Source organism: Coffea eugenioides, chromosome 11 (assembly GCF_003713205.1).
Source record: "Coffea eugenioides isolate CCC68of chromosome 11, Ceug_1.0, whole genome shotgun sequence".
NCBI classification, from domain to species: Eukaryota; Viridiplantae; Streptophyta; class Magnoliopsida; order Gentianales; family Rubiaceae; genus Coffea; species Coffea eugenioides.
Genome location: NC_040045.1, coordinates 43,143,137 through 43,200,543, shown reverse-complemented (window position 1 = coordinate 43,200,543; position 57,407 = coordinate 43,143,137). Strand labels below are relative to the sequence as shown.

The window sequence follows — 57,407 nt, the reverse complement described above, 5'->3', positions numbered from 1 at the left end:
AGTCGTCACTAAGGATTAGTATTCTGTGACAAAGTTTCTTGTCACTGTTTCAAAAATTTTTCTGTCATAAAAGATAACAAAAGTCGTCACAAATTTGAACGTGCACAGTGATGACTTGAACTTGTCATTCTCACTCCTAGTATTCTGTGACAAGAATAGTCGTCACTTAGTGAACTTACAACTTTGTCTACAAGAGCTGCAGTTGTTCATTCCAAATATAACATTGCCATGGCTCTCGTTCTGACAATTATGGCAAAAAAAATTAAATTTGGCTAAGAGTGACATCTTTTGGGAAGGTTGTCACTGTATTTTGTTTAAAGGAGTTGAAATTAACCGATACAAATATGGTATTGCGATGCCATTTTCAACAAATATAACAAAGCATTCAATTTGACAAAAGGCAAAACCAACGTAGAATATATGCCACAAATTCATATATTTGGCCATAACACATCTCCAAATTAATCAAAACAGAAATGAACCACAAATGTTGGGAATATAATAATCCCACATAATCAGTTGTAAGTTCTAATGGCCAATACATATCCTTCCCAAAAGATAGAACACTAGATTTTGCCACTAAAGCATAGACTACATAGCTATGGTCAGATTTTGAGCATCTCTTGCAGCACGAGCATCAGTCTTCTCACGATCAAAATATGAAGCTAGACTGCATTGAAAATAAACTTTTCTTTAGAGTTTCAGCATATCCAACTACTGTGAACTTAAGTAAAAAAATCAGTCAAGTAGGTGAACCAGCCAAAAATCAGTAAAATACTTTTTCTAATTTCGCAAAGAATCATCAGGTCGGGGTTGCTTCTCATGTAAAGGAAAAGAAGCAAAGATGGTTTTCTTGCCTCCTTTCTCTCATTTGTGCATAGAATATCTAAACAGATAAAATTTAGTATCTTTTTTCCCAGCTACAAAAGAACAGATATTTGAACCAGTACACTTTCACAATGATGGTCTTTGTGCGTCCATTTCTTCCTCTATATGATCTGTCTCACGTATGCATGAACTCAAATCTGTTGCAAATGCTCACAGTTTACTTTCAAGTGCTCAGCAGTGTACTTTCAAGTGCTCACAGTGTACTTTCAAGATACAATAGTGTACTTTCAAGTGCTCACAGTTTCACACAATGCAAATGCAACAAAGACTAGAAAGACAGGGTGTGAAGTTAAGGCTTGATTTTTGCAATAAGTATCATCTTTGGACCAACATTAAGCATAAAATTATACCAATAATCAAGTCATCGAGTCTTAAGGTTGAAACTCCTCACCTTTTTGCTGTCTATCATTTGCGCAAGTCTTTCATTTGGGCTATCAACTCCTCGTACAGCCCCCTAGTTTCAAGTTACTGATCTTGCAAGCTCTTAATTAGTTCCTTTTGGGCATTGAATTCCCCTGTCATTTGTGTAGCTCGTTGCTCTGCCACATCTGCCCGTCTTCGATGTTCTTCAATTTCACTCCTCAAGTAGTCAATCTCCATTGCTTGCCTCTTGGTTGTGCTGCAGTTACGAAGCTGTCCAGGTATGTATCCAAGTTGCTGTTGACAAATTTCAGCACTGCTTATTGAAGTTGTAGCTTCCATCTCTTTCATTGTTGCCTAGACAAGACAGAATAGCTTAGGTGTTAAAAGGCATGTCACAAAGGAGCTGTAAATGCATAAAAATAGAAGGACATCTCGCACCAAAGTCTCTTTCGCTAGATCATTTATCAGCCCTCCTGTCTTCTTTGATGTACAACTGATTTCAAACATTTCTAACTCTGAAAACTCTACTCCCTTCTTCCTCTTCTGTCAAATAGAAATTTTGACACCTGACTTTGAGAGTGAAGAAGAACAAAAAGCATAAGCATATCTCCAAACAGTTTTAATTGATTACCTTCTCTTCAACAACTCTAGCAAGTGACTTTGTTCCCACAGTAGTATGAGTTTCATTCTTGGCACGATTTCCTTTGTTACGGTCACTAATTTTCTGTAATATATAAACAACCAGCAGTAATTCTAAATATTTGAAATAAGATTTATATTTAGGCAAGACTAATTCAAGTATGTAACTAGACCTTGAATTCTTCACTTCCAAAGTAGTTGCATATCCATGTCCAATCCTCAGCTGATACACCTTCAGGAACATGTTAAATTGCTTCCTCCTTCGTCCCAAAAGTTAGAAAATAGCGATGCAACCGATATCGGTGATTCCGATACAAGGTGTTCAACCGCCTATTTATAGCAGTTTTTGAGGTGATGATATTCTCAAATTGGAAGTCATCCTACAAGACAAATATAAATACCGAAAAATTAAATAGAAGTACATAAGAATATTGCATGAGTATAAAGATCAAGCAATTCATTCTAGTAGTAATATAAGCAAAAAAAAAACAAGTACCGTAACCGTCTTGTATATGTTCTCTCTATATTCAGCCTCAAGATGTGACCATTTGTCAACATTAAGCCTTCCAAACTTCCTAACAACACAGCCACTCTCACTAATGAAGTATTGAGAGTCCTTTCCTACTATGCGCCGAATGGAAGGGTCAACTTCAATAGTTAGAGTTTCATTATCTTCTCTTTTGCGGGCCAAAGTAATGTTTCTAGTACGACCCCTTCTTTTTGGCAATGACACAGTTATGGTTAAACAAAATTCAAGGCTAAATTAGCTATAATAGTTCAACCAAAATAAAAGAACTAGAAATGTAAGTGCATAAGTTGGTACCAGTATTATCATGTTGACCATCCTGAGATCTTGCAGTCTCATTTGCGTCTAATGCCATTGAATCAGGAGTTTGAGGCTGCCCGTTGTTTGAACCAGTAGTAATATTTTGTGGTGAAGATGCTGGCGTCACAAAGGTCTCATTGCCGTTTGAGCTAGTACTTGCAGATGGACCTTGATGCTGATTTGAAGGTGGTGATGGTTGCTTTTGCTGTGCTTGTCTTCTAAGTGTTTGTGCTCTCGTTCCGGGTCCAGCCATCTGAAAGCAACAACTAACCAAACATCCATTAAAAAAAATGTTACTAAAAAAATACTCAGGATGACAAAACAAGATGACATCAGACTAACAAACAAGATGATAAAACAAGATGACAAAACTTTTGGACTAACCAAACATCCATTAAAAAGATAAATCAAACAAGATGACAACATATTGAATCAACTAAACTAGAAGTTATACTTAGGATACCAACAACCATTAGATTCATATTGAATCAATCTCATCTAACTAGAATCTGTCTCATTGTCACTAAGAATATCCTCATCTTCATCATCATCGTAAATGTTGGGGTCCCCAATGTCACTGTCATCAATAAAGTCTTCATTTGCTTGTTGAGTTCCTCTTAGCTGTTGGTCACCATGAATAACAGATGAAGGCACGCACTTTAATAGATTGCCATCTTCTCTTGAAATTGGTGGGGGGTTATCGAGATCTATTATAATATTGAATTCCCCCCTTTGTGCTTCCTCTTGATATATCTCCTCAACTACTGCCTCTTTGTCCACATGTTCAGGAACATCATAACAATTTCTTGGACCGAACCTCTCAACTACATACCAGTTTCTACCTATTTCAGGTCTTCAATATAAAATACTTGTTCCACATGTTGAGGAAGGACAGAAGGTTGGTTTTCATACCATTTTCTTGATGAATTCACACTTGTGATACCGCAATCCTTGTCTACTTGCATGCTGGTTGTATCATCTAGTTTCCACCAGTCACACTTAAATAGGACAACATTTTTCTTTCCAAACCAGCACCTCGCTTCAATAATTTCTTTTAGGACACCATAAAAGTCAATGACATTACTACAATGCTCGCCTTTCACTACGATGCCATTATTTTGTGTTTTTCTCTCTCTTTCACGCTCTTCAGTGTGAAATCTATACCTATTAGCCATGCAACTAGTATACATACAAATTCTATTGTCTAAACCTAAGGCCAATGAGCGAAATTCATCATTCTAGGGTTAGGAACCATATAACACCTATCCAGAGATTGAGAAAAGTCACTAAGAATATTATTTAAATTATAGTCATAAGAAGCCCAAACAACTGCAGAGTTAATTAGACCTTACACGTTCTTTGAACCATGTAGCAAACTCCTTATCATGCCGTTGAATCGTATTTCCAGTGCATTCAGCTTCCAACAAGGTTTTATGCTCACTAGCCAAAAAAATATGTTGAAATTAGTTTACTGGTGAGTCACAGACATAAAAATATGTTAGCATAAGTTATGCTTACTTGATGTAGTCATCGAGCTCATCACAGTTATTTAGCAAAAAGGTGTGGATCTTTGCTAGCTCTGAATCAGGTAAATACCGATGTTTAGAGCCTCCAAATGGATGAGCAGAGCCTAAAATATTGATAGCTGCCCGTGTTTGTCAACTCTTTCGTTGTTACGCTCGGGCCTGTTGAATATTGTCTCGACATTATCCAAATACATAGAACAGAATGTCAAGCATTCTTTGTCTATGTACCGCTCGGCAATACATCCCTCTGGGCGAGCCTTATTCTGCACATAACTTTTAAGTATTCCCATTTTCCTTGTTTTAATAAAAATAGGAAATATTAATATACGTTGCAGTAAACGAGACAGATTATAATAATGGACGCACAAAAAAACACTATATAAGTACGATGGCATACCTCTCAAATGGGAACATCCAGCGATATTGAGCTGGGCCAGCTAGAATTGCTTTGGCAGGTAGGTGAACCAGCACATGTAGCATTATGTCGAAAAAGGCAGGAAGGAATAGTCTCTCTAATTTGCACATAATCACAGGAATTTGCTATCACACTCCTGTAATACATCCCTATGCAATGTTCTAGCACACAACTTTTTAATCAAATCACTTAATTCAAACAGCACTTGTCGAACTTCTTTAGTTAAGCTTACACGAATTGCAAGTGGGAGTATTCGTTGAATGAAAATGTGAAAGTCATGGCTCTTCATTCCGGAAAGCTGGAATTGCCCATTCTTTATGCATCGAGATATATTAGAAGCAAAGCCATCTGGAAATTTGATAGAAGCTAAGAAATCACATACTTTTTTCTTCTCCTCTTTAAATAGCTGATAGCAAGCATGAGGCATGATGTAAACATCACCATTCTGAATCAAGTGCAACTCTTTTTTGATACCTAACTCCTTCAAATCATTGCGACACTGCCAGCTGTCTTTAGTCTTGCCATCAATATCCATAATAGTAGCAAAGACACTCTCCGATACATTTTTCACTGTATGCATGACATCTAAATTATGCCGCAATTTTAGGTTTGACCAATAAGGTAAGTCAAAAAAGCAACTTTTCTTTGTCCAATTAAGCCCACTGGCATCACGTTTGCGCTTCCTTGCCTTGATTTGCTGAAGAGTTTTCCCAAACTGTATCTCAACTCTTTCTACTTGTTCCAGAACTTCTTTTCCAGATAAGGGAATAACAGGATTCCTAAAATTTACTTTACCATCAAATGGCTTTCTTTCTCTACGCCAATGATGATCAATAGGCAAGAAGCGACGATGGCCTGTGTAGCATAATTTTTTCCTATGTTTCAAATGCATACAGGATGTTTCTGCCATGCAAATTGGACAAGCCTGATACCCTTTAGTATTCCATCCAGATAACATAGCATAGGTGGGGAAGTCATTTATAGTCCAAAGCAAAGTAGCACAGAGGGTAAATTTCTGACCAGTATATGCATCATAAGTTTCTAGACCATCCCAAAATTCATTCAACTCATCTACTAGAGGTGCCATGTAGACACAGATCTCATTTTGCGGGGATTTAGGACCAGGAATCAACATTGACATGAAAAAGAATGGGTCTTTCATACATTTCTAGGGAAGCAGATTATATGATACAACAAAAACGGGCCAAATGCTATAAGTCAATGTCATGCTTCCAAAAGGATTGAAACCATCAGTCGCGAGGCCAAACCTGACATTTCTAGGATCATGAGCAAAATCTAGATATAATTTATCAAAATGTTTCCATGCTTCGCTGTCCACCGGATGCCTCATGGTGTTACCATCATCTACACGCTTTTCTTTATTCCACCGCATATCTAAACCTATTTCCTTGTGTGCATATAAGCGTTGAAGCTTGGGTAAGGGAAAATAGCGAAGAACTTTTCGTGGAATTTTTGAACCCTTTGACTTGTAGCTGGCCTCTTTGCAATTTGGATTTGGACAAGTGTCCAAATTTTCATATTCCTTGCGGAAGGGTACACAATCATTGATACAGGCATGTATTTTTTCATATATGAACCCCAAATCTACGAATAATTCTTTTAGCATCAGAGAAAGACTTGGGAACTGCAGCTTCGGGAGGTAGTGCTTTCTTAAAGACCTCTAGCTAGGAGTTAAACGAGTTTATAGTCCACCCGTTCATCGTTTTGAGATGTAGAAGAGTGACTACAAAAGACAGCTTTGAGTAAAATTTGTTTCCAAGATAAAGTTCCCTTTTTGCATCTTCCAACAATTTTAGGAAGGCATCAGTCTCACTAGCATTCAAGCCTGAACTTCCTTCACCATCATCTTCCCTACTAAACCAATTTCCCCCCCATTGTGCAGTGCCTATGTCATTGAGCATATGGTTTAAATCCTCACTGTCAGTATCCCCTTCTTCATCACCGCCCAGATTACTATCCTCTCTAATTTCCTGTCGAAATTGTTCACCATGGTGTATCCATCTAGTGTAACTTTTTCTAATTCCAAATGTAAATAAGTGGTTTTCCACCACACTTTTTGTATGGTTGCAGAAGTTATTGCATTGTTTACAAGGGCAAGCTATCGTAAGATGTTTTGCCTTTCCAGAATATGCGAAGTTTAAGAAAGCAGCCACCCCAAGTTTATAAGACTCGTCCTGTCTATTATCAAGTCTCATCCAATTTTTGTCCATTTCCTAGAGTTACAAATCCAGAACATAAGTCACAAATTTTTATCTACACATTACAACCAGAAAAAAGCATAGATAAGCTAGTTATGAAGCAATAGATTTACACTGGAAAGCTATAAATCTGTTAAAGCAATCTATTAAAGCAAAAACAAGTTAGATCTTCAAGAGACAATTACACACTTTCCATAACACAAGTCAAAAACAATCTATTAAAGCATAATTTAAACAAATTACCTGACACGTAATGAGAAATTAGAAGAACAGCGGTAAAAAGGGCCTAATTGTCTCTTGAGTCCAGTGTAAAGCAGCTGCAACAAAGGCAATGAAAAAGCTGAGAATCATTTTTGAACAAAAGCTCTAATGAAAAAGCTGATTAGTGAAGAAATATATAGAAAACAGATACCCAAACATAATGCACCAAGTGTGGCAATCCGTTTAATGGGAGTAGATATGTACCATCAGAAACAAAACCTTTTTCCAATTCTTTTTTGAAAATCTCATAAGAGTTTCAATTCCTTACTCTCTGGGTCAGCAAGGCAAAGTTTCCAGCAACACTACTTCAAAATTTTCCCCAAAGTTCCATATTCTACTTGTTTAAACACTAAACACTCAACATATTATCTGACCAGCCTGAACTATAGCAGATAACCCACCATTTAAGCAAGTAATTCCACCATGAACCTCAAAATAATTCTGTCATCTCCTAACTATAACTTTCAGCCATATGACAGTTTAAAAATACGATTCTTTCTTCACATTTTCTTCAGTTTTAACTCCAACACAACATGCAAGGAATGATTATGTTATCTCAGAGTATTTTAAGCTGCAAGATAATATTTTCAGCCAGAGATTCGAAGTTAATATTAAACAATGTTTTGTTTCCCTCTCTCGGCCATATTAGAAAGGCTTTAGCAGCCAACAGCTTTTAAAACAAGAAAATTCTCCAATAATCTCTTCATTTTATACCCAATCTCACATGCATGTTCATTTCCCTCTCTAGGATGAAGCTGGCAAAATTCCAGCAGGCTTTCTTCCTACGGTCTCAACCCAAATAGTAGTATTGAAAGCAAAGGCACAGAGATGTAAATCTATAGACAACAATGAAAATTTCGTCCTTGATGAAATAAAATCCGTCATGCATCTATAGACAATAGAATAAAGTAAGGGCAACCCAGAATCAACCCTCCCTTCCACTTCGTTTCACTCTCACAACTCAACATTCAGCGCACACGACCTAAATTAGACAGAACTGTTCGAAAATAGATGGAAAATATTGACAATTTTTACCTCAAATTATGCCGTCTTAACCTTAGGTCTTCTTTTCCTTCTGATTCAGTCTTCAAACTCTGGCATTTCCCCAAAATTCATGGTCAAATGCCGTGACGAACTAGGGATATTTGTTATCTCCTACTCTACTAAAGCTGCCCTATCAGTTTCGGTAGCTCAATTTAGGGATGCAAATGGTGGCTCAACTTAGGGATATTTGCTATCTGCTACCTACTAAAGCTGCAATTTCAGTTTGGGTAGCACACTTTAGTGATCCCAGTGGAGAGAAGGAGAAGAAGATGGTGTCCGAAGGCAAAGAAAGAGGGAAATGAGTTTTGTCTGAAATTTGGCTAAGTGTTGTTGAGTGCTTTTCTTACAAATCAACTTCAAACGACGTCGTTTTTGCTTAATTTAGAACCCCGCCTCTACTCCTTCAATTTTCAGCTTCCCGCTTCCACTATTGCACATTAAAAAAGAACGCCTTCTCTCTCTAAATTGTTGAACCTTTTTTATAGAAATAACGCCTTCTATCTCTTTTTCTTTTCCCAATCTTTGCGCAATTAACATAGTTATTATTTTAAGCTTTTTTAGTTCACAAGTTGTATTAAAACTTTGGAATATAAAAATTTAGTATTTTTAGATTTTTTCTTTTTCTACTAACATTTGCTACATTTGGATTACCTATTTTTGGGGGTATTTTTGAAAAACTTTGCAGTAGCAGAATTTTCAGAGTATATTTTGAAATATTTTTAGAAAATATTTTGGAATATTTAAGAATATAAGAGTTTCTAAAATATTTTTTGAGATATTTTTTAAAATTTTACAAAAATTTAAATTAATTTATAGATTATCTTTTAGTGTACTTTTTAAAAATTTTTATTATATTCGAAAAACTAATTTTTGAAAATTTTTATTATATTTTTGAAAATTTTACAAAAATTTAAATTAATTTATAGATTATCTTTTAGTGTACCTTTTAAAAATTTTTATTATATTCGAAAAACTAATTTTTGAAAAACACTCCAAAAACTCTTAATCCAAACAGTTATGACAGATGCAACCAAACAAGTGAATAGTTCAGCGAAGGTCGACAAAATTGATTCAAAGCATCTCAACATTAGGATCTCTACCAAAAATAATGTTCAAAAACTAAAACGCTTATTAAAAATATGTTTATGATTCAAAAAAAGATCTTTTAATGCAAATATTTTTTATATCAATTTAATAATTTTATCAATTATGCACGAATTGTGGTCTGACAAGACCAAACAATATGTTTAGTTGATCAAATAACCAAAATGGTTTACTAATGCATGCATGAAACACTAAATCTATTTGATACAAGTATTGATTCATAAACTATAGTTCCAATTTGATTATTGTATATTGTAATACATAACAAACTCCAGTTATGCAATTGTCAAGATTTTCACACTATGTTAATCAGTAATTTTCTGTATGTTTTCAAGAGAACTAAATAATGAATTCATGATATTTTTTAACTTTAGAACTAGGTATTAGTTACGTTTGGAATAATTAAAAAATAGGTAAACATTGCTTTTTACAATACCTTCCTCATTTTGCTAATGATGAACACAACTTAAAGTGTAAAAGTGTAGGGTGTCATAATAGAATTAATAAAGCCTTTCTTTATCAGATACGAGGCTAAATTGCAAAAGATAAGGTGTCATGGTAGATTAATAAGATTAGTTTACCAAATACGGACCTAAAATATAAAAGTTCAGCGAAATAACATAATTAATTAAATTTACTTACAGCATATGGGCTATATACAAAAAAATAGGGTGGCATATCGGGCTAAAATGTAATAGTTATGGTGTCATATAGTAGAATTATTAAAATTTATTTACAACACATGGGCCATATCGAAAAATTAAGGTGGTATATGGGGCTAAAATGTAAAAGTTAGGGTGTCATAGTGGAATGAATAAAATTTATTTACAACATATAGGCCATATTGAAATAATTAAGGCGGTATGTGGGGTCAAAATGAAAAAGTTAGGGTGTCATAGTAGAATTAATAAAATTTGTTTATAACACATGGGCCATATTGAAAAAATTAAGGTGGTACATATGGGATCAAAAAGCAAAAGTTAGGGTGTCCTACTAGAATTAATAAAATTTATTTACAACATATGGGCCAAATTAAAAATATTAGGGTGACATAGTAGAATTAGTGAAAGTGGGATGAGAATAAACGCATTGTACAGTGATGACAACTCGTTGTCACTAATTTAGAACGTATCACCATATTGTGACGATATTAAAATGTTGTCACTGAAGTTGGTCCTACAGTGACAACGTCTTTTCCAGTGTCACAATTGTCATCTCCCGCCAAACTGCACAGTTGCGCGCCAGCCATACTGTGACGACTTATTCCTTGTTGTCACTGTTGACGGGTGAACATACGATCAATAATGACGATTTTTATTTTCGTCACGAAATACTTCAATTGTGACAAGTTTTGGTATTGTCACAGTGAATGTTGTCACAAAAAGCCAAATTTCTTGTAGTGGATGATGATTGTCACGTCACCTTCCGAGTCCATACTTGACTTACCACCTAAGCTTGCCTGGAAGTTCTGTCATAGCAATATGTACGTAATCCTGCACTGGCTAGATTCTTGATGCACCTAGACCACAAAGATGGCCTCGTAGGCTTCTCACTGGTTCACGGAGCAAATAAGGGAAAAGGGTTTTCACCGTCTAGCTCTTGTGGCCTTGTGGGTTTGCGGAGGCGCATTGGCTTTGAGTCAATTTCGATTATCACTTCGCATACATATCTGAATATAAAACAATTTATATCAAACACCAGATGTGAAATTAGTAGCCCTTCTAATACGTGATTGCACAAATAAATCATAATAAGCAATAAGGTATTGAATCTACAACTCACAACACACAAGAAGTTGTGCACGTGATAACTTTTCTGCTCTGCAACTTCGATTCTCAGTTTTTGAAACATGTGTTTAGAATCACTTAGCCTACTTTAATTACGTTACTACTTGTGCCTGTATCATATATTTTTTGTGGACCTGCCTACGGATGCTTAATAAGTACTCGGTAAGATGATGTAGATAAGAAGTTAAATTTTCAGAAAAGAAATGTTAATTAAGAAAAGTATATTTAATTATGTAAGAAAAATAATAATTATTAATATGTATTCATATGATAAGTTGATTATGATTAAGATATGTTATAACAAGTATCTATTAGTCAATCTTTCAATGAAAAAACCCATTCATTATCACATAGTAAGTGAACGTTGGTTCATTCAGATAAATAGCTACGTCAAGTCAGTTGTGGCGTTAACCATCAGCCTTAAGCTGATGGCCACCGCCAAGTCTTTAAGGCTTTGGTCCAATTTGTCACAATTGTGGTTCTTCAAAAAATTCAGATGAGTGCGTGGTGTATCCGTTTTGGTCTGGTGGTGGTTCTGTCCCCATCAGCCCCTCATAGGTCTAGTTGGATCTCCCCCTAAATAAAATAGGAGTAGGAGTAGAAGTAGGGTTGACGATTGATAAAAAAATAAAAAAAAAAGAGTCAGTTGTGGCGTTGGATTCCCACTTGTCACGCGACATTTTGGTACGGCTCGGTCTTGTCGAGCGTTTAATTAATTCTTTGCCTTATATATTGTCGCTGTGTTGTCTAAGCACTAAGGCAACGTCTCCATCTCTCACTTCCTCACTTTGGACATTGTCTTATATTTCTTCTTTTGCTAGCTACAGACTAGATTAGAATCCACTTCTGTGAGGAATTGGCTAGAAAGTTTCCATATAAGTGCTCTAAAAATGGGAAGGTCACCATGCTGCGAGAAGTTGGGATTAAGGAAAGGGACGTGGACACCTGAGGAAGATCAAAAGCTCTTGTCTTACATCGAACAACAACATGGCCACGGCAGTTGGCGAGCTCTCCCAGCAAAAGCTGGTACGTAAATCATCTAACTGCACCCGTCACCTTACGTAGCGGAGAAATATCAATTTTTAGCCCTTTAATTTCCTTTTGTGCTGAAAACTTTTGCAATGCGGTTGTGAATAGGGCTGGAGAGATGTGGCAAGAGCTGCAGACTTAGGTGGACTAATTATCTAAGGCCCGATATCAAGAGGGGAAAATTCAGTTCGCAAGAAGATCAGACCATTATTCAACTCCATGCACTTCTTGGAAACCGGTAAAAAGGAATTTTTTTACCCACCAGTTTCTATACAAGTTGGTACTTTTTGTCTTTGAAGGTTTGAGAAATTTTCTTAGTAACAATAAGCAAACTCATTAAGAAATGCTTACCACAAGTATCTTTCTAAAATTGTGAAGTGGTGGACATTGTGATTTTGAAAATTACACAATTTTCAAACACTAACGCCTTGTTTGGATAGTAATTTGAATTTCAAATTGCTACGTTTGTTTTCCATGAATACATTTTCCAATTATCTTTTTACTTCACATATATCAAATCGTTACAGTAATTTTTCTATAAAAAAAAATCCAGAAAAATGCAATCCAAACAAGACCTAAGTTTTAGGTATATCCATCCTCATGTTATAGATGGATAGTGGTTTTGCCAAAACTTTTGACAGGTGAAAAGGTAATAACTCAGATTTGTTTTTTTTTTTTTTATACAGCACTTATTCTTTATATTGGTTGATATTGATACAGATGGTCAGCCATAGCAACTCACCTCCCAAAGAGGACAGACAACGAGATAAAGAATTACTGGAACACGCATTTGAAGAAGAGACTAACCAAGATGGGAATTGATCCATCAACTCATAGGCCAAAGACCAACGCCCTCGGCTCTGCTCACCAAAAAGACACCGCCAACCTCAGTCACATGGCTCAATGGGAGAGTGCTCGTCTTGAAGCAGAATCCAGGCTTGTTCGCGAGTCCAAACTGCTGTCGTTGTCCACCGCCTTTAATCATTCTCATCTCAGCCCTCCAGCCTCAGCTCAATTACCACTAGCAAAAGCATTAGTTTCACCACTAGTAACACCATTGGAGCCAATGGTACCAATGGTACAAAAGCATTATTTTCATTGTCTTGATATACTCAAAGCATGGCAAAGGACATGGACAACAACAAAGAACGCCAATGGCTTTTTCAGTACTGCCATTGGAAGCCTTCAGTCTCCAACCTCTACATTGCATTTTTCAGATAACACATTCGCCATGTCAAGTGCTGCTCGTCTAACTGGAGAAAACTTACCATTTAATTCGACAATTAATTGCGAAGCGCGGGACATGAAAGAAACCGGTACGAGCACTTGGCAGTATTTGGATACACCAAAGAACAATGACCCGCTAGAAGTGACTGGAGAAAAAATGGAGTCAACAACGGGGAACATGATGCAGCTTAATCATGATGTCAACGTTCAATGTGATTTTGATCCCGTTGGTGGTGCATATACTATGGAATTCTCTTTAAGGTCTCCAGGTTTCATGGAAGGATTCGCGGATGCCGATATCGATGACTCAAACAATAACCCAACTGGATCATATCAGAGTCTTGGTTACAGGTCGGGTGGTGATCTTGAAGACAACCAAAAATATTGGAACAATATAGTCAATGAGGAGATTTCTGCATTGGGTTCGCCATTTTTTTGATGTGTTGTTGGAATACGTGATACTTTAACGTCCCACTGAGCTTTAGGGATGTTGCTATTTCAATTGAGCAATTACTTAGGTTAAATTTTAATGAAGAAGTGTAATGAAAGATTAGGAATAATAAGGGAGTATTTGAGGTATTTTTCGTTGTGCAGGGAAATCGCTAAAATCATACACCCAAGCTTCTATAGCCCGTGCCATCAAAATAAAGCCACATTACTCAATATAGTACTTAATCTTTTAATTATTAGTAACTATTTTGTACTTGATGTAGCCATATCTGATGACATGATCTTCTTACATTTTGGTTGGCAAGTATTATACAATTTTCATTGTCTTACCAAGAAGTTAAAACGATATAGGACTGGTTCCAAAAGCCGAATGCTTGACAATGCGGCCTATACAAGATATCTAATTGATCTTAGAATCATGAGCACAAACAGAAGAAATTTTTTTTTTGGTTACTACTACGAAATTTCTAGTTAGTAACCTGTGAGGAACTTGATCCATTAGATATTTCTTGACATTCATGGGACTTGACTTCCCCACTCAACATGCTATTTTGGAGAAATCTACCCAGTCCATTGTGATTGTAATATAGCAGCAAATTTAAGATTGCCTTTCACGTTGCTTTTAAGGGCACCATTAAATCCGTATTTTATTAATCATAGTACAAGTTAGCCAAAATAGTGGGATTAATACAAATTAATCAGAGCCAGTTAAATGATCAACATTAGAACTAATGAGTCACTGCTTTGATTTAAACAGAAACTCTAATTTCTGTGAAATTAACCGAGTCTATAACTTGACATGCCCTGTTCTTTAATATGACGCAGTGCGGAGAATGCTATATATGTAGTCCCCCAGAGTGGTTAGCTAACCTCCTATGATTTTTTTTTTTCAAAGATTCAGGTTTGGCCCCTCCTCAAAATCCTTGTATCTTTAATTTTAATTAGTTAATAAAATAAAATATATTTAAAAAAAGAAGAAGCTAGCCTCCTATGATTGTACTTCACACAGAAGTTCATTAATTTTATTCGGTTTACTTATGATGTCACCCTCACATCTAATCATTGGTCCAATGGTCCTGTTTTACCTTTGTTTTGTATCATCTTATCGGACGTATAATGTAATGTTATCTTCGAACATAAATGTTTTCTTGGATATGGTGATCCAAAATGTACGAAAGATGGATAGGTTTACTGCCAACTGGAAAAGCCAACCTTATCTTGGTTCAACACAGACGTCATTCAGAGTAGTTGTTGTGTGACTGCATCATCGCTGTTCAATAGATCCTCCTTAATTAAGATCTCAACGATACCATAAATAAGAAGATGTAGCGTAAAAAATAGTCATATATAGTGCTTGAGTTTAATAGATTTTTTTCAAGGCAAACACACTAACACTTAAAATGCTGGTAACTGTTACGTACGACTTAAAATGCTGGTAACTGTTACTACACACAGTGCTTATTGTTGGAGAATGTGGTTCATTTTAATCCGCTTGTCCCAATATTTATCCCGCCTGCACAAGCTATTTGTGTGACGTGACGTTCGTCCTGAACACTCTTGTTTGGCTAACTACAGTGGTAATGTTGGTTGCATGTGTTTTGTCATCGCCGATTGCTAGGGCTAGCATTTGCAGAATGTTGGGCTTTGGTAGGTTTTGTGACATTTAATGAGTGCCATGAATTCTCCTACAAGGGATTTTGGTGGCGATTAGATCCAATCTCTGTTCAAGCAAACACCTGGTTGAGTTATATTTACCGCCATGTTTCTTTAACATCTCAAATTCCCCTTCCTTCTTCTTTACTGTTCTTCTTCTTTCGGAAGATGCCAAGCTCCTCCTCCGTTCTTCTGCTCCAAAACTGCTATTAGAATAGCATTAATTGTTGATTGGCCCTGCTCTTTGGATATATAAAAGAATCAATATACTGGCCAAGTCAGGAGGAGAAAATAGAGGGTTCGGAATATATGCCTATGTTGATGTTGTATTTGTGTTATGTGAATTGTGCATGCTAATACACAAAAAGCAGATTATGTTTGTCAATACATTCGCGTGGTTGATTATGTTTGTCAATGTGTGCAAATTGCAAAGAAGAAGAAATGTGGAAAAAGAAAGTCCACGTCTATAATTAGCATAAATTTTCTATAATTCACGACAATTAATTATAATTTGACTTTAAATTTCTAAAATTTACATATACGGCGACATACATCCAACCATAACAGTGTAGATGCTATTAGTGAATAGAAGATTAACCTCTATAGTTATGCAGAGAAAGCATCGCTTTTATTCCTTTGGAATAATAATATGATAATATTTGAGTAGCAGCTAGTACACATTCTGGTACTAGCTATAGACGTTTTTCGATCTAACCAAAAGCATATCACAACAGAAAAATAATAATAATCGAGGACAAAACCTGTGCTGATTCTTTTCCTGATTACTTATTTTTAAAGGGCAGAAACGCAATCATGTATCTATTATACCTGTAATGGCAACTTATATGAAGTTTGTATACTCGTGAGCATTACTCACCCTGTGGAAACAGTACTGTGTTGGCTTCGCCCTTCACCCGCGCCGGGGGGGGGGGGGGGGATGTTGGAGATTCATAATTAATGGAAACACCATCGCCAGTCTCTATCTTAAAGATTTTCAGTATTCGTTTAACTTTACACCGAAACAGTTTATAACATGAATGCATGTTTATGTCCGACTGACGCCTCCTCAATTATTGTTCGTGTATCTTGTCAGTTGTACCATCTGTTGTCCACTAAAACCTTCAATGTAACTTCAGAGAGTACGGCTTTGTATTGACACTGGTCATTTGTTGTCTCTAATTTGTCTAGAGGTGTATTGAAAGATGAATCAAACTAATGAATACTCGAATCAAATTCGACTTGATAAGAATTTGTTCGAACTTGGTCAATCAATAAGTCAAGCTAAACTTGCATCGCATTTTATGTTCGATAACTTTTAAATCCGATAAAAAAAAAAGGTGTTCAACTTTGGTTCAGCAAATAAACAAGTTAAACTTAAATAAAATTTTAAATTTATCACAATAATTAAACATATTTAAATACTAAGATGCTGGACGTGATTAGATTAATTTATAACCCTAGAACAGAAATACAGTTTGTGACATTGAAGATCTAAATTGTTAGATTTGAGTTTGAGCCACTTCCAAGTGCTGGGCCAGAAATTCCAAAGCTGATGTTGAGTTTATCTGACAACCAAAATTGGCCCCTCGCAAGCCCAATAAAAATCAATACGACGGTAGATGTGACTTATTCACAAGTCTGGCCTATTAAAGTTATTCGCTTCTGTTGTGTACTTTTATTTGCCAGAGCTTGGACCAATTTCGAACATCATCTGATTTGGGCTACTATCCTCTGTAGGCCTATAGGCGTAAGTTTGGACCTGGTTGTCACAATCAAGTCAGGTCTTCATGCAATATCTCATTCCAACCTCTGGCCCACCAAAGCCAATGAGAAAGCAGATGAGTTGAAAGGAAAAAAAAAAAAAAAGATCATCAAGAATGTGTTAATTAGCAACTTTTCATTTTTGTAGTTTGAAATATGTGGTTGAGTGTCTGGTGAGTTCATGATCACCATCTGTTCTCGGCCTAACAGAAAATGATAGGCGACTATATATATGTTTCTCGCATTGTTTACCCAGAAAACCAAAGCAATCGTGTGCTACAACATTGAACAAACATCCCAAGGACAGCCAATTTTTTGAAGCAAAGTGCTGCCATTCCAAATAGCTTAACTAAAGCAGCAATAAAAGATCATGAAACCGAATCCTATATAAAGGCCATATAATCAGAAATAATAGTAATAATTGCAGGAACCAGAGGGAAAAAAAATAAAAATCCAAGACCTGATGCCACGAGCCTGACTGCTCCTCTTTAGCTTGTAGTACCAGATTTACAAATGAAGTAAGGTACATGTTTGAACCAAAGGCAAAGGTCATCTTTCACCCCCTCATATGGTGAAGAGCAGGGGAGAAAATGCCTGACAAGTCACAGGTGAAACCCTGTCCATCTCTGAAAACTAGCAAATTCAATTCCTTCACACACTGCTAAACCAATCCCCGTCTTTCCCCCTTTGCCAGTTCCTTTATAGTACAATCTCCATTCATCTGCATCCCCATCCATTTGAACTAGACAAGGTGATCCTACCCCTTCCCAATCCCAGCCATCTTCTTCGCTTTGCTTTAGCGCAGGACCATCCTGAAATTTCCTCCACTCCTTCAGCCCATCAGAAGAAACAGCTAATCCAACACTCCTCTTGCCATCTGCAGCAACACCTTCATAAGCCATCACATATTTCCCATCTTTTCTATTCTTAACAACATGAGCATTCATTACTCCTAGTTCATCAAACATACCATTTCCCCCTCCTCCCATAATCTTCCCCAGTTTTACCCACTTGATCCCATCTCTTGACCTGGCAATCCCAACTGCAAAATGTCCCTTTTCAGCATCAAAAGAATGGTAATACATCCTCACATCACCAGCCCCATGATAAACAACTTTTGGAGATGCAATAAACAGGGAATCCCACTCCCCATCTGACCCCACATCAAATAGAGCTCCACTATGATGCTCCCCCTCAATTCTTGCCCAATGCCTCCCATCTTGACTCATTGCTAAACCTGGCAATGACCTATAATACATCCTTTTCGGATCACTCAACTTAAACGCCACAGAATTATCCAAAGGCTCAATCTTTTCATCATTAAAGCCAGTGTAGTATAGCCAATAAAGAGAATTGTTTACTCTAACCTTAGCACTAGACATGATGACAATCTCAGAAGGCCGAATGCCTTGAGTATCAAAAGCCCACCAATCATCACTACAATTCATGACCATCCCCACATCAGAACTTGATTTAACAGGCCCGTTACCTCTTTCCCAATGAATCCCATTACTTGAAACTGCCAATCCAATGGAATCTTTCCCATTTGACCTTCCACAGTACCACATGTACCATCTTTCTTCCTCATCACCAATGAACCTTTTTACAACAGGGGAGCCAATTTCAGCACTATCCCACGAGTCCTTCAATCCCAAATCAAAAACCAAACCCCTTGAAAATGATGAAAGCCCTTCATTTGTAGGTGATGCTGCTGCTTGTTCTGGGATTGTTGAATTTGAACCGGACCGAAGAGACAAATTATCATCTGTTGCATTTTTTCTGTCAGTATTTGGCTTTGCGGAGCAATGAAGAAGAAAAAGTTTCGAATTTTTGTTCTTAAGCTGGGGATTTTTGGATTTTAAGTGGTTTAGAAAGCTGCTCGAGGCATAAAAGTGAGGTAATTTTGATTTAGTCTGAGACCAAGTTGGAGTCGAGGTAGTTAAGTTAGTTATTTTTGTGTTGTTGGCTGAAGTTGAAAGGGCATTGATGGACTTGGCGCTGGAGATTGCTGTTGTGGCTGTAGAGTCCATTGCCGGAGGGATGGAAGCAGAGAGAGAGCTTGAGGAGATTGTAATGAAAGATCAGTTCGAAAGTTCAACAGCCAATAAAAAGCTGACAGCTTGGCGGTTGCGTGCTATGTGTGGGAATGAGGTTTGCGGCGCTCGAGACCGGAAGGGCGTTCCTGGATACATTTCAGTTATCTTTTTGCCTTCCCAAATATGTTATGTTGTGTTTATACAGATGTCGAAAAAGGAGATGTGCAACCAGGGACTCCGGAGAAAATGAAATAAAGTGGAGATATTTCAGATCTTACAGATTGGAAAAAGAGGTAAAGCTCAATCAAAGGAGGCATGATAAGACTTAAATTTGGTGAATAAAGTGATCAAGGAAGCCATCTTTTTTTGAATAGATAGATGATCAGAATGGTGCTCTGCCCTCTCCAGCAAGAAAGGTACCATTGACTCCGATCAGTATCAAGAAATTAACATTCAGGTTTGATAAAGAAATTAGGGCCATTTAACCAAATCAACCCGGAAAGAGTAAGTAATGCAGGGCTTGATTTATACCAAAGTTGCTCAAGGGATCATCAATAAAAGAAAAAGAAAGACTTCTTGAGAGGAGTAATAATTGAACGGGATAATTTAAAGGATCATCCAGCCGGAGCAGAAATCCAAAATCAGGAAAGCGAATTGTCAGTCGTAAGGTCATTCACAACTCATGAAGCCTATATTCATGCTCCAAACTACTTTGGCTTATTACTCCCAAAGCATGACAACAATAATGTAATACTAAGCCGTTCTCGCTTCATAAAGCAAAAAAGGCGAGGAGGATTAACAAGAAATTCCCGAGACTTTTATCAATACAGTCATGTATATAACCGATCCAATTTGAAACACAACCTTCGATCTAATGCAATGGAGAAAATATCCTCGTCTAGCTGAGCCGTGTAATCCCAAGGTCAGTCAATTCTTTTAAAGCATGAGAACTAACGTCGCAGAATGAAAGTTGAATCCAGCTTTTCACCAGTCACCGGCACCTCTTCTGTTCTGCCAATCTGCAGCCCTCTCCTCCCTCATTTTCTCCGCAAGTTTAACTGTCTCAGGATTATGGAAACGGTCATCTACAAACTTCTTTTCTTTAGCCTGTATTTCCTTGATAGCACTTGGATATGGATTAGGCGGTGGCTTCTTTCCTTGAAGCTTTGCAATTTGCTTCAACCGAGAGTAAGCCTCCTTTCTGGCCTTTTTCTCGGACCGATATTCCATCTGTTGGATAAACAGTTACAAAATTGAAACACCAGAGAAAAAGTGAGCGGCTTAATATGATGCAGCACCAACAAAATTCACCCAAAAAAAAAAAAAGAAACAAAAACATACATCAGCCAGAGCCATTGCTTCTTCTTCACTAACTCCCTGTTCCGTCAACTCTAGTACTCGCCAGCCAAATAGTCGGGCTGGAGGTGGATTGAAACCAGAAATTCTGTGAAGTAACAAGAATGAGTCAAATTTTGACTTGCAGGGCAAAAATGAAACCTCAACTACACCTTTTAAAGGATAACAAAATTCAAACTTGGCAGCAATAAGGCTTCGAATGACAATTAAAATCTACTCAATAATCAACCTCCAGATATTTTAGGTTGTTCATCTCTTCCTTTTGCATCATCCAGCAATACAGGTGTAATGAGGCACCCGCATTTTGCAATATAAGCCTTCATATGTCTTTTCATTTCAAGCACAAGCTGTTAAAAAGCAGTTATATCTCAATCTCTTCAAATCTGGCTTCCAGAATTCCGAAACGATTGGCACAGACATATTAATTTTGCAGATGAATGTAGAACCATTTAAGCCATAAAAAATTCAGACACAGCATTATAAAAACCAGAAGTATAATCCAATCAATATAAATAAATAGATTGATAAAAATTTAGATAGTTTAGATTACAAAACAGAAAGGAAAAAACAACTTCAATCAAAAGAAGCAGCATGGACCTCTAAACCTCAAATTTTTTCTCTCAATACTCACAATACCTCGCATCTCCATCACTCAACTCACATTGTTGAAACAACCTCAGATTGTATTTCCACTAGAATATTCCCTTGAACTTTTCTGCAGAAAAACAATACGCAACTACAGGACAACAGAAAAGAATAATTTCTCAATCCTCCTTTCCCCCCAGCCCAACCCTCTCCCCTACCTTTTCCATCTTCCTATCAACATAAAAACAACAAGGTTGTATCCAAACACGTACTGAAACACACACAAAAAAAAAATTGACAGAAAGCCATACTTGATGGGATCCTGATATTTGGAATCAGGATACTTCTTATAAAACTTCTTGATGTAAACATCCTCAGGCAGACTCATGGGCTTAATCGTGCCCTCAGCGCGAGGAAACGTCACCGGAGGTGCCCTGCATTGTATAGAATAAGTCACGGACTATAGTTAAAACCCCAACAAACAAAAAGTGATCCTCTCCCATATGTTTATTTATCTTTCCATTAAAATAGAAACACAAATAATATCATCCCTTATAATACCAGACTGGAAAATCATCTAATACACACTTTAACTCAAAAAGGCTTAAACTTTACACAAGTGTGTGCCTATGTGTGCATGTTTATATGTGTGTGAGGGAACATTACTTATTAACCATAATAAATTACATAGATTTATCAATCGGCAAATGGTTCTGGAATGAAATGATTGAATTTTTATACTCTTTGAACTAATTACCTAAATCCCAGTTTTCTTTTTGACAATAAAATTTTATACTCTTTGAACTAATTACCTAAATTCCAGTTTTCCTTTTGACAATAAAAGTTGAAAATCTATAAGCGAAACAAAAAGGATGTAATTTTACTCACTGCTCCATAGCTTTAAGCCAGAGGGGTTCAACTTTGGCTAAGCCTTTGACTAGCTTTCTTGTTTTCGTCAGCAAATCTCCTTTCATGAACGACATGGCCTCAGCAGTCAGCCCTTGAACCACCAGCTTCCGGTATAATTCAATCACTACGTCCCGCCCAGAAGAATGAAATCAGTAAATAGATCCCATCAAATGCGCATGTAAAGATGTAGTACTATGGATGCAAAATCTTCCCTTCTTTGCTAAATTAAACACCAGGAGCTCTCATACAACTCATTGCCGAAATTCAATGAGGAAACTAATACCAATATTAGGGTAAATTCACAGAGGATTGATTGAGCCAATTACGATTGACGGCCGAGAAGGACCAGTAAAGTTTAGACTGTTCGTCTTTTTGGGACTTTTTAGGGGGGTGACTTTGCAGATATAGTCCTTAACATTTGCAAATATTCTGATATTTTTCCAATATTTTTCCTATATATTCACTATCTAAGCATGTTTTAAAATGTTAAGATTAATACTAGTATCATTTCAACTAGAGCTGTAAGCAAAGTAGCTCGAGTCCGAATTCGATTCGAGTTTGGTCAATGTCGAATTTGAATTAATTAAATCGAACTCGAGTTCAAAAATATTGAACTCATTAGCTCGTGAGTTGATTCGAACTCGATTATATATATATATATATATTATTTTAATAGTAAATTTTCATATATATTCATTATATTTTATTATTTGTTAAGAAAAATTATTATTTTATTTATTTTTTAAAAATAAAATAATTATAATTTTATTTTTTTTAACTCAAGGTCAAACTTGACATTTTGAACTCATCGAACTTGATTTCAAATTCAATTTTCATAAAATTATGTTGAGTCTCGATTCGATTAGATCGAAACTCGAATCGACTTGATTCATTTGCATCCCTATGCTCAACAACCAACCTCACTAGTCATTCCCTCTAAAATTTTTTTTTCCCTATCTTTTTTTTTTTACGAATACATATTTAAATACATGACATATAATTCATTCAAACCAATCCTTATTCCTGACCTTTAAGCTAATCCATTTTTCGCAAGTATACTACAGTCCTCACTAAATATGAATTTTTTTGAAAAGAAAAGGTGACCAAAAGGAGATTTCAAATTTGTTTAGCGCAGAATACAATACACTTTCAGCAATATGAGGGGACCATATTTGCAATTATAGTGCCCTTTGTTGGGCCTACTACTAGGTGAGCATGGGCTAGAATGAGCAGGCCAAGTCGACCCGAATGAATCCCCAAATCAACTAGGATCCAACAAACTGGGGCAACCGGCCAAGTTCCGCAGGAGAGTAGAGAGGCAAGAGCAAAATGGCGTTGAGGCTGTCCATGCTAAGAAATGCGGCGGCGGGCAACGTCGCGGGCAGCTTAGGCCTCCGGAGGTGGGTCCACACCGTTGCCCAACCAGCACCCCTTCACGGTGCTATGGACAACTTCACCACCACATCCCCGCCGTTGGTTCTCCCCGAGTCCGGTAACACCTCCACTGAAAAGAGCATCGGTTTTCAGTTTCCGGGCTTCTCTTTCATCGACGGCTCCATGGAGCTCATGGCTGTCCCTAAAAGGAAGGTAAATGGGATATTAGGCTTCTACTGTATTTTGTGGTTTCTATGTCATTAATTGTCCAGTATTTTTGTCATTTTCACGATTAATTATCTGCCTGTAATCTTGTGAATAGCCTAACTTGGATCGTGGAAACTGTAAAACCGTGTTCTACTATAAGAAGGAAGAGAAAAGACAAAAGAAAGCTCTTAACTTGTTGGCTAACAACTATAAGGAAGTAGGTTGAACTTCATTCCTCAGCGGACTTGTAAGATGGGAATGGCCTCTTCCTTTATTGGGGAATGAGGATAGATTATAGGATTTAGTGTTGGGAGGAATAAACTTCATCGTGGGGAGGAAGAAAAATTCATGTTATTGACTGAAGTGCAATGGGATTTTATTGCTAGCTTTTGGAATTTCGGGGTTGAGTTGAATTTTATGTTATATTACACAATTTTGAGGAGTTTAAAGAATTACAGTTTTAAAGGGGGGCGGGGGGGTTGTAGACGGGCATTTGAAGAAGAAGCATGGTCTGAAAGGGATTTTCAATCTCTGAATATGTTTTCACATACATGTGAGGAGCAACTAATTTTATAAATTAGTACCACGAGAAGAGTAGTTGTTTGGAGGCCATCAATGGCAGACGTATTGTGATTTTTTTCATGAATACTATCAAGCAAGAGCCAAGATGGATTTTGTAGGCTTCATGATCTTGTAATATCTCCTTTTAGTTCATGGATTATTGGGAGTTGTCTTCTTTCGACTTTCTTTTATGATGACTAAAATAGCTAAAGACCACTCTGATATCATATTCCACTTCTGATATAATGTCTATGGTAGGGTTGCAAACGAGTCGAGTCGAGTCGAACTTTGACCTAATCGAGCCGAGCTTGACTTAATTTTATCGAACTTGAACTCGAGCTCGAGCTCGACGAGCTGACAATTGTGAAGCTCGAGCTCGAAAAAATAAAAATAATTATTTTATTTTTAAAAAATAAATAAAATAATATTTTTTTCTTAATAAATAATAAAATATTAAGGATATTTATGTAAATTTACTATTAAAATAAAAAATAAAAATATATAACGCGAGCCGGCTCGTGAGCTAACGAGCTTAATATTTTGAGCTCGAGTTCGAGCTCGACTTTGACTCGACCAGCTTGAGCTCGAGTCGAGCTTGAATCGAGCCGGCTCGCGAGCGGCTCGATTCGTTTGCACCCTTAGTCTATGGGGAAGGTGGGTCTATAATATATCTTTCAGGATCAATAAAATAGCAGAAGTATCAGTAAAATGTGACAAGATTGCTGAAACACAATTGGAACCAGCTTCTTTCTTACAAAGGTTTATCACTAGAAACTTTTATTTGTCATCTGTTTAACTTTTATGGCAACAGAAAGCTGGAATTGGTCTTGAGAACTATAGATGAAAAACTAGCAAAATTTCGAGCATCTACATGTGTGTTATATGTCATAACTAGGAGAATTGACATATTGAGTGCATCTGAGTAGCTCAAGAGATTTGGTTATCATGCAGGTCTCTCCACACAAGAGAGGAATAAGAAATGGACCAAAGGCTCTGAAACCTGTGCCAGTAATCGTGCGTTGCAAGTAAGGGTTTTTCCGATGAAGTTAAAAATTATTTGTGCTCCATACAAGTTTATACTATGAGTTACTGCTGTTTGGTAAATTTAATCAGTTCAAAGAGCAGATTTGTGGAGTCTATTGATATATACTCAACTACGTGGTTCATCTCCCTTACAATGAAATTCTGTAGATATAGTTGAGCTTAATCTTTTGAGAGAGTGAGCCATCATTAAAATATGATGTTTCTAATCCTGTATTTCAGATTATTGGTTTTGCCTTATTGTGGTTGATCAAATGCTGTATATCTTTGAAGGGAACAATGAAATACATGTCAAAAAAGGACCTTAGGTGAAATAGCAACATGTGGATGTACACACCCTGTCTCTTAAGATGATTCGTACACCTAATCAGAACGTCTCGGTTGTGAGGAATGAGTTATATCTCAGAAAAGATATGAGATTGACCTAAGCCCAGCCCCCCCCCCCCCCCGGCGCGGGGGACCCAATTATATTTGCTATTTTGCCGGACTTCTTGTTACATACCAGAGGAGATTCTCCATGTTAAATATTCCTGGACTGGAATTCAGCATTCAAATTCAATCTGCTAACTTTTGATTGCTGAATAAGAAAAAGAAATAAAGAGAATATGGATACTTACATACATATTGCATGATTCTCTTAATATGTGCTAGGCATCCTTCTGCAAGTGCATATGTGGAAATTTAACTGGTGGGTGTACCTTTTTCCAATTTTGGAAAACGTCAAGAATATTACTCCCTCCGTCCCACTTTGATAGTCCTGTTTTCCTTTTTCGTCTGTCCCAAATTGTAGTCCACTTTCCAATTGAAGAATGTAGTTATATTTTAATTTTCCTAAAATGCCCGTATTCAATGTAAGTTGTTGTTACTATAAACCTACCCCATTTAATGAGAGTTGATTCTTTTTTTACCATCAATTCAAGTTCCCATAAAGTTATACTTTATTTAATGTGAGGGTATTTTAGGAAAATAGCAATCTAAATTTACTTTTCCAACAAAGTTAACTACTTTTTCTTAAACTGTGTAAAAAAAAATACAGAACTATCAAAGTGGGACGGAGGGAGTAACACTTTTATCTCATCTAATAATGGTAGAAACTGTGTTACCTGCTTGTCCATAATGATTGATGTCTACTTTATAGTACACTAATGCTGTAAGTTCTCTTTTATTGCTCATTTGAACACATATCGGGCGCCACGGTGTGTGCTAGGTGCTTAATTTTGGATTTTGCAGCAAACTGATATTCATGTTACTTTTGTGAGACAGTTTCAAATGCTCAAGGGCTTCAAAACTTCTGGCTGTTTGTTCCCTTTAACCAGTGTGGATGATGAGTCATTTGAGTATTAGTTTGGCATGCTTTTGTTTTATAATATGTCTCTTGTTCCAAATTGTGGCAGAACAGCGATTTTTCCTCTGTGCTGGAGTGTGTATGGGAAACCTTGAATGGGGAAGTTGAGTAGTGTTTTAATAACTCACTGGTTCTTGACTGAACTTAAAATGCACTTCTGCAGGGTATGTGGTCGAGTCAAACTACCACATTTCTTCTGTTGCAGTGGAATAAAGCCAAGCCCTGGTGAACAAAATTGATCAACAAAGTGAGAGTTTTAGTTTGCGGATCTCTAGAGCATGATCAATATCCATGGTTCTGTTCATCTTTCATGCGTTTCCCGTGAAAGGCCACAAGATTTTGTACAAGATCTTCTCTTTTTCATGTAATCTTAGGTTAACGTGGGGGCTGGCTGCAAGATCACGTTTGTCAGTGTTAACTAGAATTCTGCTGCTAATATGAAGCACTGATGTTAGCATTCAGTATAGACGACTCCCATGATTTGTACAAACATTCTGGTTCTACATTTCGATATTGAATAGAGACTTCGGGGAAGGGTAATAAGTCGTAATACCAAGACTTCATCATTCGTGTCGTAACAAAATTCTTGCTTATAGTTATCGCAGTTTTGAAGACAAGTGGTGGCCTTTTATTGTCCTAAAGGTGATAAAAAGGAGAAATTTAGGTCTTGAAGACGGCCAGGATGGGTGGTTGGATAATGGATGTAGCTTGTCTTAACTAAATTCTCCTACTCGAAGGTAGCTCATTTGTCATTGGTCTGCTGCACAAGGAGTTCTTCTGGGAGAATAAGTTTTTTTTAGAAGCAAGAGAAAAAGTGCCTTCAGATTCACATACTGTATTTTGGAGGTAGGTGTGTGAAGAATGAATGAGAACTCCAAATCCTGAACCAATCGACTAACTACATCATAAAAATCAAAATGGAAAACACTGGAAAAATGGGACAAATCTGATATAGTGGTACCAGTATGGTAACAATTAACGGGAAAAGAAAGAAAGAAAAAAAAAAAGACAAAGAACACGTTTATATATATTCAAGAACACATCTTCGAACTTGTTGCATGTGGGATTCGAACTTTAAACGTTTGTGATCGCATTTCAGAAATCAAAATTTCAAATATTCGTACGGTTGCGATCGCATCTTATGCTACCCTTTACGGTGGTCTTAACACCACCAAAGTACCCCACCCTAACTAACTGAGAAGTTGAAGCAGTGGCAAAGCAGCACAAGAAACTTGGGAGGGAGGGGTTTAGAAACATCTCATGCATTCACATTCTGGGTTCTAAAACCGTTTCCTGCTCTGCTCTGCGCTTCTCAGCTCTCTCCGCGACTGAGGCACTTTCTCTCTCCAGGCTTTTCTATTCAGTACACAGTTTCTCTCTCTCTCTCTCTCTCTCTCACACACACGCACTAAAAAGCAAGCTAGAACACTCATTTTCGAGTAGTGCTGTGCGTGATAGTAGAATAGTTTTAATAATTATTGTGAAAGCTGTAATAGATCATGGGGATAAATGAAAATCTCATGCATGCACCGCCCGAGATATAGCGCTTGCTTCTGAATTTGGATTGCGCGATTGAAGCTTTCGAATGCGTTTATATATATATATATTTGCTGTTGATTTGATTTGTTATCTATTTTGTTCTGTCCAAAAATTCGAGCTACATTTAGCTTAAGAGAAAGGATTGATGAGTTTGGGTAATGTTAAGTTGTATACGCTAAAATGTAGTTCGGAATACTATTACGAATCTGTTACGCGATTCTTTTTTTAAAGTTAAATTGGCTGGTTTTCCCTTAGGTTGTAGTGTTTGAAATTTTACTAGCAGTGTTAGAAGAAGAGGTGAAGAAAATAAAAGAAATTATGTTTGGTTAAATCATTATGTAATTCTTGTTGGTTAAGAAGTATTGATAGGGATTATATAGTCATGGAAGTGAACCAGTCAAATTAATCTCAGCCAGCCAACCCCCCAGGCTGACTTCTGGAGTTCATCTGGTTATAGCAATAGGCTAATGATTAATTCTGTACTGAGCTACGGATGTGAATTCACGGTGGTGTTATTGTTTGAACATAAATAAAAATTTTTTGTTAATAGACAACTAGAGTTCCTTGTCATTTGGAAGAAAGAGAAGTCGTTCAGGGTGACAAGTGGTCTTGAAATTCTGGAAAAGCATAAGGTTTCCTCTCCACTATGAGATGTAGTTACTGGCTAGATTTATTTCATGTGCATTTTGACCATGTTCAGATACACATGCTTGATCGATTGATTTTCTGTACTATAATTAGTTGACAATTAATTGCGATGATTCTACAGTGTTTGTCAATTTCCTTCTCCTGTTGCATACTACAATTTGTTTCCAACCCAACTCATGTTGCATGGTGGAGAAACGGCACTTAATTTCACTTTTCTCTTGTATTTTGTAGAAATATATACATGATTGTGTAGAAAGGAGGTACAACCACATTGTCTGCAGTACAATGCAGAAATGAAGTTTGGCAAGGCATTTAAAAAACAAAAGGTCCCTGAGTGGACAGAAGCCTATGTTGACTATAACGGACTCAAACATGTATTGCAAGAGATCCGTCGACTCAAACAAAGTAAGCAACCTCCAACTCCATTAAGATCTGCTCAAAAGAGAAACTCTAGTGGTCTAAATCTACAAGCTAGAAACAGTTATGGCATGGGGGATATAGAAGACCAAGCTATAGCTGTAAATACTGTTAAACAGCAGAACTCTAGAAAGTTATACAACACAGAGTTTCTTTTGTCCCCTGAAGAAGGAGGAGAGAATGAGAAAACATTCTTTAGAAAACTTGATGAGGAGCTCAACAAGGTCAATACCTTTTATAAGGACAAGGTGGAAGAAGTGATAAATGAAGCATCTTTGCTCAATAAACAGATGGATGCATTGATTGCTTTCCGAACTAAGGTGATGAATCCACATCGTGGTACATCAAGCTCTCCAAAAGGCATCCCTACAGATGTCAAAAATTCAGCAGTCTCAAAAACTAGTTCCCCTAGTAGAGCTGCAGGTAAGTGCATAAACTACATTACGGCTTTGTCCCCTAAATCAGAAAGTGAGCACAGCTAGACCGATTTGAGATGCAATATGCATCTGAGTGAGCTAAATACAGTACAAAGACTACTAAGTGTGGCATCTGAATTGAACTGAAAACTAGTTTGTGAATGAATTTCAAGAACTGGAATTTCTACGCTGATGTGTTCAAAATATGCAGAAGAGATAACGACAGAAAGGTGTTATTCAACACTGATTGTTCTTTTAAAGAGATTGAAATTGTACCATCTGTGATATTAACCAGGAAAGCTTGAAATTTACTTGTTAGTTTGTGGGCGTGGTATCTCATTGATTGTAAGTATTGCCATGTGACACAGCAAGTGCTAAATTCTTAGGATTGTTAAACTGGGACAACAGAAATAACTAGTTTTTTCAAGGCCAAAATACAACATACAGCGCTGATGGCTTCTTCATATTTCCGCAAGCTTGCAGAAATTTGATAATGTGGTTTCAATACGCTTATGATTGTGGAACTGAATGAATTAGCGCAGGTCATGTATAACCTTGTTTACAATGATCCACGTGTTGTCAATTGCTTCAGAACGCATTCTAGAAATTATGTTCTCATACTTCTTAATTTGCCTTCATACAGAACAAGTGTGAGAAATGGCAGACTTAGAGTTGAAATTTGTAATACTGCAAAAATTGACTGTTCAAGCAGTGAGGCAATGCTGATTCATAAGCATTACCGTCTCTTTTATTGATTTTCATAACTGCTCTGAGGTTTTACATTAACATGCCAATATACAGCAACGGAGCAAACTGATTTAGAATCTCCAGTAGAACTACAGCATCTGAACAATGGCAAAGTCACTGGGAGTTCTTTAAGGGAGGATGCAAATGTCAGAGAAAATGAAACACATTCTTTAGATATCCTTGATAGAGTGAAGATTACTAATCCATTAGAAAGTCCAATATCAACTATTAGAGGCTTCTTGATGGATGAGAAAGAAAAGGGCTTGAGTTTCAACAAAGATGAGCTAAAGAAAGTTGAGGAAAGACTAAAAATTATTTTTTCTGAGTACTATAAGAAGCTTCAACTTCTCAAAAACTACAGGTCAGGAATGTTAACTTTCTGTTGTATTTCATTGAATTCTTAAAACAGTTTTTGCTTCACTTTCAAATAATGAATTTGTTGTTCATCTCATGGACGATGTCACAGTTTCATGAACCTCTCGGCATTTTCCAAGATTTTAAAAAAGTATGAAAAGGTATGACACTAATCTCCAAGCTTTTCAGATTGGAACCTTCCAATATGTTGTTAAATGAAGAATCTTCATTTGAAAGCCAATTCTGGAAGTTCTGTGATTGGTAAAGTGGAAGCAGAAATTGTCATCTAACCTTTTCCTGTGTGCAGATTACATCAAGGAATGCAGCGAGACCATACATGAGAATGGTAGATAGTTCTTACCTTGGGAGTTGTGATGAGGTTTGTTTATTCTGCTACTCGTTTATAACCATATAACAGGTTGATATCATGTTTTGTATAATTTCAATATTGAGTTAATGCATCTAAGACATGATAGAGTGAATTCTTAAATGTACATAAGAGACTGATACCGATCTTCAAACCAAGGAGCACACATATATTTGCTCTCTTATTTTGAGAGTTCCTCTTTTAAAAGATTGAATTGGGTTGAAAGATGCGATTAAGGTCCACATTGTTGTGTTCTTTGTTTCTCAACAATGGTTAATTCTCAAGTTTCAAGAATGTGGTCTTTGAAAGTAATTACAATAATGCTATTTGTATTCCTTACTTTATGCTGTCTCAGGTTAGTGGGCTCTTGGAGAGGGTGGAGGCAACCTTTATCAAGCACTTTGCAAAGTCTAACCGCAGAGAGGGCATGAAGTTATTGAGGCCAAAACAGAAAACAGAAAAGCACTGCATAACATTCTTTTCAGGTGAAGAAAGATTGTTGCCAGAATAGGCTGCTTCAAACTTGAAAAGTAGCTTGTAACATTCAACTCTTCTTAATAAGGGAATCTTTATTTTGGTTTAGCTGGTAATCCAATTTGATCTTTCCAGGCTTCTTTTCTGGTTTCACGATCGCACTTCTAATTGCAGTTATATTACTACTAGAAGCTAAAAGATTAATAGAGGATGGAAACTTGTACATAAACAGCATTTTGCCACTTTACAGGTAACAGAGAACTTCCCTCTTCCTTTGTTTGAGTATGTGATACGTTTCTTAGGAGTTCACTTTTCTATTCTGTCTTTAGTTCCTCTATCCTGAATACAAAATCTTCTTGCAGTTTCCATGCCTATCTTGTTCTACATACGCTCTTGTATGCTGCAAACATATATTTCTGGAGGCGCTACAGGATCAACTATCCTTTTATATTTGGTTTCAAACAGGGAACTGAATTAGGTTATCAGGAAGTATTTCTCCTCGGGAATGGACTTGCAATGCTTGCTCTTGCCACTTTCCTGGTACATTTGCACATACAGATGGACTCAGGAGCTCAAGATCACCAGAAATATGCCAAATTCATGCCTTTAGGCCTGATCACTGTGAGATCCAATTATCAACCAAATGTTGATCAACTACTGCTACATTGATTCCATTTATGGGCTGAAGTATTTTGTTGATAATATAGGTTATATTCATCATTATGTTCTGTCCTTTCAACATTATCTATCATTCAAGTCGTGTATTCCTAATGAAAAGCATATTTCGCTGTATCTGTGCTCCTCTTTATAAGGTAATTTTGCCTGGAAAATTTTGTATATGAACATAATTATAGAGGTATACATATTTATGACTACGTTCTTTTCTGAATTCTGCATTCATGCAGGTCACTCTTCCAGATTTTTTTTTGGCAGACCAACTCACTAGCCAGGTCTAGATCTTACTTATGCTTCAGGGGGTTTTTGTTTGTGATACTTTGCTCCTATTTTTATGTTTTGTATTTTGTTCAATTACAGATACAGGCGATGAGGAGCATTGAGTACTATATTTGCTACTACGGTTATGGGACTTCTAAGGGACAAAATAAGTGTACTACTCGTGATGTCTATGCCGTTTTCTACTTCATTATTGCAGTCATACCATACTGGCTTCGCTTCCTTCAGGTCTCACTCAATTCATTCTCCTCATTGAGTTTTTAACTCCGCAAACATTCATGCTTTATGATCCATCAAAAGATTTTAACAGCAATATGGCTTCGAGCATGATGTAATGAATCATCTTGGTGACACGTCGTTCTTTCTTTTTATTTCATTAGTTTACCTATCTCATGTTCAACAATTATATTCACCAAGATGTAACCCACTTACAGGTATAAAACAGAGAAACCTCTGACATTGCTAATGCAGGAAATAGATTTTGGACTAACAAATCCATGGTACTTTCTGTTTGGCCTTGTTGTATATATGTGGCTAACTAATATAAACTGCTTTTCTTCTGATGGTTATTCCGCTAGCTCATTCTTAGTATCCAGAACTTTAATGCAAATCTTTTCTAGTTCTTTGTTAATATAATTGTCAAGATAAGGGCTCTAAGAAATTGCACAAGAAAGTTCAATAAATTGTTGATGCGTCTAAGCCTTCATAAATAGTTGATCCTCTCATTTTCTACTCGCTTGTACAGTATAAGGAACTATGTAGTAATTACTGAAAAAGAAATGGAGAGGCCTGTGATTGACAAAGGCGAGTGAAACAATAAATTGTTAATGAAGAGCATCAAGACCTGTGTTCACAGTCCTGCAGTTAAAAACTTATGCAACCTGTTTCCTAGAATCTTTTATTTTACTCTTCATGTTTGGTAATTATTAGGACTTCACAACTGAGATATCCAAAATACTTCACTTGTGCTCCTTCTGAACCCAAAAAAGAGCTGATATCTACTTACTGTGCGCTTGTTGGTTCTGTATTTAGCAATAACTTGCTTTTTTGGCCAACTGGAACAATCATAGGCTCCATGTGACTTTGTAGTGTGTCCGACGACTGTTGGAAGAGAGAGATTACTGTCACGGATGTAATGCTGTGAGATATTTCTCAACAATTATTGCAGTTGTCATCCGAACGGCTTTTGAACTGAGGAAGGGTTTGACATGGAAGATATTGGCCATTGCGAGCTCAGCAATTGCAACTATCATGAACACGTACTGGGATATTGTAGTGGATTGGGGACTTCTTCACAAGAAATCAAACAACTTTCTTTTGAGAGATAAGCTTGTTCTTTCCCACAAGAGTGTGTACTTTTCAGCTATGGTAATGTGAAAAGCATCTTCTCGCAATTTATTGGGTTTCTTGTAGAGTAAGATGTCTGTTGTGTTATGTGTTGTGTTTTTCTTATCAGGTATTGGATGTTCTTCTAAGATTTGCTTGGCTACAACTGGTATTGCCCTTTGATTTGCATTCCCTCAGTGGAAATGCAATTTTAATCACATTTTCTAGCCTGGAAATCCTTCGGCGTGGGATGTGGAACTTTTTCAGGTAAATTCTCCTTATTTACTTGCAATTTAACCATGGTGCCTTTTGGCAGTGCCAGTCTCCCAAGCCATAGATTTAATCGGGCACTTGGCTCAACCAAGACATTTCCATATCATTGCGTCTGCTTCTGTACTTCAATCCATGCATTCATTAGCTACTTTAACATGACCTTATTTCCTTGCTTGGAGTAACTACTGGAAACAATCTTGTCGTTGTGCTTTCACAGAACCATAGAGAAAAAAAGGGGACTTTAACACGAAATCTTTTTTTACTCCATCAGGTTGGAGAATGAGCATTTAAACAATGTTGGAAAGTACAGAGCATTCAAGTCGGTCCCACTGCCTTTCAATTACAATGACGAGAATGACGAGAATGATGAGATTGATGACAAGGATGATTAAACATCTATAGCTTTTATATGACTTCTGGCTGGCTATGAAACTATCCAATGATACTCTTCCGTCAAAGAAGTGGTGTCGCAAATGGATTGTTATCACCCGCCAGCTCAATGATCATTCTTTTTTTTTTTTTTTAACAAGTGTCAAAGAGACAAATAACAGAGGCATTTTACCACTTTGTAGGAGTTTTGATCTAGCTAGATTCGTGGTGAATGTCATTTAGTTCAGAGTTGCCTGTTTTTGGTCCGCCCGGCAACAAATTACCGTCAAAACTTCTGCTCATTCAAATGCTACTAGTCGCATTCGGCAAGGAACTGGCAGATGGGACTTAACTATCGTTGCATCCTTCCTCTTTTGTTGCAGAGCGGAAAAGAAGAAGATGAAGACGTTGAGCCAACTTTGGGACTCCATGATAGAGTAGTCATTTGTGTGGCAAATGTAGATTGACCCTAGCAAGTGTCATTTGAAAATGTCCAGTACTGATAATGATACTAATTGTCAAATTCGCATGCTTTTCATTACACTTCTGGATCATATATATAGGTTTTAACTAGTAAAAACAGACCTTCAAGTTCAAATACAACTACCAATTGTTCAATCACCAAAAAAAACATCCCAAAAAACAGGAAAATTGGGGCCCAAATTGGAAGTGTACAGGTAAAGCTGAGAACCTTATGATCTTTATTTTATAGGAAAAGGGCTAAGAAGCTAATAGAATCCAATCCATCCATAATAAAACTTAAAAAAGTAATCAGCACTCAAATCAAAATAAGTAGGTTTTAAAGTTTCCTTTTGGTTGTGGACTTGCATGGCTGCATGGACTGGCTTTGTCTCCAAGTAAGCGCCCAAACGTTATACTTGTGAATTCTTCTCGAGTCGAGTCCCCAGAAAAGAAAGTACTAAATCGTTTGTAAGAGGCTCTTCAAAAAACAACTTCCATGGCAACCAATTTGGCCTCCACCTCTGCTATGTCATCCCCAACTTCCCAAGAAACCCACAATTCAACACTTGAATCAGAGCCAAACCATGAACCCACAGGGGCCACAACCCCTGCAGGTACCGAAGGAGCCGCAGCAGAAAAATCATCATCGGAAGATAACTCACAAGTCAAAAAAGACTTCGCCGTTCCAGAAGGTCATGAGGTCAGAGGAGAAGGAGGAGGAAAAGAAGTAGAAGAGGCTATTTGCGGGTTTCGCCTATTTTGGAAAGACCACCGTTTTAAAGACATTATAGTTTTGGAAGAGTGGCAAAACTGTGTGGAAGAATGTTTAGAAAAGGCAGATGATGATGATGAGGAGGAAGCTGTCAAAGAGATTAACAGAGCATATGTTCAAAGGGAAGTGGTCAAGCGCTTTAACATTACTACGGTGCTGAAGGGGTGCGTAAGAGCACATCCTGATTACTGCGGCCCACTGTTGCAGGCTGAGAAGGCTGCGCGGAGGGAGGAGGAGGAGGAGGCGGCCAGGAAGAGGTTGGGGTCAGTCACAGCTTGGATCTTGGATTGATATATGCATTTTTTTTTTATCCTTCAGAATTTACGTACAGTTGTTGTAGTTGTGGACTCGTAAGCTAGGAGTTCTGGAAGTTGCATTTTATGTCTGTTTTGCTGCTTTGAACTTTCGCGTCTTACTTCTTGACATCTATTCCTAACACTTGCATGAAATACGTAAGCAGTGGCTGCCAAGAGTCTAGTCATCAATGGATTTTTATGAAATCAAGATAATTTCATAAGTGAAATAGACGAATTAAATGCACTTCAATTAATTTAGAGAAATCGCAAACGAGAGAGAGAGAGAGACAGAAACGAAGGAAAAGTGAATCTCCATCATTAGAGTTTTTTAAAAATTTTTTAGTAAAGAAAATGTGAAGATAATATTAGTAGTTTTAAAACTTAAAAAAAAAAAAGCTACTAAACATAACATAATGTCATATTAAAAAAAAAGGTTACCCCAAATAAGTTGCTCTTGAGTGTGTAAATAAATATAGAACAAAGGGAGAAAAAAAAAAAAAAAAAAACAGTAAGGCAGAAGAATCCTTGGGTACAAAAGATTATTATTCCTTTTTTTTTAAGAAAATATTAATTACAATGCCCTTTTGTTAATCATACTTTCAATATTATTTTTATCAATAATTTTTTTATTAGATTATATGATAAAATAAATAGGAAAAGTGTGATTAACAAAAAGTGAGTGTGTTTCGATAGGAGATTATTAAAATAATTATTGTAAAACTTTTTATGACGTGGTGTATGTGAGATAAAAAGCTATGTTAAAAATTGTGGTTGTAATGTAAGCAAATAATTTTTTTTCCATATCATGGTAGTGTAACTTACATAGAACTTCAATTTTGATTACAATTGCCGAATCACTAACTTGGTTTCTTTGTTCTCTTTTGACAAAATTACTAAATTAAAAGGGAAAATCGTTCAAAATATCCCTAATATTTTACAAAATAACTTTTTTCATCATTCACTTTTAAAAGTGTAATTTTACGTCCCTTACAAATTCATATTGATTAAATTTGGTTCTTACCTAGGTTTTCGACTAGTTTTTGGACGGAGTTCACTATGTGCTTTGCACGTGATCATTTTTTAAGGATAAAATTATCAAATCAAATTTTACATATTTCGATTCACAGTCACTCACATTTCATAAAATGAATTTTTTCGTCCCTCATATTTTACAAAATAAATTTTTTCATTTTTCATATTTTTCAAAATGAATTTTTTCATCGCTCATTAATCATGTGTGCTAATAGTTTTTTTTTAAACCCATGTATATATCTATTTGATTTCACTTGAATAGTACAAATAGCATGTAATATATCTTTAATTGATTTTGCCAGACGAAATAAAAAACTAATCGAAAACCTAGATAGGGACCAAATTTGATCAATGTGAATTTATAAGGGACGTAAAATTACACTTTTAAAAATAAGGGGCGAAAAAAGTTACTTTACAAAATATGAAGAGCGTTTTAAACTATTTTTCCAAATTAAAAATTGCACAAATGAAACAAAAGAAGACTCAAAATTGAAATTTGAAATATAAAACTACAAAAAATTATGCCCATCCATAATTTATTTATTTATTTATTTTTTCTATAAGTTGCCCGTCCATTAATTTTAAACAAAAAAAGGAAACCAAAACTTTATCTAGTCGTCAACCCCATTTGTCAAATTGAAATTGGATTTTATCTTTTAAACTGACTTCATCCCCAAGCCATGAGAATTGTAATCACCAAAACTCTATACCTATACTTTGCTTACTATTCAGCCCTAAAAACGAACGAAGGAACCGTTTTAAAGTTAAAATTCCACAACAAACAATTAACAATAAAATAGAAAAAGTCGGAGAGAGACAGAAAGGGTTTAAGAGAAATAGAGGGTTTAAGAAGGAAACTGCCATGGGAGGCAATTTGTCTACGACTTCATCAGAAAACCCTAGTTCCCCCACCACCTCCGCTACCACCGCCACAAAAACAGCCTCCGCCGCCATGCCACCCTCGGTTTCCCCACCAACCCACAATTCTAAGCCCCTGTCGGAGGCAACCCATGATCATACACCGCGTGAAGCCAATACCGCAGTGGAAGAATCATCGGATCCACCGTCAGAAAATCAGTCAGAGGACTTGGAACTCAAAAAAGACGACGCCGTCCCAGAAGGGGAGGTTGAAGGAGGAGGAGAGGAGGAGGAGGAGGAGGGGGAATGTGGGTTTTGCTTATTTATGAAAGGGGGAGGATGTAAGGACGTTTTTATTGAGTGGGAAAAGTGTGTTGAAGAAGGTGAAGCAAAGAATGAAGACATTGTGGACAAGTGCGCTGAGATTACTGGTAATTTGAAGAGATGTATGGAAGCTCATGCTGATTATTATGGCCCACTTTTGCTGGCTGAGAAGGCTGCTCAAGAGGAGGCCAGAAAGGAATTGGAGAAAGATAAAGAAAAAGAAACTGAGAAGGGGAATGAGGAATCAGCATCAGTGGAAAATTCCGATAAAGATGGAGCCTTGGGGGTTTCCGAGCAGAAGATTGAAGAGAAAGACGGAGTCTCGGGTGATTCGGAGCGGAAGAGTAAGGAGAAAGATGGGGCTTTGAGTGTTCCTGGGCAGAAGAGTGACGAGAAAGATTGGGTTTCGGGTATTTCTCAGCAAAAAAGTGAGGAGAAAGATGGAGTTTTGGGTGGTTCTGAGGAAAAGAAAGATCAGGGTTCTTGACTTTTTCTTTTTTGTCGGAAATTAGGAATTTTTTTGCTGTTTTCAATTCATATGATGAATTTTGCGGAGGATTGGGAGCAATGGAATTATAGAGATTATTATAAGGTAACTGTAGGGAAATGCTGAGATTTTTTACCACAATTGATAAATTTGAAATAATTGTACTTTTGACATTAGCTGGAAAGTTCTAAATTGTAGTACTATTATTCCTTTGCAATCGAAAGTTCTTTGCTTTAATGATATTTCTTACATTATGTTAAGGTCTGATTTTGGATGTGTACGTGATAAATTATAAAGTGAGGATGTGTTTGTGACCTGAAACTGAGTGAGATTTGCTTGTTCATAAAAAGTTGGTGTACAACTTATTGCTTTCTCAAATTTAAATGATTTGAATGTAAAATCATCTTGGTGGAACGTTTGAGAGTTCATTGCCAGTAAAGCTGAACAAGATCAATCATTGAATGCTATGCATTCAGAGGGTAATTGCTTTTCTCTGCTTCTGACGCTACCAGTTCAGTGGATTTCGCGGAATCTGTTTGTTCAGATTCTTGTTATGTCAACACTGAATGCAAATTCTTTGTTTTGCTTAGGGAAGTGATGGTGAAATCTGTCTCTACATTCCCCTGCTTCTGTGCATTTGTGGTGTTTGATTGTGGGGTGTGTGTGCTTATAGATGTCAATTAGCACTACGGAGTTTTTGCAAATATGGGACATAGGTTTAGGAGCAAGGATGCAAATTTCAGCAACAGCTATCTTGAATTGGAGACTGAATGATAAAGTTTTAAACCTAGAGCACAAAGTTTCTTAAGACTTCAAGCATTCACCTCCATAGCAAGAAACTTGACTGACTTGGAGTGCAAGTTGAATTTTTTCTAATTTCTCTTAATGGTTAATAACTATTAGGCCTTGAAGCACATTTGAAAGTCTTAATGAATATGACCAATTGAATTCCGGCATAATCTTGCATCCAGAGCAATCCAGAGCACAGAGTTTCTTAAGACTTTATGCATTCACCTCCATAGCAAGAAACTTTACTGACTTGTATTGCAAGTTGAATTTATTCTAATTTCTCTTATTGGTTAATAACTATTAGGCCTTGAAGCACATTTGGAAGTCTTAATGAGTAAGACCTAATGACTTCTGGCATAACCTTGCATCTGCACTCTTACTTTGTTCAGATATCCAAGTTCATGTGGACAATTTCTCATGTTGCATGTCTGCTGTCTCCTGCCTGAGCTCTGGACCTTTGGTGATAATCTGATATTTTATCTGATCTGCCATTCGTAGGAAACTTTGTTTGCATCTATGAAAATGGGAATGTGAATTTGGCAAAGGGATATCAGAGGGAGTTGCTTTGTGAATGGACGTTGAGTCTAATATTCAACAAACTTTGACTCGTTTCTCTTCCGCTCTCTATTTCTCTTCTCTGTCGGTAATACGTACTATGTGTTTGTGAAATAGTTGTTTTTTTAAGATTTGTCTTCTTTCTTATGCACTTGTGAAATAGTTGTTTCTTTTAGATTTGTCTTCTTTCTTATGCACTTTTGTAGCTTCAAACTTTAATTGTCCAAGAAATAGAAGGTTCTACTTCTACATGAATCACAAGGCAAGAGCTTAATGAGAATTACATATATACATACTCCTGTCACTCTATTGCTGAGCATTTCCTCCAAAACATTGCATCTACTGTTCTTGTTTTGGAGAAAGCTGATTATTCTTTTATGCATGAGAAGATCGTTCATGATTGCGCCCCCCCCCCCCTCCCTCCCTCTCTTCCCCTCCCTTCTTTTATGCATTAAGGCCTATATACAACCTGTAGGGGTAAATCTTTTAATGGATGCTGTTTCCCTTTTTGGGGAAAGTTTTTGTTGGTCTTTGGGTGAAAGAGGGGGGGAGGGGGGGGGGGTTGCGTTTCTGATGCACAGATGTCATCACATATTTTTAAATTCGCTTCGTTTGTAAGTCATTGCCTATTGAAAGTTAAGTCTATTTAAACGAAAAAATTTGGACTCCGGAGAAGCAAAAAAGCTAGAACTGTCTGCAGTGTATCAGAGGGACGCAGGGATGGAGCGTGTTACAAGGAGAAAGATAACAAAGTGGAAAATAGTTTCTTCCTCCATTGCGCAATTCCATCACTGCTTGTCCCACCTTCAAGCGGAGTTGCATGATTCTCCGAAACTGGACACAGATTACGAATTGAACTACAAATTGCAATTACGAAACCTCTAATACGTGCTATAGGCTTCACTTGGAAAATTAATAAGACTCAATCATAGAGTAAAAGAATTCTTCCAAGTATGAACAAGGCAGATGTTAAGAAAATGGCAAATGGAAGAAGAATGGTTACCATAATAAATAAGACAAGCAAAGCTACATATTAACTTTCTCGAATTAGCAACTTGTAGGCTTCAAGCAAGATTTAACTGTTGTCTCAAGCAAATTTCTGAACTCAAATTTCAACCCTCACCTTCCCCCGGTCCTCAAGTATATTACGAAGGGTAAGACGCTCGAATTGTCCCGTGGAAGACAAAAGGTCTTCTTATGTTGTATAGAAGACAAAAAGCTCGAATTGCGTGTTTAGTTCGCTCAACCAAAACAAGGAAAAACTAAAAAAGAAAAAGAGGTAATGGGATAAGGGGAATAGAGAAAAGGAAATGATTATCCATTATCAGAAGCTATAAATAATTGCCACGGATTTAAACCTCATCTTTTGCCTCTCTGCTCATTGAACCAAACCAAAGAAAAACAAGCAGAAATAGCAATGTCCAATCTCTTCTCTCTCAATCCGTCGTCCTCCTTTCCGTATCTCTCCCCTTTAACACCCCCCAAAAAGTTCTCGTTTTGGAAAGCAAAACCCACTTTCCAGTTGAAGAAACCAGCACTTGTAACCTCAGTTCTCTCGACTAAAACTGACCCACAAATTCCCCAATCTGTACAGACATTCTGGCAGTGGCTTTGTGATGAAGGCGTGGTTTCGTCGAAAACTCCAGTGAAGCCAGGTGTTGTCCCAGAAGGCTTAGGCCTTGTTGCCACAAGGGACATTGCTAAAAATGAGGTCGTTTTGGAGGTTCCCAAGAGATTTTGGATCAATCCTGATGCAGCTGCAGCTTCAGAAATTGGTAGCGTTTGTTCTGGTTTGAAGCCTTGGATTGCTGTAGCTCTATTCTTGCTCGCAGAAAAGTCTAGAGAGGATTCTAAATGGAAATTTTACTTTGAAATTCTTCCACAGTCTACTGACTCCACTATTTTTTGGTTGGTCCAACTAAATTTACTATATTTGTTTTCTGTTCTTTTAGAAAATTTTTGCTTTTGAAAATTTGCAAGATTGAGTCTTTTTGATCCCTATTGTTTGACATGCTCTTCCAGTGCAGGTCAGACGAGGAGCTTGCTGAGCTTCAAGGTAATCCAGTTTGTTTTCCTTATTTCGCTTTTTTACATAGGGGTGACGGGGGTGCAGTGCACCTTGCACCAATTAACAAGGGGTGCTACAACTGAACCAATTGGGATTGTGGCATATAATTTCTCTTGTAGGACAAAAATCTTGGTGAAATTTTTTTGGCTATTTCTATCTTTTCCTCGAATTGCTGTCTCTAATATACTAAAGATTGAATTTTGAGGTTTACAAAATGAAGATCCGTAAAAATAGCAATTGAAAAGTAAAGGAGCTGAAGAAGCTTTTTATTTTGTTGCAGATTTTGCTCTGCATCCAAGATTGAAATGTTTTTTACTTCGTCTTTTAGGGACACAACTACTGAGCACGACATTAGGTGTGAAAGAGTATGTGCAAAATGAGTTTTTGAAAGTGGAAGCAGAAGTAATCCTTCCCAACCAGAAGCTTTTCCCTTCTCCTATAACTTTGGACGAGTTTTTTTGGGCATTTGGGATACTCAGATCAAGGGCATTCTCACGGCTTCGAAATCAGAATCTTGTTGTAATCCCGTTTGCTGACTTGGTAAGTCCTGAATGTATTGTTAGATTCATGTTCTGCTGTAATTGCTTTCAAATTTCATGTGCTGGTGGATCCTTTTTCAAAATAGTTGTTAAAATTGGTGAAAAGATAAAAATCCTAACCATACCATATACCATTGGAACATGCTTGAAACCAAATGCTTTTTTTATTTTTTAATGTTATTTTGCGTTAAAATCTCAAATATTTGCACTTTGCTTAGCTTCATTGGTTAGGAACATACGTTGCATGCACTAAATGTCTCACTGAGGAAACGTGATGGTTTTTCGAAGTCCAGCAAAAATGCGAACATGAAATGATACACACACTCGAAGGCTCTGTGTGTTGCTGAAAATTCTAATGCCAAACTTGGGATAAATACAAGGAGAAAACAAAGGATAGTATGAACCTTAGATGCAATAATAAACCTAAAGGCTCTTGTTAGCATCTTGAAGCTCCATTATTATTTTCTTTATTGTACAAGGACTTCTAAACAGATATAGAGGATTGAGTAAATGTCAATACGTCAGACACAACCAATTGTGGCCCTTTTATTACTCTTAACAATTTTGAGTTGTTCAGTCCTTTGATGTGGAACATAATTTCAACAGCTTTATAGAGTTCACTTGGACAATTATTTTTTTAAGACAGTTGGTATATGGATCAGATCAACCACAGTGACATTGTAACCACAGAAGATCATGCGCATGAAGTTAGAGGACCAGCAGGTCTTTTCTCTTGGGATTACCTATTTTCTCTGAGGAGCCCGTTACACCTTAAGGCTGGTGAACAGGTGAGGTTTATTAGCTGAAAGTATATATACTTTTTCACTTAGTTAAAAATGCTGCCTCAGGGATATCTGTACAAACACACACGCACAAATGGGCACTTAAATTTGTTAAACTTGAATATGTAACTTATCTTGTTATACCATGGATTGTCTAGTAGCTCCTAGTATGTCTTTCTCATAAGTATTTCCTTTACCTTCTATTGCTTGTATATCAGTGTATTGGTCAATGACCATTTACACCTGAGACAACAAAAGAGAAGAGAACCATTCTAGGAGCTAACTAGGTATGAGATCTGAGTTTAAGGGCCCTTTCTCTTCTAACTTCAGTTAGTTGAGGTGGGATATAAATGCACTTTGACAATGTACAATATGTGAATCAGTTCCAACTGGTTAGAATGCTAAGTGTGAAGTCACCAATTATTTCACCCAATTAGAGTAAGGCCCCATTTGGGGTTGCGGTGGCTTATAAAGAAGGATTTCTGACACAAGTTCTTTTAAGTTACCAAAAGTTGGGCTGCTTAAGTTACGGGAAATTAGTTACCAAACACTGTAAAAGTACTTTTAGTGCTTAAAAGCGCTTTTTTTGTAAACGCACCACAACCCCAAACGGGGCCTAAGTGAACTATGAAGTTAAAAAACCACACAATGGCATTCTGATTCTGCAGGTCTTCATTCAATATGACTTAAACAAGAGCAATGCTGATATGGCTTTGGACTATGGATTCGTTGAATCAGGGTCAAATCGTGATGCATTTACATTAACATTAGAAATTTCTGAGTCAGATCAATTTTTTGGGGACAAGCTGGATATTGCTGAGACAAATGGTTTAGGTGAAACTGCTTACTTTGATGTTAAATTGGATCGCCCTCTTCCACCAGCTATGCTTCCATATCTCCGGCTTGTAGCACTTGGCGGAACCGATGCTTTTCTTCTGGAATCAATTTTCAGAAATGCTGTTTGGGGTCACCTTGAATTGCCTGTTAGCCATGCAAATGAGGAGCTTATATGTCAAGTGGTTCAAAAAGCTTGCAAATCTGCACTTTCTGGCTACCCCACCACCATTGAGCAGGTGAGCAAGTCCTTTTGCTTTACGACCGAAATGAGTTCATTTTTTGAGCATCTTTGGCACATCTTGTTTAACTGAAATTAATGGACTTGTGGTTATCTTGTATGCTCCCTTGGCAATTGATAGACTAGGAGAGAAGACTGAGTTGTCCTCATTCATTTAATTCTGTTATAGTTGTTTGCCAAAGTATACCATTTGAAAACAGATCCTCTTAACATCTATATGACCATTGCAATAAATGGAAGCACGGTTAAAGCAGATCCAAGTGGCATGAGATTTTTATGGATGATGCAGAGATGTTGCAACTGCCTGTATACTGCTGTTGCTTACAGGCTCCAGAATTTTGCATAGATTGTATACTCTGTCTTCCTGTGTCCTAAAATCTCAAGCTCATATCCTTCAATTTTATTTCTTTAAGTACTCTATACTCTTTTCTTCCTCTAATAGGACATGATAGTCCCCTCATTCCTAGGATCCATGAAAGTCTTCTTGACTGTAGCCTGTAAGACAGTAGTTGGCTTACAAAGTTAGTTTGTCTCTGTGTTTTGACTGTGTCTTGAAAACTGGACCTGCATAATAATATATTTCAACCAGAAGGTTGTTAAAATGCTAATGAGGATGTAAACTGCAGGATGAGAAGCTAATAGAGAAAGGAAATCTTTGCACAAGGCATGAGATGGCTGTTAAGATAAGAGCAGGAGAGAAAAAGGTACTGCAACACATTGACAAAATCTTTGCAGAGAGAGAATCAGAGTTGGATGGCTTGGAATATTACCAAGAAAGGAGGCTCAAGGATCTTGGTCTAGTCGGCGAGCAAGGTGAGATAATCTTTTGGGAGTAGAGGGTAGCAGCCACCACCAAACATTTCTTGTTTGTTCATGTATTATGCTGCGAGGGAAGGACACAGACACAAGTTTACGTGGGATTAGCAGAGCATCTCTAAGTGGACACCATTGGCAGTGCATCTAAATCCTGCAGGAGGCAACTACAGCAATCATCATCCTCTGGAAAGCAGTCACCACATATTTCATAATCTGAACTCCCGCCACTGTCTGCAAGTGGTCCGGATTCATGAGCTTCTCTGCACTCGTGTCCTAGGATGGTCTTGGAGATTGAGCTTTCTGTTTTCCAAATTTTGAACTTGCTAATCTTACATGCTTCTGTTGGCCTAAATTTAGCAGGAACATTGTTTAAAGATACAGATCTGTACACCTGTTTGCCTCAATCGATGTGGACGTGTTCTAGAATCAGATGCACTCGCCTGCGAACCTGGGAGTGTGGGACACGAGATTGCTATTGGTAGTTATAACTCTAACAAAGCAAAGATAGGTTAAGGCCTGTACTCCCTCACGAACTGATATGAGTTAGCATCTACATAACAACCTGTAATTTCCTCTTCATCCTCGAATAAGTAAAAAGATTCAGAACCCCTTAGCTTAACAATCCAATGGAGAAAAAGGAACTTTGATACATCAAGGCTGGGTTAATCAAAGAGAACGCTTAACGGACCTGTTCTTTATTGCCTCAAACGTTACAGTACATATATAGATTTCAGATTCATATCATTTAACCTCCGTAATTGATTGTTGTGGAAAGGAATTTGTTAACATCAAAATAAGTGGAAGATTAAGTTATCTCAATGCATCAAGAAAGACACTAACTCAAAAACCTCAGAAGCCACTCAAATTTGCTCATATTGGGAATTTTACAGTGGTATTGGAGTAGTTATTGATTACAACCATCTAAGAGGCCTTCACTGCCTCGATTTTACCATCTTATCTGATCAGACAAGTGCCGAAAATGGCACCTGTTGACTAATCAATAGTGACACATGAATAATTAGCTTTCAGCTGGCAGCTCTTATGCTAAAACAATGAAAGATCCCATGAATAACCATCAGAAAAAACCAATTACATATGAACAAAAAGAATGATTAAAATTAAAATCCAAGTGGAACTTCTAAACCTTCATTTTCATTTCTATGTATTTTCTGCTGCTTCTTACAAAGCTCCCCATGTATGAACACACCGCTCTGATGCCCATGACAAGTCTGACATTTTCTTGATTTCTGAAAGATTTTCGATGGATGAACGCTAATGATCCCAAGCCTTTGCTAACTGAAACACCATGATTTCTTCACACGGTGTCTAGCAAGGACCCTTGGAATTGAATCACAAATTGAGGCTTGGTTTGGCGGCACATGTTATCGGACTACAGTTGAATTCCGAGGGCCTAATAAGTCATCACAACTTGTTCCCTCGCACAGGCATTCTTGCGGATTTGCATAGAAATAATCTTCTTCTTTCGGTTTATCAACAAGAACTCTACGACGTGCAGGCTGTCCCATTCTGCTCTCATGTGCCAACCGCACAGCAACAGAAAACTCATCCCATGAGATCGTCCCATTCTGATGCAAATCCAATAGTGCTACAAGTCTTTTCCGGTCCAATTGGATGGTTCTTTTGAAACCCAGATACCTGCCAAAAATGTAATCAGGGCCTTTCACAGTGCTAAGAGCTCTGATACACCAAAATGGCTCCCAAAACACTTATAATTTGTAAAACATATACCTTCGATGACCTTCCACGACTCTTGCCATGTTTCCATCATAGGTGGGAACAAATGTATTACTGGCCACTGAAACAATGAAATCAAGGGCAGCCATTTGAGATGAATGATTCTGAAACTGTCGCAGATCTTCAGGATCTAACAGCATCTCCTTTTTCACCTGAAATTGAAATAGCAACGGAATTCAAGGAAATAACATTAAGGTATTTTTATAGGACCATTAAGTCATTTTAACATTAAGTCATTTTGAAATTGAAATAACATTAAGTCATTTTATATAGCACATGCACCAATCCAAACATTAAGGTATTTTTATAGGACCATTCTACATACGTTATTGAAAGGATCAAGTGGAACCGTCCAGTCACTGATTAAGTATACATTCTGGGATGGAAAATTAAAAGCTGGGCAGTAACAGTGATGATATTTGTACATCAATTGTTTCCCAACTATTTGGAATTATTAGTTTGGTTATGTAGATGCACTCCGAATGGACAAACAATCTACTTGTGTAGATTTTACCCATTAGCTACCAGCCCCCAAGATCCAAAAAAAGGTTGGAAAAATTACCACGCTGAGCCCACTTCTTAATTATTACTTGAAGTTTTCTAGTGACACTCCATCATTTAATAAGCTTTCAGGAGAAACAGAATTTAGCACGCCCAATATTCACTGCACAACATGTTAGCGAAAGATGATCTTGTCTGCAATCACTTACAATCCTGGGAAATGCAGTTCTTAGTGCGGCAAGTCTCCTTGCACTGCCATATATTTCACCAGATGCAATATATATCTGTGTGTCTCTGTCAAAACCCAATGCTTTCAAAATCAATGATGTCTCCTCCGGGGTAAGAGGGCATAAGCCCTCAGATCTTTTTACATCAGATATTATCTCTTTCTCTTTCCACCAAGGAAATGCATACCTGAAACCACAGTACAGCCTAGAAATTCCATAAACCTGAAAATCATATTCTAAGTATATTTGTGAAAACATGATGATGTAATAGTTCTCTAACAAGGAATTATGGACCAAAAAATTAATACTCCACAAATCTCTGTCTCTTCTAACTTTATCATACTTTACACTTTGTTTGAACATCATATAACCACAAAGTAGTCTTCTAAGAGACATGGCATAAAAAGACTCCATCTTTGCAAGGGAAGCATGGGACTAATTGCAGTCAACCCACCTCCATTGGTCCAAAACTCGATCTGACAAAGTGATGTCAATGGGAAATTTAAAAAAGAAAAGAATTGTGTGAAAAAATGCGATCATAGTTCTACTTGACCATCAATCTATGTTTCCAGGATAGCAATAATAGATAACAGACAAAGTGACAGGGTAAACCAAAAGCCTGGTGTAGCTCTACTCACCCATCAATCTACATCTTCCAGGATAGCAATAATAGAAAACAGACAAGGTGACAGGGTGAACCAAGAGCCTACTTAGGTTCAGAACTTTTGTTTTGGGGGAGGGGAGGAGGGGAGGGGAGAGGGGAGGGAGTACACCATGTCTTTTAATCATGCATGAAATAGCGATCGCTTTAGTCATTGCAACCGCCAATTATGTAGAAATCCATGAAATTAATCTGGAATAAGCACCCATGTCACTCATCTCTCAAGCACAAAGCTTGAGAGATAACCTAGTGGATCTTTTCCTAAGAAATCAGTATTCATGTTTCTGGCCAAAAGACCTGATATAGATACATGTGTCTGCTACTGAGCAACAAGAATCTTATTTCCCCCATTAACTAAACAGAATATCCAGCATTGGATGATTGTGTCTGTATCATGTTAATGTAGTCAATGAGAATAAAATCTGCCATTTTTTTATGCTGAGAAAAATTCCAGCGACATATTTATCCAAATAATGCATCAAATTCAACAAGCAATTACCTCAACCGTTTAAGCTCCTCAGCTTCCTCCTCAGTGCATCCATGGGTACAACCGGAGAAAGCCAACATGTCCATCTCATATCTTAAATGCAATGCCATGAACGGTCCACTTTCTTGCAGAATGCGCACCAACTTTCGACCCAAAGCCTCAATCTCAGGGGTGAACTTAAGTGCTTGGAAATTGACACGACATCTGAGTCTTTGAAGCTCAACAGGAAGTCCATTGTTTGCGAGTCGAGTGTCTGTTCTGTTGAAGTGTATCACCTTGTACTTGGCAGATAAGGGTAAGATCTGCATGTTCAAATGAAAGCACCAAGTTTGATCATGGGTTCTTCTATAGAAGTATAAGAAGCATATTTAGGTGTCTGTCTACCTTTGTGAAAAGAAATGTCATCCAGATTATGTAATTGATAGAGATATATTTGTAACAATACAAAGTAAACAAACCTGTTCCAAGTAGTACTTATCATTTGACCAGCTAACAGGAGGCATCTGTAGAATTTGGTTCCCAAGTTTCCTTCCAAACCTTTTAGGCAATCTCTTAATAATCCGAACTTCATCTCTTAATGAGTCAATGAAGTGTCTTACGTTAAAAATGTCATCAAAATCACTGCAAGTTATACACCATAGAAATTTCTATAACAGAAAGAAATGGAGGTATAGAAATCCAAATGCTTCTGAATTACTACAAGTTAACCACTTCTGGATAAAATCTGAAGTACCTAGGATCAGCCCAGAATGATTTCTTATCAAGCTCTGGAATAATCAAAGTGAGATTTAAAAGCCGAGCAACTGTTACCATGTCACAGATCTAGCATTCCAAATTGACTAAGTCAGTAACTAGACAATAAGAAGACCACTGCAACAGAAACCATAGGAGTTCCATACATACCGCAGCGCGCATTTGATTCAAGCCGCCATTGCAAGACACTTTAAGAAAACCATTACTTGTATAATTTCCTGCAAAAACACACATTCCTCTCTCAGTATGTGCAAAACTTATTTGCAAAGACTGACAGACATCATTTGCTTATTAATGGTCAAAAGGTAATTACTTTTGTCTATACGTAGCAACATGGACAATAAACATAAAACTGCATATGCCACTAGTGTATTTATAGGTTTACTACTTAACAGTGGTTTATAATCCCTGTGACAGCAATCCAATATGTTTCATTACATTAACAGTGGCTGGATATGTGACTTTATTATCCCCATGGTACTCATTGAAAGAAACACTTGCTACTTTGTTTTCCTCACGGACACTCAAACTCCACATCATGTTAGACTACCATTACCTATCATATATATCTCCGCTTGAGAAATCAATTACTTACTTGTCTCACAAATGACCAAATATTCAGACCAAATTTGAAAAGTCAAGTCTACTATTTCTTTTACACTTAGTCTTTACCACACCAAAGGTGTAAGAGCTTTTTACTACATAAGCACGTTTAGATGAATGTTACATAAATTACATCTGAATGTCAAACAAAATTTTTCTGCACATTGCATCGTAGGAAAGACAAATCCTTTATTTCAAGCTTATCATGCAAAGTAATTAAACATATTACTTTGTATGAACTCAAATTGAGTATGTTCTTGCTCTCAAATATATATATATATATATATATATACATATATCATCGATCAAGGTTCCAAAAAATATACCATGTTGGAAGAACCTCAGCATCTTTAAACAATATATCGTCATGAGAGAGGGTGAGAGAGAGAGAGAGAGAGAGAAGAGAGCAGCTTTTTCAGAGGTAGTTTACATTACAACCAGAAGGTTAAAAGAATGCATATAAGAATAACTTTCAGAGTTTTTTCTTAAGAGAAGGGGAGTATGATTAGTGTGTCATTTGGAGGCCATTATGTACTATTTGTAGTATATCATCAGTACCTCTTCAATCTGGTTCCTTAAGTTGACCTAGCGCTTTGGGTGAGTAATAAGATTAATTAAGCAAATGAAGGCAGAGAATCAAAGATGTGAACATTTAAAATTTCATTAGTACAAACTTAATGAAAATTCAAGCCAAGAAGCTTCTTTTTGCTTCTTTAAGCCAATTAAATGAAGATCAATGACCCAAATTCAGTTTATTATATAGTGTCTTAAAGAGTTAAACCAACTTTAAGAGATAACAACATTCCAAAGAAGCAAAAGGGATGTAGAAAATCTATTACAAGTAAAGGAGGCAAAAACAAGGCCAAAAGTTGGTGAAATAGCAAACAAGTTTAATTGCAGGCTACTGTAATAAGCACAAACTACAAGACTTGGAGTTGGCCTGTTTCGTTGCTAAAGTAAAGACCATCTTTTCCATGCGTAAGGTGTGGATAAAAAGAAATGTAAAACTAACAATAATTAGATATCCAGAAGAAAAAACACAGCACCTTTTATATATTTAGAGCTTGCCATTTATTTGTCATTGTAAAGGCAAACTAATATTCATGCAGAAAAAACCAAACAGCCCATCTGTCCCTGAATTCAATAGAGATAAATAATCAACTCTGTAATTCCGTGATTACACAATTACAACAACCTTTCTCCAATTTTCTACTTAAGTTTGTCATATTTGACGGATTCCTACCACTGCTAGGTTATGTCTAATACTGTGTACAGATAAACATTTTCAATGAATCAAGCATCAATCATCCACATTGAAGTTAATATCTGACATCTAGTCACTCACTACTTTATGCATATCCAAACAGTAATAGAAACCTATTCCACAGAAACTCTATATGAATTTCCACGCCGTCCAGCAGATCTCACATCACCGACAAAGAGCTAAGACCACAAATACCGATCACATTATCCTAAAATGATGTAAAAACCACAAATATGCTATCAAACTCGCAATCTAAAATGCACATCCACGATAAAACAACCACTGGAAATGAATTTGGAGCTTTCAAGAAACTCACTGGCAGGCAAAAGAATGGGAGGAGATGGCACAGCATCTTCAACACGAAAGGACAATGTAGACGCTCCACTGAACCGGCTTGACAATCCAGTTAGTAAACGCGGATGCCACAGCTCGCCGACAGCCACCAGCTGAACCAAACAGGTCCATATCAAAATGCTTGAGCATACCCTTATAAACCAGACCTGTAACCTTGTTCTCTGGATTACTTGGCCCCCTTGTAAACTTCCCTTTTCTTTTTCGAGCCTTGCCTGTCCCAAACTCTCTGATCTAACCTCCATTTTCTTTAACCTTGCTCATCATTGAAGCCTATCCTTCATCTCAAAAATCAGCATTTAAAAAAATAAAAAGTTGCAGTCTTTTCTCAAATTCATGCAACCCGTTTTTAAAGATCTTAAATTGATGATGCTCAATTGGAGCAAATGCCAGAATGTAACTGAAATTTAGGACACTGCCCAGTTAAAAATTTTCAAAACTTGAGAAAACCCAATTGATGAAAATGCACCAGCATCTAATTAAAAAAATCCAAATTTTGAACAGCGTCCCTCCTTCCCAAGAAATCCCAATTGGCAAAAACAGACAAATTTAATTTAGATACAAAGTTTATATTAGAGAAATCATGCAATCCCAGATTGGGAAAAAAGCACAAAAACGATTTCCACAAAATAAAAATCCAAACATGAGGAGGAAATGAGAAGAGCAAAACCGACGGTGGATTCACGAGGTAAGATGTAGAGAAATTGAATATGGTCGGAATCCCTTCAATGAAAATTCTATGTGATTTTCCTTTGAGAAAAACAATTCTTATTTCTCTCTTTTGTTTCTTTTGGAGTGGAAAATAAAATATGAGAAGTGTCTGGGCAGTGGCCCTGTGTGAAATGATCAGTTGAAAAATGTATCTGAAAGAGAGGGGGAAGATGATCTCGCAGTGTCAAGGAGACAAAATTATATTATTTTGGAATATTTTTCCATCATTTCTAATATATACTACTATTATGTTTACCAAATACCAACCCAAAAAAAAAAAATACTATAGTACTAGTAATGAATGTTATGAATATTTTAACATCCAAATATGGGAAGTTAGATCTGCAGGTTGAGACTTGTGCTTTTAATTAAACTTGTTTTTATTGTCAATATAAAGTATATTAAAAAGGAAGTTTTGTTTTTGGGATGACACGTGACTAGGAGTTAGCTCATAGCACCAGTAAGAAAAAGAAAAAAAAAAGGGAGTAGTTACTCTAATAGCAGACCTCAATTATGAGTGGATTTGGGATTACTACGCGTAATTAATGAAGAGTTACTAATTTTGGAAGGAATTACATCTTCCAAAGTGTTTCTAATTCTCTTCTGGATTTCCATTGATCTGTAGACCAGGCGGAGTTTGGAAACTTGTGGTAGGAGCTAAATTATTTTACAGTGTGAAAGCGTTGAGAGAATATTTAGGATACAGTGCCAATTAGTATCAAAGATTAAAATAATAAGTATCTAAAAGTGTAAAAATCGATACTTCCTAAAGGTGAATATACTACTAATAATTGGTATCCCCTCATATTACAACTACAAGACAAGTGCTGATTAATCTTATGCTTTATCAAATGAACTAAAACCATTTCAGTTTTTAGAAAGAGGATTTGCATAAAGTGATAAAGATTTGGGTGAAACTATCTGTTCCTTGTTTCCTGTATGTTTCACTTAAAGTGAGGAAAAGTGGATAAATCTTTGGTTTAGATATATGGCTTTTGCAAAATTTGCATCCCTCCCTTAGCTTAACTGGCAATACCTTTGACCAAAACTGCCTGCATGGCTGGTCTGTTCAACTCGTACATTATTGTCTCCTTGTCCTTCAAATAAAGTCCAAATGTGTGTGTGTGTGTGTGTGTTTTTTTTTGCCCCCCAAAGGGTGGGTGCTAAAGACAACCATATGAGGATTTCATTTCCGCTAGTGTGTTAGAGACAGGTTAATGGTAGAATTGAATGGAGAGCTTGAATCTGAGAGAAACTAACAATCAGATTCCCTAAAAAATTCTACTATATCAGTTGGGATTTTCACTTTTAACAGCAGAATCCACTTGAGATGCCCAAAGTTTAACCTGGAGCAGATGCATGTGTCTGTATTGGCTCAGGTTGGCAGAATTTTCTCAATGAAAAAAATGCAGTTTTGGTACCCAAACTTTGATACACAAGCGATTTTAATCCCCAAATTTTGGACAAAAATAATTTTTTAATTATTGAGCACATTTAGTACTCATGATGAATTTTTTCCAAATTACTACCAAAAAAAGTTACTTGATAGTCATATGTCCGGCGACTATTGTATAAAAAAATGTCAAAAAATGTAAAATTTTCTTCTGACGTTAAATGTCACGTAAAATATCTTTTTGACATTAAGTACTAAGTTTAAGGACTAATAATTTTATCAAGTAAAATATCCCTCTCACACTAAGTACTAAGTTTAAGAACTAATAATTTTATCAAAAGGATGTTTTACATTTTTTGGCAATTTTTTATTAATAATTGCTAGACATGTGACTATCACGTGATTCTTTCAAGTAACAATTTGAAAAAAAAAAATCGTCAAGAGTATTAAATGTGTTCAAAAGTTGAAAGTTTGAGTATCATATTTGTTTTCGTCCAAAATCTGGGACTAAAAATGTTCATCGGGCAAAGTTTGAGCATTTTTCTCTTTTCTCAATCATGACCCCCATCTACAGATTCCCTCGTTTTCTTTTTTGCAGGCAAATCTTATAAATCTTCCTCCAGTTCCATGATGCATCAAAACGAGAGAGTGGATTACACTTGCAGTCGTGATCCTTCTCATACACATCTCATACATATGGCAGTTGTTTTTGCCATGTTAATTCACACACGATATTAACGCAGTGCACGTACTTTTTTTTGGAGGACATGAAAAGCTGGTTTCTAGCTCCCGCTGATCAATTGTTGAAAACTTCCCTTCGACGAAAAGTTAGCTTTGTTTTGTACCGAGGACACACTATAATCATGTCATTGAGGAGATGAATATTAGTACTATCTTATTTCCAGTGCAAAGGTATGATAGAGATCATGATGGTGAGCCAAGAAGGGGTACCAAATACTCTTAATCGCAATCATGATATACCCACAGGAGATTTTTCAAGTCAGGATGGATGTAAAATGGCCAACCTTTGTTCGGATTGTATTTTTTTTTTGTGGAAAAATTTGGGATGTTGTGGGTTAAGTTAATTATGGTCCATATGGACCACCCCACCAAGTAGTTTAGCAGCCGAAAACTTGCAATGAAGCCTATTTAGTTGTCATTTTGTTGTGCTTTCGCCTATGCACTCTTCACTCAACAAATCCCCCTTTTTGAACTTTTATGTTGCAAAAAAATTAGGACTAAGAGAAGACTTAAACCTGAAAGAATTGAATTTGCACATTCAGCTTACATTTGATTTTACTTGTAGAGTGAAAATGTGCTATTGTGCACGTAAACTTTTTGGCCCTCGTAATCCTTCAGAAATAGTTTGTCAGTAATTTATAGTTTGTCAAAACAGACTAGTAATACTTTCTAAGATGCACCTTGCAAGCTAACTTTTTTTCTTTTTTTTTTTTTATTGTTGCAAGCTAACTTCAAAGCATGGATGAGTATAATATCAAATTTTCCCTACTTATAAATTTGGTGTCTTAAGGACAATAGAACTGAAAGTTAGAATTAGCAGTCCTCTAACATATGTAAAACTATATAATATTACACCTCCACTTACTTAGCTACGTAATTTTGATATAGATTAAGACACATAAATTGCCTATTTCAAATTTGTAGCCAGCATTTCAATTATACATACTTTGCGATGAATTCCTCTGATACCTTACCATACTAACGTACCTTTTATAGTGGTTTAAAAAACAAACATAATCAATTGTTTAAGCTTGTGCACTTATTTTAGTTAGAATTTTGTTCAACTGTTCTTTTTATCACAAAATTAACAATAGTGTATTGGTTACTGGTGTAGTTTATTTACCCATCTATTGTTATTTCATATTACAAACCCTATTCTATGTTGACCTAAATAAACTACGACTCTATTTTTCAAGACATAAAATACACTATTAATTTTAAATCTAGCTCTGCAATTAGAATTTTAATTCTTCTTGACAAATATATCCATTTGGAAATTAGAAGTACAAAAAAAAAAAGCAAAGAGACATATTAGAATGACAGTATAGTTTAGCTAAATTTCACTATCCCGTACCAAGTCACAATTTCAAAACTATTGAATGATTGTCACTTGGAAAAATGAGTTGGGAGAGCATGGTAGTGACTCAAATAAGCCTTAAGCAAAAAAATAATAGAAAGGCAAGGTTTGCTCTTTTTGTTTCTTTTTTTCCTTACTATTTAGTGTTGGTTAATAACTCGTAGTTTACTGCAATCTCTGAATTTTTTACGAACAAGAAACAATATACTTTTTGTGAGATGTACTAAGTTGAAGAATCATCCCGATCTAGCGCACGAGAGAGTTTTAATGGATTCTCCTTGAGTATTGGGCTTTGGCCTAATGGTTTGTAGTTTTCTTTTAGTTTGTAGTATCATTAGTATCATTTTGCATTGTTTTGAAAACTATATTGGACTGATTGATTTGATTGATCGGACTGGGAATCGTTCATAGTTTTGGTCCGATTCATACTTTAGATTGATAGGATTTAAAAACCAATAAGAATTATTCAAACCGTGTGAACTGGATTGAACCGTTAAACCAGCAAATTTTTTTTTTTTTTTTTGTCTATTAAATTGAAAAAAATTAAAAAAGAATAGGTTTTTCTTAACCCTAAAAACTAATTATTAAATGCCACATCCATCACTTTCTTCTCATTTTTTGCTTCTTATCAAGTTTGTATCTTTATTTCTATATTCCCGATTTCCTCCAAACTTCAAGCTTTTTTTTTAAGTTGCAATATCTAAATCCTAAAAATATGAATTAAATTTTAAATTCACAATGTCTAATTCCTATAGATGTAAATTTTGTATAATTTCAGAATATTGTGGTATTTTTTAATTGGATTTAAGATTTTTTTTTTTGATAGATACAATTGAGATTGAGATGAGAGTTATTTGTTTCAACTTATAATTTTAAAAATTTATTTGTGAAATTCAAGTTCTTTGAAAATCTTAAACTTTTCATCATATAGAATCTTAAATTAGTCTATTGCATATCTTATTTTGTGCATATATATATTTATATAAATTATTTTTAAAAAATTCATTGAACTAGGGTTAAATCTCGACCCAAATACCTTGCCGGTTCAATTAACGGTTCGGATTTCAAAACATTGTCATTTTGTACAACAATACCTAGTCCGAGAGAATAACGCATAGAATGTACTGAACAGACTAGAGTGTCATTAGGCCCATTATGATTAAGCCACCTAATGATGAAAATATCCCTAAACCAATAGATCAAGGTGGTCAATTGCATTGTTATTTCACAAACAAATTCAAACCACTAAATGAGCAGA

The 57,407-nt window shown here is 36.6% G+C and overlaps 8 protein-coding genes across 9 annotated transcripts; 5 read left to right on the top strand and 3 right to left on the bottom strand.

Moving 5' to 3' along the window:
* Positions 1-11,962: 11,962 nt before the first annotated feature.
* On the top strand, positions 11,963-13,767 carry LOC113752641 (transcription factor MYB106-like). The gene is made up of 3 exons (XM_027296733.1): positions 11,963-12,098; positions 12,210-12,339; positions 12,822-13,767. The coding sequence occupies exons 1-3, from the start codon at positions 11,963-11,965 to the stop codon at positions 13,765-13,767; spliced, it is 1,212 nt and encodes a 403-aa protein (XP_027152534.1).
* Positions 13,768-17,656: 3,889 nt separating this feature from the next.
* LOC113753255 lies at positions 17,657-19,337 on the bottom strand. Its single transcript, XM_027297356.1, has one exon. The coding sequence runs from the start codon at positions 19,220-19,222 to the stop codon at positions 17,795-17,797; it is 1,428 nt and encodes a 475-aa protein (XP_027153157.1). The 5' UTR covers positions 19,223-19,337; the 3' UTR covers positions 17,657-17,794.
* Positions 19,338-19,817: 480 nt separating this feature from the next.
* On the bottom strand, positions 19,818-22,438 carry LOC113753256. Its single transcript, XM_027297357.1, has 4 exons — positions 22,058-22,438; positions 21,481-21,603; positions 20,570-20,672; positions 19,818-20,458 (listed from the first exon to the last, which is right to left on the bottom strand). Exons 1-4 carry the CDS (start codon positions 22,150-22,152, stop codon positions 20,213-20,215), a joined length of 567 nt encoding a protein of 188 aa, XP_027153158.1. The 5' UTR covers positions 22,153-22,438; the 3' UTR covers positions 19,818-20,212.
* Positions 22,439-23,333: 895 nt separating this feature from the next.
* LOC113753208 lies at positions 23,334-27,184 on the top strand. The gene is made up of 3 exons (XM_027297312.1): positions 23,334-23,665; positions 25,172-25,245; positions 26,770-27,184. Exons 1-3 carry the CDS (start codon positions 23,408-23,410, stop codon positions 26,843-26,845), a joined length of 408 nt encoding a protein of 135 aa, XP_027153113.1. The 5' UTR covers positions 23,334-23,407; the 3' UTR covers positions 26,846-27,184.
* Positions 27,185-29,086: 1,902 nt separating this feature from the next.
* On the top strand, positions 29,087-34,513 carry LOC113752639 (phosphate transporter PHO1 homolog 10). The gene is made up of 13 exons (XM_027296732.1): positions 29,087-29,678; positions 30,488-30,734; positions 30,840-30,888; positions 31,035-31,106; positions 31,450-31,579; positions 31,704-31,818; positions 31,931-32,189; positions 32,276-32,380; positions 32,474-32,518; positions 32,604-32,750; positions 33,612-33,890; positions 33,979-34,115; positions 34,393-34,513. Exons 1-13 carry the CDS (start codon positions 29,087-29,089, stop codon positions 34,511-34,513), a joined length of 2,298 nt encoding a protein of 765 aa, XP_027152533.1.
* A 3,344-nt stretch (positions 34,514-37,857) lies between these two features.
* On the top strand, positions 37,858-38,902 carry LOC113753929 (neurofilament light polypeptide-like). Its single transcript, XM_027298207.1, has one exon. The coding sequence runs from the start codon at positions 37,915-37,917 to the stop codon at positions 38,719-38,721; it is 807 nt and encodes a 268-aa protein (XP_027154008.1). The 5' UTR covers positions 37,858-37,914; the 3' UTR covers positions 38,722-38,902.
* Positions 38,903-41,388: 2,486 nt separating this feature from the next.
* Positions 41,389-45,878, top strand: LOC113751080 (ribulose-1,5 bisphosphate carboxylase/oxygenase large subunit N-methyltransferase, chloroplastic). The gene is made up of 6 exons (XM_027294943.1): positions 41,389-41,973; positions 42,093-42,121; positions 42,462-42,673; positions 43,335-43,460; positions 44,123-44,527; positions 45,156-45,878. Exons 1-6 carry the CDS (start codon positions 41,483-41,485, stop codon positions 45,363-45,365), a joined length of 1,473 nt encoding a protein of 490 aa, XP_027150744.1. The 5' UTR covers positions 41,389-41,482; the 3' UTR covers positions 45,366-45,878.
* A 303-nt stretch (positions 45,879-46,181) lies between these two features.
* On the bottom strand, positions 46,182-52,834 carry LOC113751237 (O-fucosyltransferase 3). Of its 2 annotated transcripts, XM_027295175.1 has the most exons (9): positions 52,622-52,834; positions 51,913-52,220; positions 49,880-49,947; positions 49,710-49,798; positions 49,435-49,597; positions 48,989-49,278; positions 47,811-48,015; positions 47,095-47,252; positions 46,182-47,001 (listed from the first exon to the last, which is right to left on the bottom strand). In XM_027295175.1, the coding sequence occupies exons 2-9, from the start codon at positions 52,190-52,192 to the stop codon at positions 46,728-46,730; spliced, it is 1,527 nt and encodes a 508-aa protein (XP_027150976.1). In that variant the 5' UTR covers positions 52,193-52,220; positions 52,622-52,834; the 3' UTR covers positions 46,182-46,727. The 2 variants fall into 2 exon arrangements, with proteins under 2 accessions (XP_027150976.1, XP_027150975.1); XM_027295174.1 differs by having other exon boundaries at positions 51,913-52,834.
* Between the last annotated feature and the right edge of the window lie 4,573 nt (positions 52,835-57,407).

Excerpts from the sequence above, each read along its gene's own strand:
- LOC113753255 (XM_027297356.1), bottom strand. The coding sequence starts at position 19,222 with ATGGACTCTACAGCCACAACAGCAATCTCCAGCGCCAAGTCCATCAAT.
- LOC113751237 (XM_027295174.1), bottom strand. The coding sequence starts at position 52,192 with ATGGAGGTTAGATCAGAGAGTTTGGGACAGGCAAGGCTCGAAAAAGAA. Across the intron at positions 49,598-49,709 it reads TCATTCTGGGCTGATCCTAG|TGATTTTGATGACATTTTTA; the intron begins GTACTTCAGATT and ends TATAACTTGCAG. Across the intron at positions 47,253-47,810 it reads GAACTGCATTTCCCAGGATT|GTGAAAAAGGAGATGCTGTT; the intron begins GTAAGTGATTGC and ends TTTCAATTTCAG.
- LOC113751080 (XM_027294943.1), top strand. The coding sequence starts at position 41,483 with ATGTCCAATCTCTTCTCTCTCAATCCGTCGTCCTCCTTTCCGTATCTC. Across the intron at positions 42,674-43,334 it reads TAATCCCGTTTGCTGACTTG|ATCAACCACAGTGACATTGT; the intron begins GTAAGTCCTGAA and ends TATATGGATCAG. Across the intron at positions 44,528-45,155 it reads ACCCCACCACCATTGAGCAG|GATGAGAAGCTAATAGAGAA; the intron begins GTGAGCAAGTCC and ends TGTAAACTGCAG.
- LOC113753256 (XM_027297357.1), bottom strand. The coding sequence starts at position 22,152 with ATGTCGTTCATGAAAGGAGATTTGCTGACGAAAACAAGAAAGCTAGTC. Across the intron at positions 21,604-22,057 it reads TGGCTTAAAGCTATGGAGCA|GGCACCTCCGGTGACGTTTC; the intron begins GTGAGTAAAATT and ends TATACAATGCAG. Across the intron at positions 20,459-20,569 it reads AAGCAATGGCTCTGGCTGAT|ATGGAATATCGGTCCGAGAA; the intron begins GTATGTTTTTGT and ends TTTATCCAACAG.
- LOC113752639 (XM_027296732.1), top strand. The coding sequence starts at position 29,087 with ATGAAGTTTGGCAAGGCATTTAAAAAACAAAAGGTCCCTGAGTGGACA. Across the intron at positions 31,819-31,930 it reads AGCATTTTGCCACTTTACAG|TTTCCATGCCTATCTTGTTC; the intron begins GTAACAGAGAAC and ends ATCTTCTTGCAG. Across the intron at positions 32,519-32,603 it reads CAGACCAACTCACTAGCCAG|ATACAGGCGATGAGGAGCAT; the intron begins GTCTAGATCTTA and ends GTTCAATTACAG.
- LOC113753929 (XM_027298207.1), top strand. The coding sequence starts at position 37,915 with ATGGGAGGCAATTTGTCTACGACTTCATCAGAAAACCCTAGTTCCCCC.
- LOC113752641 (XM_027296733.1), top strand. The coding sequence starts at position 11,963 with ATGGGAAGGTCACCATGCTGCGAGAAGTTGGGATTAAGGAAAGGGACG. Across the intron at positions 12,099-12,209 it reads AGCTCTCCCAGCAAAAGCTG|GGCTGGAGAGATGTGGCAAG; the intron begins GTACGTAAATCA and ends GGTTGTGAATAG. Across the intron at positions 12,340-12,821 it reads CATGCACTTCTTGGAAACCG|ATGGTCAGCCATAGCAACTC; the intron begins GTAAAAAGGAAT and ends ATATTGATACAG.
- LOC113753208 (XM_027297312.1), top strand. The coding sequence starts at position 23,408 with ATGGCGTTGAGGCTGTCCATGCTAAGAAATGCGGCGGCGGGCAACGTC. Across the intron at positions 23,666-25,171 it reads TGGCTGTCCCTAAAAGGAAG|GTCTCTCCACACAAGAGAGG; the intron begins GTAAATGGGATA and ends GTTATCATGCAG. Across the intron at positions 25,246-26,769 it reads CCAGTAATCGTGCGTTGCAA|GGTATGTGGTCGAGTCAAAC; the intron begins GTAAGGGTTTTT and ends GCACTTCTGCAG.